The sequence below is a fragment of the Cucurbita pepo genome, chromosome 16 (genome assembly GCF_057944985.1).
Source record: "Cucurbita pepo subsp. pepo isolate OVF chromosome 16, ASM5794498v1, whole genome shotgun sequence".
Classification (NCBI taxonomy): Eukaryota; Viridiplantae; Streptophyta; class Magnoliopsida; order Cucurbitales; family Cucurbitaceae; genus Cucurbita; species Cucurbita pepo.
The window spans coordinates 3,913,347-3,985,435 of NC_141813.1; the positions used below are offsets into that span (position 1 = coordinate 3,913,347).

Sequence of the window (72,089 nt, forward strand, 5' to 3'; positions counted from 1 at the left end):
TAGATCATGGGCTCCAACGATCCAAGATTAATAGGTTAAACTCATTAACCTAGTTAACCAACATTCGTTAACTACTAGGACACTCCACTATAGCCTAGTAGTTGCACTCCCTTCACTATAGATATATTTCTGTCCATTTGATATAACCATGATTAGTAAGTCGATCCTTCACAGGTTGTTCGTAACTAGACCTGGGTCAATTTACCGTTTTACCCCTAAAGTTACTTCTTGTTCCTTATGTCTCACTGATCCTCTAATGAACAATTGGTTTGTGGTCCAACCAGTAAACCGAATCCCTCTTAGGCCAATGGGAGGGTGGGGACCCTTGTTCAAGACCTGGAGTCAGTGCTTAAGGGAACTACCTCTCTTCTATCCCTAAAAGTGGGTAGGAGTGAATTCCATCTTGCACCCCACGTCTCCAGCCATTCACCAAGTCTTACCCCTGAAATGGGAGGCCTATTGAGTCGGCGAACTAGAGTCACTCTCACCCATGCAAATCTAAGGATAATTCCGAATAAACAGGAGTTCATGGTTAGCTCAGGATTAAAATCGAGTTACCTAGGTTATCGAATGAAAAGAAAATCAGTCTGAATAGTAAACGACATTATAAAGTGAGAGTGGTTTTCTTCATGGTCCGATCTTATGGAATACTCATTGCATAGGACGCCCCCACTCACATGTCTCCACATGTACAATTTAGTGATCACATTGTTTATATCATATACAAAAGTGGGCCGCATCCATAGTGTCCCCAGAATAAGATACTCAGCCTTATCCTTATACTATAGATCATTTTAACTATATACTTGAACTTGATCCACTCTTATGTCTCTACATATAGTTGAAGTAATCATACTATAGCCAGAGTGTTCTTAGTTTATTTGATTTAGATTAATGATCGTAAAATTCACTTTATTCAATAACAATCTTTACTGAATAAACAACAATAATAACTTTCTTGAAAATAGAATATCTTTTTGTTTACAAACTATGAGTTTTAGGACATAAAACCCAACAAACTCCCACTTGGACTAAAACTCTAGTGGGGTTTTATAATGTTTAGTAGAGAGAAATTAAATAAACTAGGGCATCACATACTCATGCCATTTCTCCCACTTGCCCTAGATTACATAACTCGTAGTCCTAGACTCACTAGGTGCCCTTCAAACACTTTAGCCGTGAGGGGCTTTGTAAATGGATTAGCAATGTTGTGCTCTCAAGCTATCTGTGTGACGATCACATCTCCTCGTTGCACAATCAACCTTATGAGATGATATTTGCGCTCAATATGTTTTTCTCGCTTATGGCTTCTTGGTTCTTTTGAATTTGCAACTACTCCACTGTTATCACAATAAAGAGTGACGGGAAGATGCATATTTGGAACGACTTCCAAATCAGTTAAGAACTTCCTAAGCCATACAGATTCTTTCGCTGCTTCACAAGCAGCAACATACTTAGCCTCCATGGTGGAATCAGCAATGCAACCTTGCTTTATGCTTCTCCATATTATTGCTCCTCCGTTCAGAGTGAAGACAGATCATGATGTCGATTTTCTCGAATCTACATCGGTCTGAAAATCTGAGACAGTGTACCCTGTAAGGATCAGATCCTTAGCACCGTACATTAGCATATAGTCCCTCGTTCTCCTAAGATACTTGAGGATATTCTTAACGGCAGTCCAATGAGCACGTCCTGGATTGGACTGATATCTGCTGACAATTCCCACAGCATAGCATATGTCGGGTCGGGTACATAGCATGGCATACATCAGACTGCCGACCGCTGATGCATAGGGAATGTGTCTCATATCCTCAATTTCTTGAGGTGTCTTAGGACTTTGTTCCTTCGACAAATGAACTCCATGCCTGAAAGGTAATAATCCTTTCTTGGAGTCCTGCATCTTATATCGAATCAACATTTTGTCGATGTACGATGCCTGAGAATTTGCTAGTGTTTTGTTCTTGCGATTCCGAACAATTTGGATTCCAAGAACAAACTGAGCCTCTCCCAAATCTTTCATTTGGAATTGTGTCGCTAGCCAATGCTTAATGTCAGTCAGAAATCCCACATCATTTCCAATGAGTAGGATATCGTCAACGTACAACACCAGGAAAGCTACTGTAGAGTTGACTATCCTTTTATAAACATGAGGTTCGTCAACATTCTGTTTAAAGCCATAAGATTTGATCGCAGTATCAAACTTTATATTCAAGGATCGAGATGCTTGCTTCAACTCATAAATGGATCTTTTAAGCTTGCGAACTCTTTGCTTGTGATCCTGTTCAATGAACCCCTCTGGTTGAGCCATATAGATACTCTCTTCAAGATTTCCGTTTAGAAAGGCTGTCTTAACATCCATTTGCCAAATTTCATAATCATAAAATGTGGCAATAGACAAGAGTATGCTAATCGATTTAAGCCTAGCAACAGGAGAGAAGGTTTCTTCATAGTCCACCCCCTCTCTTTGGGTATAACCCTTTGCTACTAGTCGAGCTTTAAAGGTATGTACCTTACCGGTTTGGTCTCGTTTCCTCTTATAGATCCATTTGCAACCAATAGGTTTTACCCCATCTGGTTGATCTACAAGTTCCCAGACTGAATTGAAGTACATTGACTCCATTTCAAGATTCATGGCTTTAATCCACTGATCTCTATCTTCATCATTCATTGCCTGTTTATAGGTCAATGGATCCTCAACGCCATCATCAGGTATGATGACTTGAGTTTCTGCTAAACCCAAGTAACGATCGGGTTGAGTTATAACCCTCCCACTGTTAGGATCGATACCAGTTGTTAGGATCGCACAACAACGCACACGCTCGATCTAGATGAACACAAAGAATGGGATAGAGAGAATTGCAAGGAGAACTTTGGCTACAAGGATTTTGTATTGATGACTTCAGGTATGTACAACAAGAGAGAGTACAGAGAATAGAAAAGTACATTTTCAAAGCTCTACCGGACTAGATATATATATGGTATAGTTTACTATATATAGCTTTACCAGATTTAGCCATCTACTATATATAGCTATTTACCATATATAGCTTTACCGGATATAGCTTTACCATATATAGCTTTACTATATATAGCTTTACTAAGTATAACTTTACTAAGTATAGCTTTATCGGATATAACCGTTGACCAAGCTATAAATAAGTATCAGACTCCATAAGCCTAACACCCACTACGTCGAGGCATTCTCAACTCTTGAGAAGGATGTGATTGACCAGAAGTGTCAGCTCCATCAACAACTCTAGTTGAAGGACCAGCTTGATCAACAACTCTTGTTCTTTTATTAGTAGCTTCTTTAGAAATCTCACTTAATACTAGTTTGCTACGAGGTTGATGATTTCTTACGTGGTCTTCCTCTAAGAATGTAGCGTTTGTTGATACAAACACTCTATTTTCTTGAGGGTCATAAAACAAACCACTTTTTGTCTCTTTGGGGTATCCTACGAATAGACATAATTTTGAACGACGTTCTAATTTCTTGGGGTTTTGCAACAACACATGTGCTGGACATCCCCAAATTCTGAAGTGACGTAAACTACTTTTACGCCCTTTCCATAACTCATAAGGTGTTTCTGAAACACTCTTAGTAGGAACCATGTTCAAAATGTATGTAGCAGTCTCCACTGCATATCCCCAAAACGGATCGGGTAATTGAGCGAAACTCATCATAGACCGAACCATGTCTAATAGAGTTCTATTTCTCCTTTCTGATACACCATTTTGTTGAGGCATACCAGGGGCTGAGAGTTGAGACCTTATTCCATGTTCTATCATATAGTCCTGAAATCTTAAGTCCATGTACTCTCCTTCTCGATCTGATCGAAGTGTTTTAATAGTTTTACCTAATAGATTCTCAACCTCAGTCTTATACTCTCTAAATTTTTCAAGAGCTTCGAACTTGTGATGCATTAGGTAAAGATAGTCTCATACCTTGAATAATCATCAATAAAACTGATGAAATATTCATACCCTCCTCGTGCTTTGACATTCATTGGACCACAGAGATCTGTATGCACGAGTTCTAAGGTTTTTTTGGCTCTATAACCTTTTTCGGAAAATGATCGTTTAGTCATTTTACCCTCAAGACAAGACTCACATGGAGGTAAAGAGTTGCCTTCTAACTCATTTAGAAGTCCTCTTTTAACCAATCTCTCAATCCTATTGAGATTAATGTGGCCTAGTCTTAAGTGCCAAAGATAGGTATTAGGAGAAATCTTTTGTCGTTTATTTTGAGTTCAACTGTTTTAAACATCTCGGTATTTAAAATTGCTTCTATTTCGCTCGGTTTTAACATATATAAGTTGTTTTCTAGTTTTGCAGAACAAATATGAATACCTCTTTTGCAAATGAACACTTCATTGATTTCAAAAGATACTTTATACAATTGTTCTAATAAACAAGAGATAGATATTAGATTTCTTTTCATTTCAGGAACAAAAAGTACATTATCTAATATAATGAATCTATCTCCAAAAAACAACTTTAAATTTCCTACTGATCTTGCTGAGACAACCTCTCCTGTTCCAACCCGGAGTGTTATCTCGTCGTCCGCAGGTATTCTTCAGGAGCTAGTTTCCTGGTAAAAAGAACAAATATGATTAGTCGCCCCTGAATCTAGTATCCAAGTTGAGTTGTCATACTCTACTAAACATATGTCTACAACGAGTAAATCATATTTACCTTGTTGTGTCTTTTCGGCTTTCTTCTCTACAAGGTATTTTGGGCAGTTTCTTTTCCAGTGCCCGTTTTCGTTGCAATGGAAACATTTTCCTTTATCTGCTTTTTGAACCTTGTGTTTGCGGTCAGTAGGAATCTTATTTTTCCCTTTACCCTTCTTCTTCATCAAAACACTTTTAGAAGTTGAAGGTCCAGACTTATTTTTGGAGGACGATCCTCGTAGTAATTTCTTGGAGATAGCAACATTTGCTTCTCCTGTTTGTCCCTTGTTCGTTAAGAGGGACTGGTAAGTCTGTAGCTCATTGAGAAGAGCAGTTAAGTTATATTCTATTTTATTCATTACCACATTGGTGCGGAACTGGAAGAAGCTCTTCGGAAGAGACATCATGATAAAACTGACTTGACTCTTCTCATCAATGACAGCTTCATTTTCTTCTGCCACATTGAAATGGACCATCATGTCCAGGACATGTTCTCTAACTGAGGTCCCTTCTTTCGTACAGCAGTTGTAAATGTATTTTATGGCTTCATGTCTAAGGGAGAAGGACGGTTGTCCAAACATCCCTTTTAGAGATTCCATAATCTCTTTAGCAGTACCCATAACATCGTGTTTCTTAGCCAAAACATCAGATATGCTGGCTAGAATGTACACTCGGGCTTTTGTCATTTGCCTATATCCATTTGCCATATGCATCCCGAACTGTTCGGTTTGCATTTGAGCTGGGGTTTGGAGGACACTCCTCAGTTAAAACAAACTTTAAATCATCAATGACCACTATTGTGTTTAGGTTTGATTTCCAAGTTGTGTAATTGTCGCCGTTTAATTTCTCAGAAGCGAGTAATCATACTATTGAGTTTGTCATGCTGTGATATAAAGAAAATTCTATTAGTGATTTGACTTAATCCTATTTAATCCAATTAGTTTTAGCAAATGTAATAATGTACCCAAATCATTATTAATTTGCAACGATACTTTAGTGAGTTAGAGCAACTGCTACCGAGGGGCAGTCAATCACTCATTCATTAAACCAAGACATTCTTGACTTAAACACTAATCCCAGAATAACTCTTGTTCCTATAGCGTTCTTAGTTATCGCTGTTTTGGTCAAGAATATACCAACTCTTAGTATTTCTTCGTAAGTGTGACCCTCCATTTTCAGACCTTATAGATCGATCCCAACAATGCTATCGAATGAAAAAGTTATTGTAACCGCAAACCGTCAACTCATGGACGATGCAAAACTATGGTGGCGCTTGAAGGTGAATTGTATAAAAAACTGGTCATGCACCAAAAGATTATGGGAAGACCATCGATGGAATTGAAGCACTCGACGCTCCCCTGTATGGGTTTCCAATCAAAGACCTAATGTTTGATGTTGACTCTTTTGAAGAAAGAGCCACTTATCGAACAACAAGAAACGTGGCGGTATCTCTGAGAACTCTATCACACACATAAAAAAAATGTGTCCAAGAGTTAGACATTACACAGAAGATCTGGCTTTCATCGAGGAGACCCGAGTTTGATTCTCGACAATGAAATTTTATTTTCTTATTTCTTTTATTTTATAGTTTCATCTTTTGTCACCAATTATATTTAAACTTTACCTAGAGAAGCACTCTAATAGATGAGTTCAATAATATCTTAAATTCAAAAGACTTTTATGAAGTTGGTTTGAGAGGCAGTATAATGGTCAAATTCAATAGTATCTTAGATTAAAAAGACTTTTAGGAACTTTGAACCTTTAATAGTGTTATGTCATAGATATTTGGTTCGATTTCAACAAGTGAGGTTCAGGTCATTCAAATGGTTAATGTGACAAGGTCATTTTCAAGGTCTCTTTTGTTTAACGCCATCATGGCTGAGATGAGCACCAGAGTGAGTTTGACAAGGAGAGTCGTAGAGAACCACACCCCAAGCCAAGCTCATGTTGGGCTTAACAAACTGAAAATCCAAAAACACAAACCCTTAAATGGGAACCAGGATGGTAAGGAATTAAAAAAACTTTATTTTTGACGTTGAACAATACTTGAAGGTGACAAGAACTTGCTCATAGGACCTAAGAGTTACGTTGGCCACAATGCCTCTCATGGACGGTGGCGCTTGAAGGTGGATGATATAAAAAATGGGTCATGCACCATAAACTCATGGGAAGACCGTTGATGGAATCGAAGCAATCAACTCTCCCCTTGATGGGTTGCCAATTAAAGACTTGACGTTTGATGTTGACTCTTTTGAAGAAAAAGCGACACGATCGAATAGCTCGAAATGTCGTGGCAGCTCTAAGAACTCTATCATACAACCTGAGAGTTGAGTGCTATAGGAACTTTCTCATACGACCTGAGAGTTACGTTAGCCGCAATACATCTCATGGACGATGCAAAACTATGGTAGTGCTCGAAGGTGAATGGTATAAAAAATGGGTCATGCACCATAAACTCATGGGAAAATCGTTGATGGAATTGATGCAATCAACGCTCCCCTGGATGGGTTGCCAATCAAAGACCTAACATTTGATATTGACTCTTTTGAAGAAAGAACCACACAATCAAACAGCTCAAAACGTCGCGGTAGCCCTGAGAACTCTAACACACACAGGGAAGGACGTGTCGAAGAGTTACTCAATAAGCAAAAGATCGTGCTAAAACTCTTCAGTGATCTGACAAAAGACTTCAGGACATCTACACCAAAAATCCATTGTCGTCTAGTGGTCAGGATATCTGGCTTTCACCCAGGAGACTCAAGTTCGATTCTGGGCAATGGAATAGAGTTATGTTATAGATATTTTGTTCAATTCAAATGGTTAATGCGATAATCCAGTCATTTTCGAGGTCTTTCTTGTTGAACGACGTCATGGTTGAGATGAGCACTCGAGTGAGTTTGACAAGTTGGGCTGTAGATAACCACACCTCAAGCCAAGTTCATGTGGGCTTAACAAACTTAAAATCCAAGAACACAACCGCTTAAATGGAATTCGGGATGCTAAGGAATTAAAAAGCTTTATTTTTGACGTAGAACAATGCTTGAAGGTTACAGGAACTTGCTCATAGGACCTAAGAGTTACGTTGGTCGCAATGCATCTCATGGACGATGCAAAACTATGGTGGCGCTCGAAGGTGAATGGTATAAAAAATGGGTCATGCACCATAAACTCATGGCGCTCGAAGGTGAATGGAATCGATGCAATCGACGCTCCTCTTGATGGGTTGCCAATCAAAGACCTGATGTTTGATGTTGACCCTTTTGAAGAAAGAGCCACACGATCGAAGTTTGATGTTGACCCTTTTGAAGAAAGAGCCACATGATCGAACAGCTCGAAACGTCGCGGTAATTCTGAGAACTCTATCACACACATGAAAGGACGTGTCGAAGAGTTAGACATTACCCAAAACATCATAGTAAAACTCTTGAGCGATTAGACAAAAGACTTCAGGACAACTACACAAAAAATTCATTGTTGTCCAACGGTTTGGATATTTGGCTTTCACCTAGGAGATTCTGGTTTGATTCTCTGAAATTGAATATTATTTTCTTATTTCTTTGTATTTTATAGTTTCATCTTTTGTCACCAATTATATTTAAACTTTACCTCATTTTGAGAGGCACTTTAATGGTCAAGTTCAATAGTATCGTAGATTAAAGACTTTTATGAACATCGTACCTATGTTAGCGTTATGTTATAGATATTTGTTTCAATTTCAACAAGTGGGGTTGAGGTGATTCAAATGGTTAATGCGATAATCCGGCTATTTTCGCGGTCTCTCTTGTTGAACGCCATCATGGTTGAGATGAGCACCCGAGTGAGTTTGACAAGGAGACTCGAATTTAAACTTTACCTACGTTTGAGAGGCACTATAATGGTCAAGTTCAATGGTATTTTAGATTAAAAAGACTTTTATGAACTTTGTACCTTTGTTAGTGTTCTTTGTTTTTGTTACTTTGTACCTTTGTTAGTGTTATGTTATAGACATTTGGTCAAGTTCATGAAGTGGGGTTGAAGTGATTCAAATGGTTAATGTCACTTTATTTGATTCAAATGGTTAATGTCACTTTATTTGATTCAAATTGTTAATGTGATAATCCAGTTGAATAGTTACAGGTTATTTCCAAGGTCTCTCTTATTGAACGCCAACAGGGTTGAAATGATTGAGATGAGCACCTGATTGAATTTGACAAAATTGAAATAAAATCAAATAAAATCAATAAAAAAATCGATAAAATTGAAAAAAATTGAAAAAAAAACTAGCCTTATGACACTTCCTTCAACTAGAAGGGCGGTAAATCAAGGATTCCTTCACCCAAGACCCATGATCCAACTCCCAACATGGAAATGATAAGCTATAGAATCATTCCAAGAACCTCAATGGATGGGTTACAAACTCACATTACCAATCTCGACAACTGGACGTGTCATCGGCGTTAGAAGAACGACCGCATCAGAGCAAGTCATGGGGATAGAAGATCCCGTTGAAGGATGATAGACCAATCGTAATCTTCAGCCCAACGAGCCAAGCTTTTGTAGAAGCAAGAACCCTTGTTCTAAATTGAGTCAAAGCTAAAATTAGATAATGAGATGGAAGATTGAGAAACAAGATTTGGAACCTTATTCTAAATTGAATCATTTCACAATAGAACTTGATCAAGGCTTGATTGAATGACTAAGATGCAATCTACCACAAGAATTGCATGAAACTTAGAAATGACAAAGATATGCTCAGATTTCTATGAGGAGGATCGTCTCAACTTGAGAGATCAATTTCATTGATCACAAATATGCTTTTACATAATAATTTGTGGGTATTTATAGTCTCCCAACAAAGAAGTTAGTGTTCGTGATTTAATCTCGATCCCTTTAAATCTCCACAGAAAACGAAGTCAATTTGAGCATTACAAACTTTATGAAATTAAAATAATAAATAAAGTTTTCTAACCACTCATGAAATGATACTTGCAACTTCATCCACTACTTCAACCGTGCAAATATTTACTTTTGAATCTCCAAATGGTCTTGACTCAAACGAATCAGCTTGTAACACATGAAATGATGGTTGAACCTAGCCTATCCAATTTTGTAGATGAAGTATGAATGCTTGTTGAATCTTCTTGGCCTTGGGTTGTGTAATAGGTCCAGTTGGAACACCGTGATTCTTATCATCATCCCCTTCTTCAAAAGGATTCGTCCTCGAATCAGAAAAATCATCACCTACATCAAAAGGACTCAACTAAGCAACATTGAAAGTAGAATGTACACCGTGATTCTTATCATCATCCCTCTCTTCAGGATTCGTCCTCGAATCAGAAAAATCATCACCTATGGGAACATCAATTTTATTGTTCCATGCAATAAGATGAGTCATTTTACTAAATATCTTAAGGAGCATTTATAGTCAAATAAAGAATTCTTATAGAGCATTTATAGTGAAATAATGAATTAGGAATCCACACTATCTTTAGATCTACAGACCCACTCCCACTTCAGCTATCCAGGCTAACATTAAAATAAAAATTCATGAGTAAAATTATTTACGCTAATTCATTTAAATTTTAAACTACAGACCCACTCCCACTCCCAATTCAGTTATTCACGCTAACATTAAAATGAAAATTCTGAAATTCTAAAAAGAAATAATCACTAAATTTAGATTTCACTATTTATTGAGATTTTAAAAAGAAATAGTCATTAATTTTAGATTGAATAGTCCCATTATACAACTTAGTTAACTTGAATCAGGTGGGGTGAACGTGGATCAAACACGAGACTCTGAGATCTACAGTGACGCTTTCCCAACTAAGCTATCCCGGCAAACATTAAAAATGAAAACTTATTGATATTTTAAAAAGAAATAATCACTAATTTTAAATTGAATAGTCAGGAGTCAAGTTATGTGACGTGAATCAGGTGTGGTGAACGTGGATTCGAACACGTGACCTTCAGATTTTCAATCTAACGCTCTCAAAACTATGTTATCTTCGCTAATATTTGAAAAAAAAAACAATCATAAGTAAAGGTATTTCTGCTAATTCATTATATTTTAAAAATAAATAATAACTAATTCTTTATTGAATAGTCAGCTTATGCAAATGGAAACATGTGTAGTGAACGTGGAGATTAAACACGTGACCTTCAAATCTTTAGTTTGACACTACTCCCTTCTCTAAGAATCAACATAGCATAATCATTCCATGAAGGCCGAGGTAGTCTTATAAAAGAAGATGAGGCTACCACTTTCAAATCATTCCATGAGGACTTGAGAAAGTTTTGTAAAAGAAGATGAGGGTACCACTTTCTATTGCAGAATTTCTATGTGAATAGAGAATGAACCATATTCTTGGGAGACAAGATAGAGCCTTGAGCCTAACTTCAAAGGCATTACACAAATTGTTCTATGATATTTTTTCTAGGAACTCTTTGTTATGTTGTCCGCTGAAGGTTTCAGGAAAGGGACACAGATTTTCTATTGCACTGATCTCCCAATAGAAGTTTTACCTAGGTCATCTATCGTTACAACCCTTTTAAGGAAGATGCGCCCAAATAACCAGTGAACAATAACATTTAAAGAAGTTTGAGAGAGCGAGAAGAGGATTGTGATAGAAGTTGCCCTAGGTAAAACTTCTTTAAATGTCTTAGCCAATCATGACCTCATAATGAGGAGTCTCTTGGACAACAAATAACATATGGACAACAAATGTCTTAGCCAATTGTGACGGTCATGATTGCTCAAGGCGTGTCGCCCAAATAATCGGTAAACAATAACATTGCACAAATAACCGCCTTGGACAACAAATCATTTACAAGAATGGCTGAGACATGCAACATGCAACCACAGGCAACACGCCTTGGGCAATCATGACTATGACATCTGACCCCACATAATTTATTGGATGAGGCTGACTTTAGGTCTCTCGATGCGCTTCCAGCTGATCTCATAATGAGGAGTCTCTTCCAACCTACTAGGTGCTGTTGAAATCACTTCTCGGTTTGTTGAGTCTTCATGTCTTCTCTGTTCGTGTCTTTCCTACTTTCTTCGCTTGAAACTTTTTTCTTATTTGTATGACGTCATACCACCTGCTTCTGCTTGATGTCTTTTGGGTCAAAATAATAACGTTTCAAGTTACTAACGTGGACAACAAGGTTAGTCCGCATCCATAAGAGCAATTGGATTCTATATGATGTCTTCATAATCTTATGGATAACTTTAACTAGTCCATAGTATTTTCACACCAGTTTTTGGTTCTTGTTGCTTTGAACTTGAAGTTTATCTGAACTTAACTTATATGAACTCTTTATTTTTCTTGAAATTATTGTGGTTGACGCTTCCGACTGACCCTTCTCTTCATCCGTCTAGATGATATTTCTGTGTGAACAGGTGTTGCTTCAGTGGTTTGTTTCTGTCTCCCTTCTTCAGGATCTAACCTTGTTTTTGTCTCTTCTGGTGGGGATAAATCCATTATCTGACCTTGTTTTGCGTCGTGGTGTTCATGTAGTGGCAACAAGGTTTCTATTGAGGTTGGCTCACTCGAGCTCCCCTTTTTAATTACAACAGTAGCAGCAAGCGTAGATTCATCATGGCTATGATTCTTTCTCAACTATAGTATCGACATCATTTTCAACCCTCTTGGTTGATGGATGTTTTTCTGATGATCATCGGGTTAGACTCCATTACTACTAGACATTTTGCTAGGAGCATGTAAATGACTTTGTGTTTTAGCAGGACGTTCATTCCTGACACGACGTCGAAGTCATCCATTTCAACTATCACTAAACAATTTGCCTAGTCCAAGGCTCCAGCTTGATTAGAGTTCTCATTGTGACTCCTAAGACAGGTAAAGCTTCCAATTTGACGGCGTTCATCTTTCCTGTATCTTGATGCCAAAGGATGTTAAAATATTTTGCATCTGTCTCCATCATGAGTTGTGGGTGGCTCTAGAGTTGACAATGGTGTTCCTTACTACTTTGTGCTTTACCCAAACCTCGACATACATAATATATATATATTCATTTAACTATAACACATATGGTCCATGAAAGAATTGTAACTCTTATGCTCATTAATATTATAATGGCTACTACCTAAATTATAACCTAAAGTTGATAATTGATGTCCAATTAGCCAACCCTAAATTTGTAATCATTGTGGAGTGATTGAAATTACAATGGAAGTAGTTTAAACTCCTAGTACCTTAAAGGAAGTTGGTCTCTTCTAATAAAACACGAAGTTCTCTTTAATATCATTAATACAATTATGCTAGACATGAAACTACAACTGCGTTCAATTTAACTCCATTTTATTGTCATCTTGAATGACGTGTGAATATATATTCTTGATTTACCTTGATATTTCATATTAGTTAAGCTTTTTGTAAAATCACAATTAGACAGCAACAAAGATGAACTTTGGTCTGTTTATTATTTTAAAGAAAATTTCTTTCTCCATCTTATTCCTAATAACTCTGCAACGAAATTCATATTATGCTAAAAAACAATTTTTTTACTCGCAAGAAGTAAAATATGCAACTTTAACTAAAATTTCATCTAAACAAATTTTATTCCCATACAACATAGATGACAATTATAGCCTTCAAACCAAAACTAGAGTAGTTGTGGTGAACGGGATAGAAACTCTAGTGTTCATCCATAATATACAACCACTACCTAAATTATGACCTAAAAATTTGAAAACATAAGTTGTAGTTGAAAATTACATAAAACAATCACCTAAATCAAAGAACTCGTGTCTAATTAGTAAACCCTAAAGATAGTAGCTAACATAGGGTAATTGAAGCTCCACATGAAGTAATTTAAAGTTCCAGTTACTTAACTAAAGTTTATCTCGTCTTTAATGAAGCATGAGTTGCACTTAAGTTCATGAAATATTTATAGACTCCAACTCTTAGTACTATTAATGCAATTATATTTCATATGAGTTTGTCATAAATCAAACTATGGTACTATTCTATACCTCTCTCGATTGATAGAAAGACGTTCGGGAGTTGGGAGGGCCTATCGTGAGGGAAATTTCCTTTTCACGGTAGACAAAGGTAAAACGGGAGCTGCATATGTCCACTGTGATCAAGGCAGAGCGACACCATCTTTAAAAGATGTTGGTTTTATCGAAACTGTTAGATCCGCTTTCGTTAAAGAAAAAATTAGGAGCTCTTGGTTTGGCCGATGTCGATTCGTATGGCAATGCGGACTCGACTCATGATGAGTATTCTGCGTTTCATATTGCTGCTATGAGCCGAAAGAGCTGGTAAGCTATCTCGCTAAACGAAAGAAAAAAGCACGTACGCGTTGACCTTGTTACAAGGGGCGGGGGCTAGCCAAAGAAGGTCAGTTGGACTAGGTTAGGACCCTTGATCCGGTTCAGCTATGTTCTTCCATGCGAGAATGTATGCGTATCGGTATTTTTGTCCACAGTGTAAGGTTGGGAACAACCATTTCAACGTCTTTTTTGGTTCACTCAAATTAGAGATAAAACGAAGAAGTTCCAGTCAAAACAAATACCCGACGTGATGATATGGTGGCAAAATTGACACTATGGACCAATCAAATTCAAAACAAGATACGTGACGTGATGATATGGTGAAAAAATTGATGATGTGGTGACAAAATTGACATCATAGACTAGCGGCAAAATTGACATCATAGACCAATCGAAGTATGACATTTATAAATTTGGTAGAGTAACAAGGTGGAGTTTTCAATTACATTTATAAAAGTTTTCCATTACTTTTAAATTATAAAATCATTTCAATTACATTTATAAAAATTTTCGGTTACCTTTTAAATGGCAAGAAATTATAAAGATTTCATTTACATTTATGAAAACTAGTTGTTACTTTTAAATGAAAAAAAAATTATAATGATTTTATTTATGAAAACAAGTTATTACTTTTAAATGGAACGAAATTATAATGATTTCATTTAGTTTTCATAAAGATAATTACAAAATCATTTCAATTTCATTTAGATTTATAAAACTTTTAATTATTTTTAAAATGTTACTCAGTTTTCATTAACATTTTTTTTATAGTATTACATTTAAATATGTTATATATATATATATATATATATAATAAAATGAATTTAAAATATTTTTAATATTTATTTAAAATAATATATATATATATAAATGAAACATCTTGTCTATAATTTTTTTATGATAAATTTAAAAATAAATAAATATTATTTTTCGTGTTGCATGTTTCGGTTCACGTTTTAGTGGTCCGTATCAATTCCTATTTTTACAACTTGATCGCTATTTAAACTCATCACCTCTTAGTATTTTTCACAGCACAACACACAGAACATTTGTTTACTCGATCTAAATTTTTTTTAAAAAGCCTCCATTGTTGCTCCCTACAAAACTTCCAATTCTATTTTTTTTATCTTATTCCGGAGAGAGATGTCTATTATTTAAGAGTGTTGTGGTGTGTTTCTATAAGATTTTAGACAATTGTACTGGTTTGATCCTAAGCCGTTGAAAGGATTGAGTTTTCTCTTGAACTCGTAAAAAGAGCGGTATACCGGTTTGATCCTGAGCCGTGGAAAGGATTGCGTTTGCTCTTGAACTCGTAAAAAGAGCAGTGTACCGGTTTGATCCTGAGCCGTGGAAAGGATTGAGTTTTCTCTTGAACTCGTAAAAAGAGCGGTGTACCGGTTTGATCCTGAGTCGTGGAAAGGATTGAGTTTACTCTTGCAGTCGTAAAAAGAGCGATGTTGCGGTTGGGCTCTGATCCGAGGAAAGAGTCAGAAAGTTTTATTCAAAGTTTTATTCAAATTCCCACTATAAAACTATGGTGTTATATTTTCTAACCCTCTTCCTATTTAAGTTCTAAATTATTGTTAAGTTTTATTGCATGGTATCAAGTTTGATTGTTATTAAAAAAAAAATTAATAATTAGATTGTTGAAATAGAAAAGAATTGTTATCTCAAAGACAATGATACTATGTGAAACTAGCCTCAAGATGCTTCCTTAACTCTTAGAGGCGGTAAACCAACGGTTCCTTCACCCAAGACCCATGGCCCAACTCCCAACATGGAAGGGATAATCTAGAGAATCATTCCAAGAACCCTAATGGATAGGTTACAAACTCACATTATCAAGCTCGACAACAAACAATGTCGCCGGCAAACTTAAAAGACTACAACATGGAAGGGATAATCTAGAGAATCATTCCAAGAACCCTAACGGATAGGTTACAAACTCACATTATCAAGCTCGACAACAAACAATGTCGCCGGCAAGCTTAAAAGACTACATGAAATTACGAATATATCAATGTAGGATTTTTTAATTTACCGATTTTTAAAATGTTAAATTTTGTGAAATTACTGGCAAAGAAGAATATTTTAGAGAGCTCTTCCTTTTTATTTAAGATTTTGATATTTAAGGAAAGAGAAAATGAATAAAAATAGGAGACATTTTATAGATTTAGGAGGAGTAAGTGAAAACAAAAAGGGAGTCATCACCCATTTTTGGTGGGTTCTCGAGGCACTGATTGCAAGTTAAAACAGGTTGAAAACTAAGTAAAATGTTTTCTCGAAATAAAAAAAGAATTAAAATATAATGAACATATATATTTACATTATATTCGAAATAGAGTTTATAGGTTCATAGTACAAAATTTCGAGTTTATAGGTTCATAGTACAAAATAAGGGAAATGTTGAAAAAAATAATTTTAAAACATAAAAAATAGTTGGTGTTGTTTAATTGTAAGTTGGGCCACTACTCTTAGTTAAATGAAAGATATGGAAAACATGGAGTGAGTACAAAGTTGACTAATTGTAAGTTTTTAACCATGTTCATAGTGGGTGCTTGGATACCACACTCTTTTCTTAATGTACATGGAATCCGTAATTATTCTTATTTCTTTTCCCTTTAGACACTCAGTGGTCGGGAGTAAATCGAACAAAGTGTCTGTCCAAAATAAAAGGGCCCAACCAAATTTGAACTGGTGATCTCTTGATCTGCAGTCAAATGCTCTACCACTGAGCTATGGACCCATTTTGCATGATTTCAACTTTAGTGACTCGTTCTACAGAGTGTCAATCCAAAAGTGTAAAAAGTGTCTGTCCAAAATAAAAGGGCCCAACAAAGTTCAAACGGGTGACCGGTCAAATTCTCTACCACTGAGCCATGGATCCATTTTGTAGGATTTTAACCTTAGTGACCCCGTAGACATAGTGTCGGTCCAAAAAGTGTAACAAATTTCTATCCTAGATAGAAGGGCCCAACTAGGTTCGAATTGGTGACCTCTTGATCTGCAATTAAATGCTCTAACATTGAGCTATGGTCCCATTTTGTATGATCTCAATCTTAGTGACCCCTTCTACAGATTATCGGTCCAAAAGTGACCCTACCGAATCGACTATGGACCAATTTTGTATAAATTGGTGGATTACCTATCGGGAATTAAACACAGGTCGTTAGATTCAAAGTCGAAAGTGCTAACCACTACACCATAGAACCACTCGTTAAACTTTATTTTGGCAGCGATTTTGATAAGCGTCAACAACGCTGGATTTTGCAAAGCTAGAGGTCATAGTATGCTTACAGACTTTCACAAGGTGTTTTCAACTTCTTTTATAGGTAATTGAACTTTTGAGTCCATGTTGGATTAGTATGAGTTTAAGAAGACAGAGGAGAGAAGAGAGACTTTGTTAGAAACTCACCCATAGGTAATCTCCCAAGATGTTTTCAACTTCTTTTATAGGTAGAATTTTAAAATCAAACCACAACAAAATTTACTTCTATCTAGGAAAATTATTTTTTGTTTGAAACAAGATTATAGATAAATTTAAAATCCAAGAAAACGGATCTGAGTTTGATGATTTTGGGTATGGACACATCTAGCTGATTTCTTTTGATTATATTAATGAATGTATGTAGATGTTTAAAGTGTTGATTTTAATGGTTTTAGCAAATATCAACACATCATCAATATAACTATCGAAATTTTTTGAAAGGATTGAAACTATCATTCATAATCTTATGAAATTCGGATGGAGCGTTTTTTAGCCTAAATGACATGACGTTCCCCTCATATTTTCTAATTGGACATTAAATGCTATTTTATATTTGTCCTTTTAAGAAATTAGAATTTCCGAAATCCCAATTTCATGTCGAATTTTATAAAAACATTTGACTCTAAATTCTTTTTATCAAATCATTTTGGTTTTGGATTGGATATCTTATTTATTCTAAAACCTTATTCAAAGGTTTGTAGTTAATTACTGGTATCAGAATTTCTGGTTTTTTTTCACCATGTTGTTAACCTAAAATGTCAGAAATGACCACCTGCTCTTTGGAGACCTTATCAGTTTCCTCTACAAAATATCACCTAAAATGTCACAGTATTTAGTGTTTGATACTTTTTGACTTAACCCTAGGGTTCTATTTACGGTGAACTTGGGATTATTTTTGTCAAATTATATATTTGAATACCTAATACATTAAGATATAATATCTTATTTAAATAAAATTAAAATGTGGTAGAATATCATAATATATGTTTAATTAATATGAATATCATTCAAATTTCAAATATATATTTTTATTTAGTGTTTATGATACACATCAATTATTTTAATATTTAACATATCAAATACGTTAATATGTTTTGATATTATACTTCAAGACTATAGGAAATTTCTCAGAGGACCTGAGAGTTACATCGGCAAACAATGCATCTCATGGACGATGCAAAACTATGGTGGCGCTTGAAGGTGAATTGTATGAAAAACTGTCATGCACCAAAAAATTATGGGAAGACCATTGATGGAATTGAAGCAATCGACGCTCCCCTGTATGGGTTTCCAACAAAGACCTAATGTTTGATGTTGACTCTTTTGAAGAAAGAGCTACGTGATCGAACAACAAGAAACGTGGCGGTTTCTCTGAGAACTCTATCACACACATAAAAAAAACGTGTCGAAGACATTACACAGAAAATCTGGCTTTCATCGAGGAGACCCGAGTTTGATTCTCGACAATGAAATTTTATTTTCTTATTTCTTTTATTTTATAGTTTCATCTTTTGTCACCAATTATATTTAAACTTTACCTAGGTTTGAGAAGCACTATAATGGATGAGTTCAATAGTATCTTAAATTCAAAAGACTTTTATGAACTTGATTTGAGAGGCACTATAATGGTCAAGTTCAATAGTACCTTAGATTAAAAAAACTTTTATGACCTTTGAACCTTTAATAGATATTTGGTTCAATTTCAACAAGTGAGGTTGAGGTCATTCAAATTGTTAATGTGATAATTCGGTCATTTTCAAGGTCTCTTTTGTTGAACGCCATCATGGCTGAGATGACTGAGATGAGCACCAGAGTGAGTTTGACAAGAAGGGTAGTAGAGAACCACACCTCAAGCCAAGCTCATGTTGGGCTTAACAAACTGAAAATCCAAAAACACAAACCCTTAAATGGGAACCAGGTGCTAAGGAATTAAAAAAACTTTATTTTTGACGTTGAACACTACTTGAAGGTTACAGGAACTTGCTCATAGGACCTAAGAGTTACGTTGGCCACAATGCATCTCATGGACGGTAGCGCTCGAAGGTGGATGATATAAAAAATGGGTCATGCACCATAAACTCATGGGAAGACCGTTGATGGAATCGATGCAATCGATGCTCCCCTTGATGGATTGCCAATTAAAGACCTGACGTTTGATGTTGACTCTTTTGAAGAAAAAGCCACACGATCGAACACCTCAAAATGTCGTGGTAGCTCTAAGAACTCTACGACCTGAGAGTTGAGGGCTACAGGAACTTTCTCATACGACCTGAGAGTTACATTAGCCACAATGCATCTCATGGACGATGCAAAACTATGGTAGTGCTCGAAGGTGAATGGTATAAAAAATGGGTCATGCACCATAAACTCATGGGAAGATCGTTGATGGAATCGATGCAATCAACGCTCCCCTGGATGGGTTGCCAATCAAAGACCTAACATTTGATATATGATTCTTTTGAAGAAAGAGCCACACAATCGAACAGCTCGAAACGTCGCGGTAGTCCTGAGAACTCTAACACACATAGGGAAGGACGTGTCGAAGAGTTAGACATTAAGCAAAAGATCATGCTAAAACTCTTCAGCAATCTGACAAAATACTTCAGGACATTTACACCAAAAATCCATTGTTGTCTAGCGGTCAGGATATCTGGCTTTCACCCAGGAGACCCGGGTTTGATTCCTGGCAATGGAATGTTATTTTCTTATTTCATTTTATTTTACAGTTTCTATCTTAGACTAAAAAGACTTTTTATGAACTTCGTACCTTTGTCAGAGTTATGTTATAGATATTTTATGAACTTCGTACCTTTGTCAGAGTTATGTTATAGATATTTTGTTCAATTTCAAATGGTTAATGCGATAATCCAGTCGTTTTCGATGTCTCTCTTGTTGAACGACATCATGGTTGAGATGAGCAGGTGATTCAAATGGTTAATGCGATAATCCAGTCATTTTCGAAGTCTCTCTTGTTGAACGACGTCATGGTTGAGATGAGAAGGTGATTCAAATGGTTAATGCGATAATCCAGTCGTTTTCGAGGTCTCTCTTGTTGAACGACGTCATGGTTGAGATGAGCACTCGAGTGAGTTTGACAAGTTGGGCTGTAGAGAACCACACCTCAAGCCAAGTTCATGTGGGCTTAACAAACTTAAAATCCAAGAACACAACCCCTTAAATGTAAACCGGGATGCTAAGGAATTAAAAAGCTTTATTTTTTACGTAGAACAATATTGAAGGTTCCTGTTAGTTGCTCATAGGACCTAAGAGTTACATTGGTCGCAATGCATCTCATGGACGATGCAAAACTATGGTGGCGCTCGAAGGTGAATGCTATAAAAAATGGGTCATGCACCATAAACTCATGGGAAGACTATTGATCCAATCGATGCAATCGACAATCCTTTGGATGGGTTGCCAATCAAAGACCTGATGTTTGATGTTTGATGTTTACCATTTTGAAGAAAGAGTCACACGATCGAACAGCTTGAAACGTCGCGGTAATTCTGAGAACTCTATCACACACATGAAAGGACGTGTCGAAGAGTTACACATTACCCAAAACATCATAGTAAAACTCTTGAGCGATTAGACAAAAGACTTTAGGACAACTACACCAAAAATTCATTGTTGTCCAACGGTTTGGATATTTGGCTTTCACCTAGGAGATTCTGGTTTGATTCTCTGAAATTGAATATTATTTTATTATTTCTTTTTATTTTATAGTTTCATCTTTTGTCACCAATTATATTTAAACTTTACCTCATTTTGAGAGGCACTTTAATGGTCAAGTTCAATAGTATCGTAGATTAAAGACTTCTATGAACATCGTACCTATGTTAGGGTTATGTTATAGATATTTGTTTGTGGGGTTGAGGTGATTCAAATGGTTAATGCGATAATCCCGCTATTTTCGAGGTCTCTCTTGTTGAACGCCATCATGGTTGAGATGAGCACCCGAGTGAGTTTGACAAGGAGACTCGAATTTAAACTTTACCTACGTTTGAGAGGCACTATAATGGTCAAGTTCAATGGTATTTTGGATTAAAAAGACTTTGTTAGTGTTACTTTGTAACTTTGTTAAGAATAGTCAAATTATGCAATGTGAACCAAGTGCGGTGAACGTGGATCGAACACGTGACCTTCAGATCTTCAGTCTGACGCTCTCCCAACTGAGCTATCCCCGCAATCATTGAGATTTCATCAGTAAAGATATTTTCGCTGATTCATTGAGATTTCAAAAGAAATAATGACTAATTTTTTTATTGAATAGTTAGGTTATGCAAATAGAAACAGGTGCGGTGAACGTGGAGATCGAACACGTGACCTTCAAATCTTAAATATGACGCTATTTAAACTGAGCTATCCCTGCTAACATTAAAAATGAAAGTTTTTAAGTAAAGATATTTCTACTAATTAATTTAAATTTTAGAAAGAAATGATCACTAAGCTATCCCTGCTAACATTAAAAATGAAAGTTTTTAAGTAAAGATATTTCTGCTAATTAATTTAAATTTTAGAAATAAATGATCACTAATTTTAGATTGAATAGTCAAATTGTGCAACGTGAACCATGTGTGGTGAACGTGGATCGAACACGAAACCTTCAAATCTTCAATCTAACGCTCTCTCAACTGAACTATCCACACTACTGTTAAAAATAAAAATTCATCAGTAAAGGTATTTTCGCTACTTCATTGAAATTTTAAATAGAAATAATCACTAATTTTTAATAAGATATTCAAGTTATCCAACTTGTATAAGGTGTGGTGAACTAGAACACGTTAGGTATTTCCGATAATTCATTGAGATTTCAGAAAGGAACAATGACTAATTTTAGATTGAATAGTCGGGTTATGCAACTAGAATCAGTTGCGGTGAACGTGGAGATCAAACACGACCTTCAAATCTTCAGTATGACGCTCTCCCAACAGAGCTATCCTTGCTAATATTAAAAATGAAAATTCATAAGTAAAGGTATTTCCGCTAATTCATTATGTTTAAAAAAGAAATAATCACTAATTTTAGATTGAATAAGCAAGTTATGTTTTTAGATTGTATAGTCAGGTAATAAACTTGTATTAGGTGCGTTGAACGTGGATAAAACACGTGTGACCTTCAAATCTTCAGTCTAACAATCTCCCAACTAAGCTACTCTTGCTAATATTAAAAATGAATATTCATCGGTAAAGGTATTGGGTACACTTCTAGAAATTCAACAATAGGCAATAGTATTAGACCGAGATGCCATATTTAAATCTCGCTTCTGGAAAATTCAACAAAAGGCATTGGGTACGCAGTTATAGTATGAAATTCCACCCATAAATAGATTGTCAAACAGAAATGCTCAAGTAAATATTGGAAGACATGTTGAGGGTATATGTGATGGATTTTGCAGGAAGCTGGGATAAGTACCTACCCCTTATGAAATTCGCTTATAATAATACTTGCCAAGCCACCATAAAAATGGCCACATACGAGGTTCTTTATGGACGAAGATTTCGATCCCCTATCTTTTCGGAAGAAGGGGGGCAAACAACAACTATTGGGCCAGAGCTGGTGCAAATTACCAACGCCGCAGTCCAGAAGATTAAAGCTAGGATACAGACCGCACAAAGCCGAGAGAAAAGCTATGCAGACCTAAGGCGCAAGGACATGGAATTGTAGGTAGGGGATCATATATTCCTAAAGGTAGCACCCCATGAGAGGGGTGCTCAGGTAGGGTGAAAAGGGGAAGCTAAGCCCTAGGTTTCTCCGTCCCTTTGAGATATTAGAAAGGATTGGATCTGTGGCCCATAGAATCGGGCAATGCCCAAACTTGTCTGCAGTACATAATTTCTTTCATGTATCCATACTATGGAAGTATACCCTAGATCGATCGCACGTACTGGCTCATGAAACTCTCTTCTTGAGAGATGACCTAACATATAAAGAAGACCCGATTCAAATAATAGACAAGAAAGTCAAATGATTGAGAAACAAGGAAATTTCTCTCGTTAAGGTCCTATGGATGAATCATAGAGTAGAAGAATCCACTTGGGAAACAAAAGGCAAATAAGAACCTTGTACCCTGACCTATTTTAGAATAAGCACTTTCGATGACCGAAAGTTTTCAAAGGAGAGGAGAATTTGCAACACTCAAGGTCCCCAATAAGAGACAGTGTATAATCCCTACTAGGTTGTATCTAGAAGCAAAGAACAAGTAAAATTGAAAAAACATTAAGAAAATGGTACTTTTTCTAATTTTTATAAACTTCCCGAATCATTAAATTTTTTATAGAATAAGAATTACAAGGTGCTTAAAAAAGGAAGGCTCTGATCGGAGAAGACTTTTCTGGCAGAAGATTCAGAAAAATAAAGAATGAAATTATAGAAATTCTAGACGTTTCAATGGTAGTGGAAAATCCGTCTATAAATTATGAATTAGGGTAGACTATTAGGGGCAAGAAGCAAGCTTAATCGAGTACCCAATCGAGAGATACAAATTTTTTGTTTTGGGGTATCGTGTTCATGGGTTTACCTTGAATTCGAGAACTATAGTCCACTATTCATTTCCAAACTTGTTCCTGCACCTTCTAAATAAGTTTACCCATAAGTTTCGAACTCACTCGTCACACTGTTCTATGGTTTAGTCCGATATGAGCTAGCAGAGGGACCTAATGGACCTGTAGATCATGGGCTCCAACGATCCAAGATTAACAGGTTAAACTCATTAACCTAGTTAACCAACATTCGTTAACTACTAGGACACTCCACTATAGCCTAGTAGTTGCACTCCCTTCACTATAGATATATTTCTGTCCATTTGATATAACCATGATTAGTAAGTCGATCCTTCACAGGTTGTTCGTAACGAGACTTGGGTCAATTTACCGTTTTACCCCTGAAGTTACTTCTTGTTCCTTATGTCTCACTGATCCTCTAATGAACAATTGGTTTGTGGTCCAACCAGTAAACCGAATCCCTCTCAGGCCAATGGGAGGGTGGGGCCCCTTGTTCAAGACCTGGAGTAAGTGCTTAAGGGAACTACCTCTCTTCTATCCCTAAAAGTGGGTAGGAGTGAATTCCATCTTGCACCCCACGTCCCCAGCCATTCACCCAGTCTTACACCTGAAATGGGAGGCCTATTGAGTCGGCGAACTAGAGTCACTCTCACCCATGCAAATCTAAGGATAATTCCGAATAAACAGGAGTTCATGGTTAGCTCAGGATTAAAATCGAGTTACCTAGGTTATCGAATGAAAAGAAAATCAGTCTCAACAGTAAACGACATTATAAAGTGAGAGTGGTTTTCTTCATGGTCCGATCTTATACAATACTCATTGCATAGGACGCCCCCACTCACATGTCACCACATGTACAATTTAGTGATCACATTGTTTATATCATATACAAAAGTGGGCCGCATCCATAGTGTCCCCAGAATAAGATACTCAGCCTTATCCTTATACTATAGATCATTTTGACTATATACTTGAACTTGATCCACTCTTATGTCTCTACATATAGTTCAAGTAATCATACTATAGCCAGAGTGTTCTTATTTTATTTGATTTAGATTAATGATCGTAAAATAACAATCTTTACTGAATAAACAACAATAATAACTTTATTGAAAATAGAATATCTTTTTGTTTACAAACTATGAGTTTTAGGACATAAAACCCAACAAACTCCCACTTGGACTAAAACTCTAGTGGGGTTTTATAACGTTGAGTAGAGAGAAATACAATAAACTAGGCCATCACATACTCATGCCATTTCTCCCACTTGCCCTAGATTACATAACTCGTAGTCCTAGACTCACTAGGTGCCCTTCAAACACTTTAGACGTGAGGGGCTTTGTAAATGGATTAGCAATGTTGTGCTCTCAAGCTATCTGTGTGACGATCACATCTCCCTTATGGCTTCTTTGTTCTTTTGAATTTGCAACTGCTCCACTGTTATCACAATAAAGAGTGACGGGAAGATGCATATTTGGAACGACTTCCAAATCAGTTAAGAACTTCCTAAGCCATACAGATTCTTTCGCTGCTTCACAAGCAGCAACATACTTAGCCTCCATGGTGGAATCAGCAATGCAACCTTGCTTTATGCTTCTCCATATTATTGCTCCTCCGTTCAGAGTGAAGACAGATCATGATGTCGATTTTCTCGAATCTACATCGGTCTGAAAATCTGAGTCAGTGTACCCTGTAAGGATCAGATCCTTAGCACCGTACATTAGCATATAGTCCCTCGTTCTCCTAAGATACTTCAGGATATTCTTAACGGCAGTCCAATGAGCACGTCCTGGATTGGACTGATATCTGCTGACAATTCCCACAGCATAGCATATGTCGGGTCGGGTACATAGCATGGCATACATCAGACTGCCGACCGCTGATGCATAGGGAATGTGTCTCATATCCTCAACTTCTTGAGGTGTCTTAGGACTTTGTTCCTTCGACAAATGAACTCCATGCCTGAAAGGTAATAATCCTTTCTTGGAGTCCTGCATCTTATATCGAATCAACATTTTGTCGATGTACGATGCCTGAGAATTTGCTAGTGTTTTGTCCTTGCGATTCCGAACAATTTGGATTCCAAGAACAAACTGAGCCTCTCCCAAATCTTTCATTTGGAATTGTGTCGCTAGCCAATGCTTAATGTCAGTCAGAAATCCCACATAATTTCCAATGAGTAGGATATCATCAACGTACAACACCAGGAAAGCTACTGTAGAGTTGACTATCCTTTTATAAACACGAGGTTCGTCAACATTCTGTTTAAAGCCATAAGATTTGATCGCAGTATCAAACTTTATATTCAAGGATCGAGATGCTTGCTTCAACTCATAAATGGATTTTTTAAGCTTGCAAACTCTTTGCTTGTGATCCTGTTCAATGAACCCCTCTGGTTGAGCCATATAGATACTCTCTTCAAGATTTCCGTTTAGAAAGGCTGTCTGAACATCCATTTGCCAAATTTCATAATCATAAAATGTGGCAATAGACAAGAGTATTCTAATCGATTTAAGCCTAGCAACAGGAGAGAAGGTTTCTTCATAGTCCACCCGCTCTCTTTGGGTATAACCCTTTGCTACTAGTCGAGCTTTAAAGGTCTGTACCTTACCGATTTGGTCTCGTTTCCTCTTATGGACCATTTGCAACCAATAGGTTTTACCCCATCTGGTTGATCTACAAGTTCCCAGACTGAATTGAAGTACATTGACTCCATTACAAGATTCATGGCTTTAATCCACTGATCTCTATCTTCATCATTCATTGCATGTTTATAGGTCAATGGATCCTCAATGCCATCATCAGGTATGATGACTTGAGTTTCTGCTAAACCCAAGTAACGATCGGGTCGAGTTATAACCCTCCCACTAAGTCAAGGCATTCTCAACTCTTGAGAAGGATGTGATTGACCAGAAGTGTCAGCTCCATCAACAACTCTAGTTGAAGGACCAGCTTGATCAACTACTCTTGTTCTTTTATCAGTAGCTTCTTTAGAAATCTCACTTAATACTAGTTTGCTACGAGATTGATGATTTCTTACGTGGTCTTCCTCTAAGAATGTAGCGTTTGTTGATACAAACACTCTATTTTCTTGAGGGTCATAAAACAAACCACTTTTCGTCTCTTTGGGGAATCCTACGAATAGACATAATTTTGAACGACGTTCTAATTTCTTGGGGTTTTGCAACAACACATGTGCTGGACATCCCCAAATTCTGAAGTGACGTAAACTACTTTTACGCCCTTTCCATAACTCATAAGGTGTTTCTGAAACACTCTTAGTAGGAACCATGTTCAAAATGTATGTAGCAGTCTCCACTGCATATCCCCAAAACGGATCGGGTAATTGAGCGAAACTCATCATAGACCGAACCATGTCTAATAGAGTTCTATTTCTCCTTTCTGATACACCATTTTGTTGAGGCATACCAGGGGCTGAGAGTTGAGATCATATTCCATGTTCTATCATATAGTCCTGAAATCTTAAGTCCATGTACTCTCCTTCTCGATCTGATCGAAGTGTTTTAATAGTTTTACCTAATAGATTCTCAACCTCAGTCTTATACTCTCTAAATTTTTCAAGAGCTTCGAACTTGTGATGCATTAGGTAAAGATAGTCTCATACCTTGAATAATCATCAATAAAACTGATGAAATATTCATACCTGTTGGGTTTTATGTCCTAAAACTCATAGTTTGTAAACAAAGATATATTCTATTTTCAATAAAGTTATTATTGATGTTTATTCAGTAAAAAAATTGTTATTGAATAAAGTGAACTTTACGATCATTAATCTAAATCCAATAAACTAAGAACACTCTGGCTATAGTATGATTACTTGAACTATATGTAGAGACATAAGAGTGGATGAAGTTCAAGTATATAGTCAAAATGATCTATAGTATAAGGATAAGGCTGAGTACCTTATTCTGGGGACACTATGGATGCGGCCCACTTTTGTATATGATATAAACAATGTGATCACTAAATTGTACATGTGGAGACATGTGAGTGGGGGCGTCCTATGCAATGAGTATTGCATAAGATCGGACCATGAAGAAAACCACTCTCACTTTATAAAGTCGTTTACTGTTGAGACTGATTTTCTTTTCATTCGATAACCTAGGTAACTCGGTTTTAATCCTGAGCTAACCATGAACTCCTGTTTATTTGGAATTATCCTTAGATTTGCATGGGTGAGAGTGGCTCTAGTTCGCCGACTCAACAGGCCTCCCATTTCAGGGGTAAACTGGGTGAATGGCTGGGGACGTGGGGTGCAAGACGGAATTCACTCCTACCCACTTTTAGGGATAGAAGAAAGGTAGTTCCCTTAAGCACTGACTCCAGGTCTTGAACAAGGGGCCACACCCTCTCATTGGCCTGAGAGGGATTCGGTTTACTGGTTGGACCACAAACCAATTGTTCATTAGAGGATCAGTGAGACATAAGGAACAAGAAGTAACTTCAGGGGTAAAACGGTAAATTGACCCAGCTCTAGTTACGAACAACCTGTGAAGGATCGACTTACTAATCATGGTTATATCAGATGGACATAAATATATCTATAGTGAGGGGAGTGCAACTACTAGGCTATAGTGGAGTGTCCTAGTAGTTAACGAATGTTGGTTAACCAGGTTAATGAGTTTAATCGGTTAATCTTGGATCGTTGGAGCCCATGATCTATAGGTCCATTAGGTCCCTCTGCTAGCTCATATCGGACTAAACCATAGAACAGTGTGACGAGTGAGTTCGAAGTGTTCGAATTCAAATTAGGGAATATGCGTTACATATATACGATATATTTAACCGCAATTTTGTTTTATTTACGAATTAAACGAAAAGAGAGAATCTGAGATATTTAAATAAGATTTAAATATCTTAATCAATTATGTGTCGGAATTGATTGGGATTGACATTTGAATTAATATTAAATATTAATTAAATAGTTTAATTAATCATTTAATGTTACTTTAATTTGAAATTCATTATTCAAATTAATTGTTGAATTAAAATGAAGAAAGTCAAAATGTTGACTTTCATCTAATGGAAAAATCCATGTTAGTGGAATTTTGAGGTGTCAAAATTTGGTTTAACCAAACTTCATGTTTGCCAAATAAACTCCACAAGTTTGAGTGGAATTTTGAGTGTCAAAATTTGGTTAACTCAAACATGCATGCTTGCCACATAATCCCAAACATTTGAGTGGAATTTTAAGTGTCAAAATTTGGTGATCTCAAGTTTGCATGAACATGCAAACTTGACTCTTTAAATAGAGTGATCATGATACTTGGAAGGAATTCTTCATCTTGATGAAAAAAAACCTTGAGAAAAACCTCTCACAAACACTCTCTTTCACATATACAAAATCCCTCCCAAGTTTAGTCACTCACCGGATTCCACAATCCCGTTCTAAGGCCGGAGGATAGTGGAGAAGACACTAGTGGTGGTTCGAAACCGGTTCGTGAGGAAAAAGGAGTTTGAACTACAAAAGGTTAGGATCTAAACTCATTAAGTTTTAATACTTATGAACATGCTAGTTATTTACAATAATTGATGTTCTAAAAGTGCCTAAGATCCAAATTGCTTCCGCATGTGTTATATTAACACCAACAATACCCTCCTCGTGCTTTGACATTCATTGGACCACAGAGATCTGTATGCACGAGTTCTAAGGTTTTTTTGGCTCTATAACCTTTTTCGGAAAATGATCGTTTAGTCATTTTACCATCAAGACAAGAGTCACATGGAGGTAAAGAGTTGTCTTCTAACTCATTTAGAAGTCCTCTTTTAACCAATCTCTCAATCCTATTGAGATTAATGTGGCCTAGTCTTAAGTGCCAAAGATAGGTATTAGGAGAAATCTTTTGTCGTTTATTTTGAGTTTCAGCTGTTTTAAACATCTCGATATTTAAAATAGCTTTTGTTTCGCTCGGTTTTAACATATATAAGTTGTTTTCTAGTTTTGCAGAACAAATATGAATACCTCTTTTGCAAATGAACACTTCATTGATTTCAAAAGATACTTTATACAATTGTTCTAATAAACAAGAGATAGATATTAGATTTCTTTTCAGTTCAGGAACAAAAAGTACATTATCTAATATAATGAATCTATCTCCAAAAAACAACTTTAAATTTCCTACTGATCTTGCTGAGACAACCTCTCCTGTTCCAACCCGGAGTGTTATCTCGTCGTCCGCAAGCATTCTCCAGGAGCTAGTTTCCTGGTAAAAAGAACAAATATGATTACTCGCCCCTGAATCTAGTATCCAAGTTGAGTTGTCATACTCTACTAAACATATGTCTAGAACGAGTAAATCATATTTACCTTGTTGTGTCTTTTCGGCTTTCTTCTCTGTAAGGTATTTTGGGCAGTTTCTTTTCCAGTGCCCGTTTTCGTTGCAATATGATTACTCGCCCCTGAATCTAGTATCCAAGTTGAGTTGTCATACTCTACTAAACATATGTCTAGAACGAGTAAATCATATTTACCTTGTTGTGTCTTTTCGGCTTTCTTCTCTGTAAGGTATTTTGGGCAGTTTCTTTTCCAGTGCCCATTTTCGTTGCAATGGAAACATTTTCCTTTATCTGCTTTTTGAACCTTGTGTTTGCGGTCAGTAGGAATCTTATTTTTCCCTTTACCCTTCTTCTTCATCAAAACACTTTTAGAAGTTGAAGGTCCAGACTTATTTTTGGAGGACGATCCTCGTAGTAATTTCTTGGAGATAGCAACATTTGCTTCTCCTGTTTGTCCCTTGTTCGTGAAGAGGGACTGATAAGTCTGTACCTCATTGAGAAGAGCAGTCAAGTTATATTCTATTTTATTCATTACCACATTGGTGTGGAACTGGAAGAAGCTCTTCGGAAGAGACATCATGATAAAACTGACTTGACTCTTCTCATCAATGACAGCTTCATTTTCTTCTGCCACATTGAAATGGACCATCATGTCCAGGACATGTTCTCTAACTGAGGTCCCTTCTTTCGTACGGCAGTTGTAAATGTATTTTATGGCTTCATGTCTAAGGGAGAAGGACGGTTGTCCAAACATCCCTTTTAGAGATTCCATAATCTCTTTAGCAGTACCCATAACATCGTGTTTCTTAGCCAAAACATCAGATATGCTGGCTAGAATGTACACTCGGGCTTTTGTCATTTGCCTATATCCATCTGCCATATGCATCCCGAACTGTTCGGTTTGCATTTGAGCTGGGGTTTGGAGGACACTCCTCAGTTAAAACAAACTTTAAATCATCAATGACCACTATTGTGTTTAGGTTTGATTTCCAAGTTGTGTAATTGTCGCCGTTTAATTTCTCAGAAGCGAGTAATCATACTATTGAGTTTGTCATGCTGTGATATAAAGAAAATTCTATTAGTGATTTGACTTAATCCTATTTAATCCAATTAGTTTTAGCAAATGTAATAATGTACCATTAATTTGCAACGATACTTTAGTGAGTTAGAGCAACTGCTACCGAGGGGCAGTCAATCACTCATTCATTAAACCAAGACATTCTTGACTTAAACACTAATCCCAGAATAACTCTTGTTCCTATAGTGTTCTTAGTTATCGCTGTTTTGGTCAAGAATATACCAACTCTTAGTATTTCTTCGTAAGTGTGACCCGCCATTTTCAGACCTCATAGATCGGTCCCAACAATGCTATCGAATGAAAAAGCCAAAGTTGGGAACGGACCTAAGAAATGCTATCCATTTCTGGAGTTTGCATTGTTTCGACTCCCATGTTACGACCCTCCGAATGGGTAGTTGCTCTAGGGCAACATGCAGGTGGAACATGGGAATCTCACGGTGCAACCTAGTGGTGGAGACCATAGGACGTATTTGATATACTTCCTTCTCCCACTTACTATAAATACTTTCTCTATTCACCTTGTTATTGACTCATGCAAATACCTTCCGAATGGAGGACGCTCCCGGGGGGACACGAGGCCGAGCATGAATCTCACTGTGTGAATTTTACAGAGAGCGTAAAAAGAAAACGATGTATCTTATACACCTTTTTCCTCCCACTAAGTATTTTAGATGGTTGGGTATACTCATTACTTAAGTATATTCTGGCTAATTAAATATAACTTAAGTCTAGGTGATTTTTCTAAATTTTACATCACTTAAGCATGCTCTTAAAACTGGGCTAACTAAGCTCAAGTACTGGTCCGATCTCCAGGTAGTAGGTGTTCCGTAAACCGTCAACTTAAGTACATCCAGCCTTAGACAAGATCGTGCCAAGTGAGCTTTCTCGTAACCGCAATTTTGTAAGAAATCGGCCTATTTTAACTATTAAAATTGATCGTGCTCGGTTATTGACCCTAAGTGAGCATGCACTTATCTTTATTATAGATTTTAATGTCTATCTCGTTTTATGACGTTGAAAATAACCTATAACATGCATCCAACATGCTTTATAAAACAATTATATAATCATCCATTCCATGCAATAATATAACAATTTATATCTATCACACATGGAACCCTAAACATGCATACTATACATTATAACACTTATAACATACTTGGAATGCATGAAACATGCTTAGCCTATGGTGGGATTTTAAATCTATATGACATACTTTATGCATATAAATTTTCTATTTAATTAAAACATACATTCATAATGCATAATTAATTAAACACACTCAAGTGGGTTGGTTTTGGCATTTTAAAGCAAGCAATTAACTAAATTATTTCATTAATAATTAAAAATAACTTGAGCCACTCCCGAGGATACCGAACTGGGCGAACCAACCCTTAAAAACGTTGAATCGGACCCCAACGGTAGAAAAAACACCCGAACCGCCTCTTCCATCTTCTTCGGTTCAGCTTGCTATCTCTTCCATTTTTGATCAATTACAACCTAAAATGGACTCTAATGACTCCATAGAAATTACAGACCTTTCTTCATTCATTAAAGCCCATACACATTAGGCTTATTACAATAATTGTATCAAATGGAAGCATAAAAAAAATGCCAAAACCAAAACCAAAACCATCCACTTTAGCAACCACAAATTTCATTCATGAAATGGTACCCACCATGATCAAATTAATGTAAATAAAGTGCCTAAAACTTGCTCTGATACCAATTGATGGTGTTAATATAACACATGCGGAAGCAATTTGGATCTTAGGCACTTTTAGAACATCAATTATAGTAAATAACTAGCATGTTCATAAGTATTAAAACTTAATGAGTTTAGATCCTAACCTTTTGTAGTTCAAACTCCTTTTTCCTCACGAACCGGTTTCGAACCACCACTAGTGTCTTCTCCACTATCCTCCGGCCTTAGAACGGGATTGTGGAATCCGGTGAGTGACTAAACTTGGAAGGGATTTTGTATATATGAAGAGAGTGTTTGTGAGAGGTTTTTTCTCAAGGTTTTTCACCAAGAAGAAGAAGATCTTCCATGTACCATGATCACTCTATTTAAAGAGTCATGTTTGCATGTTAATGCAAATTTGAGTTCACCAAATTTTGACACTCATAATTCCACTCAAATGTTTGGGATTATGTGGCAAGCATGCATGTCTAAGTGGTATGATTATCGTTTTGGGTGTGAGACGTCTCAAGTTCGATTCTCAAAATGCCCCCAACAATATTATATCAAAATGAATTATGCCAGATAATATGATTTAAAATGTGGTTTTTAAACATTGAACCAAGAATATGAGAATAGAGAATGAAACATATTCTAGGAAGAATAAAGATCGTCTCGAGCCGTTCTTCAAAAAGAGCATTACACAAATTGTTCTATTGTATTCTTTCTAGGAACTTTTCAGTCAAATAGGTCATTTGTTTTCACAATCCTTTTAAGGAAGATGCGTCGAAATAACCGATGAAGAAGTTTCAGAGAGCCATAGGTTCGAATCCTGTCACCTTGATGTATTATTCTCAGGGGCCCAAGTGCAAAGCCCCGTAGTCTATCCGTGGTTAGGAAGGCTGATGGTGTTAATATAACACATGCGGAAGCAATTTGGACCTTAGGCACTTTAAGAACATCAATTATAGTAAATAACTAGCATGTTCATAAGTATTAATACTTAATGAGTTTAGATACTAACTTTTTGTAGTTCAAACTTCTTTTTCCTCACGAACCGGTTTCAAACCACCACTAGTGTTTTCTCCACTAACCTCCGGCCTTAGAACGGGATTGTGGAATCCGGTGAGTGACTAAACTTGAGAAGGATTTTGTATATGTGAAGAGAGTGTTTGTGAAGAAAAAGCTCTTCCATGTACCATGATCACTCTATTTGAAGAGTTATGTTTGCATGTTCATGCAAATTTGAGATCACCAAATTTTGACATTTAAAATTCCACTCAAATGTTTAGGATTATGTGGCAAGCATCCATGTTTGAGTTAACAAAATTCTACGCAAACTTGTGGGGTTTATTTGGAAAACATGCAAGTTTGGTTAAACCAAATTTTGACACCTCAAAATTCCACTAACATGGATTTTTCCATTAAATGAAGTCAACATTTTGACTTTCTTCATTTTAATTCAACAATTCATTTGAATAATTAATTTAAATTAAAGTAACATTAAATGATTAATTAAACTATTTAATTAATATTTAATATTAATTCAAATGTCAATCCCAATCAATTCCGACACATAATTGATTAAGATATTGAAATCTTATTTAAATATCTCAGATTCTCTTTTTTTGTTTAATTCGTAAATAAAACAAAAATGCGGTTAAATATATCATATATATGTAGCGCAATTCCCTAATTTGAATTCGAACACTTCGAACTCACTCGTCACACTGTTCTATGGTTTAGTCCGATATGAGCTAGCATAGGGACCTAATGGACCTATAGATCATGGGCTCCAATGATCTAAGATTAACCGGTTAAACTCATTAACCTTGTTAACCAATATTCGTTAACTACTAGAACACTCCACTATAGCCTAGTAGTTGCACTCCTCTCACTATAGATATATTTCTGTCCATTTGATATAACCATGATTAGTAAGTCGATCCTTCACAGGTTGTTCGTAACTAGAGCTGGGTCAATTTACCGTTCTACCCCTAAAGTTACTTCTTGTTCCTTATGTCTTACTGATTCTCTAATGAACAATTGGTTTGTGGTCCAACCAATAAATCGAATCCCTCTCAGGCCAATGAGAGGGTGGGGCCCCTTGTTCAAGACCTGGAGTCAGTGCTTAAGGGAACTACCTCTCTTCTATCCCTAAAAGTGGGTAGGAGTGAATTCCATCTTGCACCCCATGTCCCAAGCCATTCACCCAGTCTTACCCCTGAAATGGGAGGCCTATTGAGTCGGCGAACTAGAGCCACTCTCACCCATGCAAATCTAAGGATAATTCTGAATAAATAGGAGTTCATGGTTAGCTTAGGATTAAAACCGAGTTACCTAGGTTATCGAATGAAAAGAAAATCAGTCTCAACAGTAAATGACATTATAAAGTGAGAGTGGTTTTCTTCATGGTCTGATCTTATGCAATACTCATTGCATAGGACGCCCCCACTCACATGTCTCCACATGTACAATTTAGTGATCACATTGTTTATATCATATACAAAAGTGGGACGCATCCATAGTGTCCCCAGAATAAGGTATTCAGCCTTATTCTTATACTATAGATCATTTTGACTATATATGCTTGAACTTGATCCACTCTTATGTCTCTACATATAGTTTAAGTAATCATACTATAGCCAGAGTGTTCTTATTTTATTGGATTTAGATTAATGATCGTAAAGTTCACTTTATTCAATAACAATCTTTACTGAATAAACAACAATAATAACTTCATTGAAAATAGAACATGTTTTTATTTACAAACTATGAGTTTTAGGACATATAACCCAACAAAGGCAGGCATGTTGTCCACTGTCGTCAAATAGGTCATCTGTCGTCACAATTCTTTTAAGAAAGATGCGCCCAAATAACCGATGAAGAAGTTTCAGAGAGCCATAGGTTCGAATCCTGTCACTTTGACGTGGTATTCTCAGGGGCCGAAGTGCAAAGCCCCATAGCCTATCCTTGGTCAGGAAGGCAAGAAGTTTCAGAGAGCCATAGGTTCGAATCCTGTCACCTTGATGTGGTATTCTCAGTGGCCGAAGTGCAAAGCCCCATAGCCTATCCGTGGTCAGGAAGGAAGGCAAACTGCGCACACTGAAAAAAAAAAAAAGATCTCCTTTTCTATCACACGTAGAATTGTCATTCTTTTGTCTTTTGAAACCCCTTACCTTATCAGTCATCAGACAGGTTTTTGGTATCATATATCAAGATAATTATTATGAAAAAGCTATTCCACTAGTGTGACTTAGATACCCTTTCTTTGTGGTATCGGTCATGCTATTTGAATAGCCTGAAGTCATCATAGCCTCTCCACCGGTTCCAAAGACTTCTTCGGCATCAATGTGCTCCAATGAAAGAGATCAGACCCTTTCCTGAGCTAGAACCGGGCACAAAACGCCGAGGAGAAAGTCGAAAGCGAGCTCTTTTCACGTATACGCAATCTCGAAACCCAATTAGCTCAGGACTGTCTCCTCAACCCTTGCGAGTATGAGTGCTTGGTAAGAGAGAATGTCGAATGAGAGAGACATTCGATTACGGCAACATTCGCAACTACCAAAGTGCACTAAACCTAGTAGAGATCTTCGACCTAACGATAATGGAACTTCAAGCCCATTTAATCAATCCGCTTTGTACCTTATTGTTGACCGAATCGGATGCACGCCAAGCCTAAATTCTCTCTCAGTCACCCGGAGACGAAAGGAAGATCAAATCCGAAGTTTACGAATCGAAGAGAAAGTGGATCTGAGTTCTACATGCTTTCATTTTAAAAAGCTTCGCTTGCCTACGGTACTTTATTCAGGATGTGCAACAATACGGTCATCTCTCAGCCGTGTGTAAAGAATTCCTTGATCATTTCCTTGGCGGATAGCACAAATGAAATCGCTTCCCTGACCGCCATTCTTATGAGTCCATTCTTGTCTTGTTGGTTTGTTGTACTATTCTATACCTCTCTCAATTGATAGAAATACGTTCGGGAGCTGGGAGGGCCTATCGTGAGGGAACTTTCCTTTTTACGGTAGGCAAAGGAAAAGCGACTCCTTCTTTAAAAGATGTTGGTTTTATCGAAATGTTAGATCAGCTTTAGTTAAAAAAAAAATAGGAGCTCTTGGTTTGACCGATGTCGATTCGTATGGCAATGTGGACTCGACTCAGGATGAGGATTCGCTTTTCATACTGCTACTATGAGCCGAAAGAGATGGTAATCTATCTCGCTAAACAAAAGGAAAAAGCACGTACGCGTTGACCTTGTTACAAGGGGCGGGGGCCAGCCAAAGAAGGTCAGTCGGACTAGGTTAGGACCCTTGATCCGGTTCAGCTAGGTTCTTCCATGCAAGAATGTATGCGTATCGGTATCCTCTTTAGGACTGGTTGCTTCCTCTTTTTTGTTTATACGTTTGGAGAAACTTGCTAAGCCCGCCTTTCTTATCAGGTGTGATTCAATCTTTCAGCTCAAACTTTCCTATCGTTCGACGGAAAAGGTAGGAGTACGACTACCTTTTCCTTTTCTTTCCCGAGCCAAGGGATCATTCAGTTTCTACCAAAAAGTTCACTATCTATTAGTTGCCGTAATCGAATGTATTTCTCATTTCACGTTAGCTCCTCCAAGAGTTTCCTGGTCCGTAGTAGACGAAACCTTGGACTTCTATCGGACTTATAGCATTGCCTGGTGAGCTCGCCGTTGAGGGTTGGCCTTACAGGAGATCGAGCAGCCTTTCTTTCCCTACCTGGTATACTTTCCCACTTATTGTGCAACTAGCCAACTAGCCAAAGAGAGAGGGAGAGAGATCATGTCAATCAATTTGTATGTGCATTTTGTCCGTACTGTACTTGCCTGCTTAGCTTTCTTAGCCAACATCTTTAGTTTCTCCCGAACCAAGAGGTCCTTCTTATCCATACCCAAAAGTCACACTTTCAGCAGAAAGACTGATTTTTTTCATAAAGTCGGTTCATAGATCAAGAAAGAATGAAGCTGCTTACAGGGACGGTTACGCGATACGTATTTTCATACTCGCCTTTTCTTTAACCCTACTACAACCTAGCCATTCTCGCTTGTTGCTTTAAGGGGTCTCCCCACTGTAGATTACTCGGATGGGCAAGTTTGGATTGAGTGTTCATTGATTGGGTGGATCCATATGCTCTGGGGGGGGGGGGGGGGTCAGACGAGGTGTAGCGCAGTCTAGTCAGCGCATCTGTTTTGGGTATGTTGTCCGCTAAAGATTTTAGGAAAGGGGGTACAAATTTTCTACATAGGTCATCTGTGGTCACAATCCTTTTAAGGAAGATGCTCCCAAATAATCGGTGAATAATAGCCTTTAAAGAAGTTTCAGAGAGCAAGAAGAGGCAGAAAAGAGAATAGGAGTGAGTCGTGCAAGGAAGAAGGAACTAGTAGGTTAAATTTGGGTTTGTTTGAACTAAAAAACGAACAAAAGTTTTTCAAACGAACTCAAATTTAAGACTCACTAGCCCAAAGTCCATATGTGGTAAAAAAAAAAACCTTCTGTTGCCCAACCCTTATTCGCAGTCTGCATCCAACTATTTCTTTTTCAACCTACACGTATGCTCCAGGCCAAACTCACATAACTAGTCAGAAGATGCGGCCCACGACTAAACGGAAGACAAGTGTCACAATCGCACTCTTGCAGTAGTGAGACAATGATTATGTGACATTTGTTCTAATCCAATGAACAAGTCAACCATGCAAAATTTAGACTAAACGAACAATAGCAGTGTATGCTCGAATCACGTTTAGAAGAAATATTTTAGAAAACTTGAGCGAGGAAATACATTAAAAACAATTTCAAATAAAGCAATGTTATAAACTAAAAGTGAAGAAACAACAACTGGTCACGTTCTCCTATAGTACATTTTGGGACATTTAGTTCTGATGGGTGTAGATATGATTTTGAGGACTAATCATACACCCCGTATTTGCACAACAATAATAGTAAAGGCCTATCTAAGATGAAAGCAAGTAAAACGTGTTTGGAATGAGAATGCCACCATGAACCACAAATCGTTTACAGGAATAGCTGAGACATCTAACATGCAGCCACAGGCAACATGCCTTGGCCAATCATGGCTGCGACATCTGCCCTTACACAATTTGTCAATATCTCTATCAACCGGCTCTTCATAAACTCGACGTTGTAGGATGAGGCTGACTTTAGGTCTCGCGACGCGCTTCTAGTTGATCTCAGTATTGAGGAGTCTTTTCCAACCTACTAGGAGCTATTGAAAATCACTTCTCGGTTTGTTAACTCTTCAAGTCTTCTCTGTTGGTGTCTTTCCTACTTTTTTCGCTTGAAACAATTTCTTCTTTGCATGACGTCATACCACCTGCTTTTACTTGATGTTTTCTTGGTCGGAATAATAACATTTCAAGTTACTGACGTGGACAACAGGGTTAGTCTGTATCCATAGGAGCAATTGGATCCTATATGATGTCTTCCTAATCTTGTGGATAACTTCGACTAGTCCATAGAATTTTCGCACCAGTCTTTGGTTCTTGTTGCTTTGAACTCAAAGTTGATCTAACCTTAACTTATCATAATTCTCCATTTCTTTGAAATTATCGTGGTCGACCCTTCTCTTCATCCGTCTGGATGGTATTTTGCGTGAACATGTGTTGCTTTAGTGGTTTGTTTTTGTCTCCCTTCTTCAGTAGAGGTGTTGGCTTGGTGTCTTTCCCAAGCATTTGAGTGATCAGTGACAAGAGCCTTTGGAGGTCAAATAAACCCGACTGTGAACATGCCTTTCTATTTGTAGAATTCAACTAGCTCAGGCTGAGCCGCATGACATCTATTTGTGGTATGCTTCATAAAACTAATCTTGTGATTTATCTCTCTTGGTGGGGTTAAGCCCAATATCTGACCTTCTTGTTTTTGGTCGTGGTATTCATGTAGTGGCAAAAAAGTTTTTGTTGAGGTTGGCACACTTGAGCTCCCTACAACAATGGCAGCAAGTGTAGATTCATCATGCCTAAGATTCTTTCTCAATTGTACTATCGTCATCATTTTCACCCCTCTTGGTTGATGGATGTTTGTCTGAATGATCGTTGGGTTAGACTCCGTTACTACTATGCATTTTGCTAGGGGCATGTAAATGACTTTGTGTTCTAGCAGGATGTCAATCCCTGACTATTTGGGCTCTAGAATGTTGGATATGAAGGCTGACTATTTATAGTAAAAATCTGATAGAGATATATATACTAAATAATTATATATAGTAGGTGGTTACATATAGTGGAGTTATATATAATAAACTGAAATCATATGTATACCCATTGTCAGTGCTTCCTAAATGTACATTTCTCATTCTCCATATCCTCTCTTTGCATATCTGAAGTCATTAATACAAAACCATTAGTCAATATTTCTTCTTACATATTCTCTATCATGTTTTTTGTGTTCATTTAGATCAAGTGTGTGCGTTGTTGTGTTATTCTAATAACTGGTATCAGAGCGAGGAGAGATTCACCATGATCTGTGAAGATGGAAAGTTCAAAGACTGGAATTGAAAAGTTTGATGGATTCGATATCTTTTTCTAGAAGATGCAGATTGAAGATTATCTATACGAGAAAGATATTCAGGAACCCATTTTGGGGTGAAGCTGGATACCATGACCACGGAGGAGTGGAAGCTCAAGGATTGTCACGCCGTAGGGTTAATCTGGTTGACGCTGCCAGGGAACCAAAGAAAGTGCGATTGGAAATGGTCCATACAGACGTTTAGGGACCATCTCCAGTTTCTTCATTTCTGGTACCAAAATTTCATGGATTAGAGGTCTCACACTGTGCAACGACAACTCTCTATTTTCCTAAGGCTAGTCAGATATCTCATGACCACTCTTTTCCTCCTCACCATATCTAGACACTATAACGTTGATCCAGTATTGTCTTATATAGTTAACGTTCACTCTTTAACGTCCAAGGACATTTTATAACTACCACGAAAATCAAAACATACAATAAATTCATACAAGTTTTACAATATATCATATACTACAAAATAGGGTTAGACTGCTTACTTGGTCACGGAGAGACGTGTCATCGAGCTGAGTCATAGAGATATACGACTCTTTATCCTAAGAAAAAATCTATATAATTTAAAATCTAGCTGCTCTGATACGAATCTGTCACAACCCAAATTTCAAGGGTTCAAAACTCAAATAGAAACTAAAATTGAGAGTGAAAACAAATAAAAATAAAAGTAAATTTAATATAAAATAAGAAAATGTTGTAAAATTAAAATGAGATTAAAAAAAAAACACAACATTAAATATAAAATTAAATTAAATTATAAGACGGTGTTGTTCAAATTTATCCAAACAAAAAAAAAAAAAGTGTTTCGAATACAATTACAAAAAAAAAAAAAAAAATACAAAAAAACTCAAACGCAAAGACAGACTAACGCTACATAACAACCCCATTTGTGAGTGCACAACCTTTGAAGGCTCCCTCATCTCAACGGTAAGTTCTATTACGAACCCATCCAAAATAATCACACCTGTGACCGCATCTCCCCATCCAAAATAATCACACCTGTGACCGCATCTCCTGACTTTAAACTGCTAGTCTAAACATGGTTTCGTCACGAATGCATTAGAGATAAATCTATCTTTACAAAAATATTTTTCTCTTAATTTATAATTAGTCATAAAAAGAAATAATTAGGTATAAATTTTGTCTAGAATTCAACACTTTCAAATCCTACGGTTCCTTAACCAGATTCAAATCCAGATTCTAGAACTCCTAGTACCATATATAAAGTTGGTATCCTCTAATAAAACAGGAATTTCTCTTAAGATCATTAAATTCTTATTGACTCCAGGCTCAATATCATTAATACAATTATGTTTTATCTTGAACACGACAAACATGAAACTAAAGTGCGTTCAATTTAACTCCATTTTATTGCCATCTTGAATGATGTGTAGGGTATATTCTTGATTTACCTTAAAGTTCTTGTTACATGACAGTTCATATTAGTTAAGCTTTTTGCAAAATCACAAGTTAAAAGACAACAACGATGAACCTAGGTCTATTAGTCAATTCAAAGACAATTTCTTTCTCCATCTTATCGATAATAATAGTTCAACTAAATTCATATTATGCAAAGAAACAAGTTTACGACTAATAAAAACAACTACCTAAATATGTCCTAAAAATTTGAAAACATAAGTTGTGGTTGATAATTACACAAAAATTTCCGTAAATCCATGAATTCGTGTCCAATTAGTCAAATCCTAAAGATTGTAACTAGCATATAGTAAATGAAGCTCCACATGAAGTAATTTAAAGTTCCCCTTACCTAACTAAAGTTTATCTCATCTTTAATGAAGCATGAATTGCACTGAAGTTCATGAAATGCTTATAGACTCCAACTCTGAGTACTATTAATGCAATTATGTTTCATATGAGTTTGTCATAAATGAAACTAAGGTGCATTCAATACAACTTTATTTTCTTGTCATACGAGGCAAAATAGAAAAATTAAATCAAACAAACTGATGAACTGAACCGAATTCAATCCAACCAAAATTGATTAGTTTGTTTCTTTTGTTGGGTTGTTGGTTTATTTGATAACCCTTGTATATTATAACAATTCAACTTTTCGTTTTATAGCCCTCCAACTACTAAGAGGAAAATATATTTGAGTAGAAGCTAAAAATATTGGGTGTTCATGAAAAGTCATTTGGTTTAGTGGTATGATTCTCACTTGGGGTGCAAGAGGTTTTGAGTTCAATTCTTGAAATGCCCCTATGTCTAAGTTTTTTCTTATTTAAGGACTTCATATTCGAATTTTATACTTACCATCATCCTCTTAATACTCATAGTCTTTCTTAACATCCCATCCTTAATACTCATAGTCTTTCTTAACATCCCATCCGAGGACTTCACGTGTTTCCTGCAATACGACCTGAATACCTAGGCCTAAGGCTTCACGTGGTATGAAAGTTCGATTCTCAAAATGCCCCTTCAAGATTGTAGTGTGAAAGACATTTACCAAGTAAATAAATACATTAAAATAACACATACATAAACTATGTTATTAATATTTTATTTCTATTACATCTTTCCTTATTTATGAAATAATGAGCCGAGATATTTTTCATTTTCACTCTATTACATCTTTCCTTATTTATGAAATAATGAGCGGAGATATTTTTCATTATTACTGATGACGGGAGGTTTAGGATTTTTTAATGTAAGAATCGTGGGGATGTAGCTCAGATGGTAGAGCGCTCGCTTCCGATGTGGAAAGTACGGAGATCGATACCTTGCATCTCAAAATGAATCGATCACTAAAGTTATGAAATAATGAGCGGAGATATTTTTTCATTATCACTAAATATATTATTCCATCTTTCCTTATTTACGAAATAATGAGCGTAGATATTTTTTCATTTTTACAATTATTGTGACGAGAGGTTTAGGGTTTTCTGATGTAAGAATCGTGGGGATGTAGTTCAGACAGTAGAGCGCTCACTTCTGATGTGGAAAGTACGGGGTTGATACCTTGCATCTCCAAATGAATCGATCACTAAATATATTATTTCTTTTCAATTTTTTCTTATTTACGACATAATGAGCATGGATAGTTTTTCATGTCACTATTATTGATGACGAGACGTTTATGATTTTGTGGCATAAGAATCGTGGGGATGTAGCTCAAATGGTAGACCGCTTGCTTTGCATGAGAGAGTTACGGGGATAGATACCATGCATCTCCAAAATAAAACTATCTATTGTTAAATATATTATTGAAAATTATTTCTTTTCAATTTTCCCTTATTCGTGACAGGTTGAGTAGTGATATTTCTTCATTTTCACTATTATTGATGATGGAAAATTTAGGGTTTTGTGATGCAACAATTGCGGGGATGTAGCTTCGCTTAGCATGCGAGAGGTACGACTTAGCATACGAGAGATACAAGGATCGATACCTTGCATCTCCAAAAGAAACTATTTATTATTAATATTTTATTTCTATTCAATATTTCCTTATTTATGACATAATATGCAGAGATACTTTTTTATTTTCACAATTATTGATGAAGGGACGTTTAGGGTTTTCTGATGTAAGAATCGTAGGGATGTAGTTCAAATTGTAGAGCATTCATTTCCCATGTGAAAAGTACGGGGATCAATACCTTGCATCTCCAATTGAATCGATTATAAAATACATTATTTCTTTTCAATTTTTTCTTATTTAGGACATAATGAGGCGGGATAGTTTTTCATTTTCACTATTACTAATGACGAGATGTTTAGGACTTTGTGACATAAGAATTGTGGGGATATAGCTTAGATGGTAGAGCACTCGCTTTGCATGTGAGAGGTATGGGGATCGATACCCTGCATCTCTAGATTTTCTTCATTTTCACTATTATTGATGATGGGAATTTGAGGGTTTTATGATGCAACAATTGTGGGGATGTAGCTTAGATGGTAGAGCTCATTTAGCATGAGAGGCAAAGTGATATCCCCATCTCCAATAGAAACTATTTGTTATTAATATTTTACTTTTATTCAACCTTTCCTTATTTATGACATAATTAGCGGAGATATGTTTTCATTTTCACTAGAATTGATGACGGGACATTTGGGGTTTCTCATATAAGTATTGTGGGAATGTAGCTTAGATGGTAGATTGCTTACATAGCATGCGAGAGGTACGGGGATCGGATCGATACCCCATATCTCCAAAAGAAACTATTCGTTATTACTATTTTATTTCTATTCAATTTTTCCTTATTTATGACATAATGAATAGCTTTATTTTTTTCTTTCACTATTATTGATGACGAGATGTTTAGGATTTTGTGACATAAGAATCTTGAGGATGTAGTTTACAATTTACACGTTTTCATTTTTCTACTTTGTCTGCCTGCATTTAGAAATGAAGCAAAATTAGTCCGAGGGTTTTAGGCAGATTGTTATAATTCAAATTTTTAACTAAAAAACAAAATTAGTCTCGTTGTCACGCTTAAAACTACCCTATAGGTATAATCGACCTATTATTCTTCCACCAATAGGAGCAAAAAGCAACGTTACTATGTAAAACTAGTTTCATGGACGATGCATCTCATGGACGATGCAAAACTATGGTGGCGCTTGAAGGTGAATTGTATAAAAAACTTGTCATGCACCAAAAGATTATGGGAAGACCATTGATGGAATTGAAGCACTCGACGCTACCCTATATGGGTTTCCAATCAAAGACCTAATGTTTGATGTTGACTCTTTTGAAGAAAGAGCCACTTATCGAACAACAAGAAACGTGGCGGTATCTCTGAGAACTCTATCACACACATAAAAAAAAAACGTGTCCAAGAGTTAGACATTACACAGAAGATCTGGCTTTCATCGAGGAGACCCGAGTTTGATTCTCGACAATGAAATTTTATTTTCTTATTTCTTTTATTTTATAGTTTCATCTTTTGTCACCAATTATATTTAAACTTTACCTAGAGAAGCACTATAATGGATGAGTTCAATAATATCTTAAATTCAAAAGACTTTTATGAAGTTGGTTTGAGAGGCAGTATAATGGTCAAATTCAATAGTATCTTAGATTAAAAAGACTTTTATGAACTTTGAACCTTTAATAGTGTTATGCCATAGATATTTGGTTCGATTTCAACAAGTGAGGTTGAAGTCATTCAAATGGTTAATGTGACAAGGTCATTTTCAAGGTCTCTTTTGTTGAACGCCATCATGGCTGAGATGACTGAGATGAGCACCAGAGTGAGTTTGACAAGGAGAGTCGTAGAGAACCACACCCCAAGCCAAGCTCATGTTGGGCTTAACAAATTGAAAATCCAAAAACACAAACCCTTAAATGGGAACTAGGATGGTAAGGAATTAAAAAAACTTTATTTTTGACGTTGAACAATACTTGAAGGTTACAGGAACTTGCTCATAGGACCTAAGAGTTACGTTGGCCACAATGCATCTCATGGACGGTGGCGATCGAAGGTGGATGATATAAAAAATGGGTCATGCACCATAAACTCATGGGAAGACCGTTGATGGAATCGATGCAATCGACTCTCACCTTGATGGGTTGCCAATTAAAGACTTGACGTTTGATGTTGACTCTTTTGAAGAAAAAGCCACACGATCGAACACCTCGAAATGTCGTGGCAGCTCTAAGAACTCTATCATATGACCTAAGAGTTGAGTGCTACAGGAACTTTCTCATACGACCTGAGAGTTACGTTAGCCGCAATGCATCTCATGGACGATGCAAAACTATGGTAGTGCTCGAAGGTGAATGGTATAAAAAATGGGTCATGCACCATAAACTCATGGGAAGATCGTTGATGGAATTGATGCAATCAACGCTCCCCTGGATGGGTTGCCAATCAAAGACCTAACATTTGATATTGACTCTTTTGAAGAAAGAGCCACACAATCGAACAGCTCGAAACGTCGCGGTAGCCCTGAGAACTCTAACACACACAGGGAAGGACGTGTCGAAGAGTTACTCAATAAGCAAAAGATCGTGCTAAAACTCTTCAGCGATCTGACAAAAGACTTCAGGACATCTACACCAAAAATCCATTGTCGTCTAGCTGTCAGGATATCTGGCTTTCACCCAGGAGACTCAAGTTTGATTCTGGGCAATGGAATAGAGTTATATTATAGATATTTTGTTCAATTCAAATGGTTAATGCGATAATCTAGTCGTTTTCGAGGTCTCTCTTGTTGAACGACGTCATGGTTGAGATGAGCACTCGAGTGAGTTTGACAAGTTGGGCTGTAGAGAACCACACCTCAAGCCAAGTTCATGTGGGCTTAACAAACTTAAAATCCAAGAACACAACCGCTTAAATGGAATTCGGGATGCTAAGGAATTAAAAAGCTTTATCTTAAATGGAATTCGGGATGCTAAGGAATTAAAAAGCTTTATTTTTGATGTAGAACAATGCTTGAAGGTTACAGGAACTTGCTCAAAGGACCTAAGACTTACGTTGGTCGCAATGCATCTCATGGACGATGCAAAACTATGGTGGCGCTCGAAGGTGAATGGTATAAAAAATAGGTCATGCACCATAAACTCATGGCGCTTGAAGGTGAATGGAATCGATGCAATCGACGCTCCTCTGGATGGGTTGCCAATCAAAGACCTGATGTTTGATGTTGACCCTTTTGAAGAAAGAGCCACACGATCGAAGTTTGATGTTGACCCTTTTGAAGAAAGAGCCACACGATCGAACAACTCAAAACGTCGCGGTAATTCTGAGAACTCTATCACACACATGAAAGGACGTGTCGAAGAGTTAGACATTACCCAAAACATCATAGTAAAACTCTTGAGCGATTAGACAAAAGATTTAGGACAACTACACAAAAAATTCATTGTTGTCCAACAGTTTGGATATTTGGCTTTCACCTAGGAGATTCTGGTTTGATTCTTTGAAATTGAATATTATTTTCTTATTTCTTTTCATTTTATAGTTTCATCTTTTGTCACCAATTATATTTAAACTTTACCTCATTTTGAGAGGCACTTTAATGGTCAAGTTCAATAGTATCGTAGATTAAAGACTTTTATGAACATCGTACCTATGTTAGTGTTATGTTATAGATATTTGTTTCAATTTCAACAAGTGGGGTTGAGGTGATTCAAATGGTTAATGCGATAATCCGGCTATTTTCGAGGTCTCTCTTGTTGAACGCCATCATGGTTGAGATGAGCACCCGAGTGAGTTTGACAAGTCGACTCGAATTTAAACTTTACCTACATTTGAGAGGCACTATAATGGTCAAGTTCAATGGTATTTTAGATTAAAAAGACTTTTATGAACTTTGTACCTTTGTTAGTGTTACTTTGTACCTTTGTTTGTGTTACTTTGTACCTTTGTTAGTGTTATGTTATAGACATTTGGTCAAGTTCAACAAGTGGGGTTGAGGTGATTCAAATGGTTAATGTCACTTTATTTGATTCAAATTGTTAATGTGATAATCTAGTTGAATAGTTACAGGTTATTTCTAAGGTCTCTCTTATTTAACGCCAACAGGGTTGAAATGATTGAGATGAGCACCTGATTGAGTTTGACAAAATTGAAATAAAATCAAATAAAATCACTAAAAAAAATCCATAAAATTGAAAAAAATTGAAAAAAAACTAGCCTTATGACACTTCCTTCAACTAGAAGGGCGGTAAATCAAGGATTCCTTCGCCCAAGACCCATGATCCAACTCCCAACATGGAAATGATAAGCTATAGAATCATTCCAAGAACCTCAATGGATGGGTTACAAACTCACATTACCAATCTCGACAACTTGATGTGTCATCGGCGTTAGAAGAACGACCGCATCAGAGCAAGTCATGGGGATAGAAGATCCCGTTGAAGGATGATAGACCAATCGAAATCTTCAGCCCAACGAGCCAAGCTTTTGTAGGAGCAAGAATCCTTGTTCTAAATTGAGTCAAAGCTAAAATTAGATAATGAGATAGAAGATTGAGAAACAAGATTTGGAACCTTATTCTAAATTGAGTCATTTCACAATCGAACTTGATCAAGGCTTGATTGAATGACTAAGATGCAATCTACCACAAGAATTACATGAAACTTAGAAATGACAAACATATGCTCAGATTTCTATGAGGGGGATCGTCTCAACTTGAGAGATTAATTTCATTGATCACAAATATGCTTTTACATAATAATTTTTGGGTATTTATAGTCTCCCAACAAAGAAGTTAGTGTTCGTGATTTAATCTCGATCCCTTTAAATCTCCACAGAAAACGAAGTCAATTTGAGCATTACAAACTTTATGAAATTAAAATAATAAATAAAGTTTTCTAACCACTCATGAAATGATGCTTGCAACTTCATCCACTACTTCAACCGTGCAAATATTTACTTTTGAATCTCCAAATGGTCTTGACTCAAACGAATCAGCTTGTAACACATGAAATGATGGTTGAACCTAGCCTATCCAACCTAGCCTATCCAATTTTGTAAATGAAGTATGAATGCTTGTTGAATCTTCTTGGCCTTGGGTTGTGTAATAGGTTCAGTTGGAACACCGTGATTCTTATCATCATCCCCTTCTTCAAAAGGATTCGTCCTCGAATCAGAAAAATCATCACCTACATCAAAAGGACTCAACTAAGCAACATTGAAAGTAGAATGTACACCGTGATTCTTATCATCATCCCTCTCTTCAGGATTCGTCCTCGAATCAGAAAAATCATCACCTACGGGAACATCAATTTTATTGTTCCATGCAATAAGATGAGACATTTTACTAAATATCTTGCAGAGCATTTATAGTCAAATAAAGAATTCTTATAGAGAATTTATAGTGAAATAAAGAATTAGGAATCCACTCTATCTTTAGATCTACAGGCCCACTCCCACTTCAGCTATCCAGGCTAACATTAAAATAAAAATTCATGAGTAAAATTATTTACGCTAATTCATTGAAATTTTAAACTACAGACCCACTCATTTTAGATTGAATAGTCAGGAGTCAAGTTATGTGACGTGAATCAGGTGTGGTGAACGTGGATTCGAACACGTGACCTTCAGATTTTCAATCTGAAGCTCTCAAAACTGTGTTATCTTCGCTAATATTTGAAAAAAAAACAATCATAAGTAAAGGTATTTCTGCTAATTCATTATATTTTAAAAATAAATAATAACTAATTCTTTATTAAATAGTCAGCTTATGCAAATGGAAACAGGTGCAGTGAACGTGGAGATTAAACACGTGACCTTCAAATCTTTAGTTTGACACTACTCCCTTCTCTAAGAATCAACATAGCATAATCATTCCATGAAGGCCGAGGTAGTCTTATAAAAGAAGATGAGGCTACCACTTTCAAATCATTCCATGAGGACTTGAGAAAGTTTTGTAAAAGAAGATGAGGGTACCACTTTCTATTGCAGAATTTCTATGTGAATAGAGAATGAACCATATTCTTGGGAGACAAGATAGAGCCTCGAGCCTAACTTCAAAGGCATTACACAAATTGTTCTATAATATTTTTTCTAGGAACTCTTTGTTATGTTGTCCGCTGAAGGTTTCAGGAAAGGGACACAGATTCTCTATTGCACTGATCTCCCAATAGAAGTTTTACCTAGGTCATCTATCGTCACAACCCTTTTAAGGAAGATGCGCCCAAATAACCAGTGAACAATAACATTTAAAGAAGTTTCAGAGAGCGAGAAGAGGATTGTGATAAAAGTTGCCCTAGGTAAAACTTCTTTAAATGTCTTAGCCAACCATGACCTCATAATGAGGAGTCTCTTGGACAACAATAACATATGGACAACAAATGTCTTAGCCAATTGTGACGGTCATGATTGCTCAAGGCGTGTCGCCCAAATAATCGGTAAACAATAACATTGCACAAATAACCGCCTTGGACAACAAATCGTTTACTAGAATGGCTGAGACATGCACATGCAACCACAGGCAACACGCCTTGGGCAATCATGACTATGACATCTGACCCCACACAATTTATTGGATGAGGCTGACTTTAGGTCTCTCGATGCGCTTCCAGCTGATCTCATAATGAGGAGTCTCTTCCAACCTACTAGGTGCTGTTGAAATCACTTCTCGGTTTGTTGAGTCTTCATGTCTTCTCTGTTCGTGTCTTTCCTACTTTCTTCGCTTGAAACTTTTTTCTTATTTGTATGACGTCATACCACCTGCTTCTGCTTGATGTCTTTTGGGTCGAAATAATAACGTTTCAAGTTACTAACGTGGACAACAAGGTTAGTCCGCATCCATAAGAGCAATTGGATTCTATATGATGTCTTCATAATCTTATGGATAACTTTAACTAGTCCATAGTATTTTCACACCAGTTTTTGGTTCTTGTTGCTTTGAACTTGAAGTTTATCTGAACTTAACTTATATGAACTCTTTATTTTTCTTGAAATTATTGTGGTTGACGCTTCCGACTGACCCTTCTCTTCATCCGTCTAGATGATATTTCTGTGTGAACAGGTGTTGCTTCAGTGGTTTGTTTCTGTCTCCCTTCTTCAGTATCTAACCTTGTTTTTGTCTCTTCTGGTGGGGATAAATCCATTATCTGACCTTGTTTTGCGTCGTGGTGTTCATGTAGTGGCAACAAGGTTTCTATTGAGGTTGGCTCACTCGAGCTCCCCTTTTTAATTACAACAGTAGCAGCAAGCGTAGATTCATCATGGCTATGATTCTTTCTCAACTGTAGTATCGACATCATTTTCAACCCTCTTGGTTGATGGATGTTTTTCTGATGATCATCGGGTTAGACTCCATTACTACTAGACATTTTGCTAGGGGCATGTAAATGACTTTGTGTTTCAGCAGGACGTTCATTCCTGACACGACGTCGAAGTCATCCATTTCAACTATCACTAAACAATTTGCCTAGTCCAAGGCTCCAGCTTGATTAGAGTTCTCATTGTGACTCCTAAGACAGGTAAAGCTTCCAATTTGACGGCGTTCATCTTTCCTGTATCTTGATGCCAAAGGATGTTAAAATATTTTGCATCAGTCTCCATCATGAGTTGTGGGTGGCTCTAGAGTTGACAATGGTGTTCCTTACTGTTGGGTTTTATGTCCTAAAACTCATAGTTTGTAAACAAAGATATATTCTATTTTCAATAAAGTTATTATTGATGTTTATTCAGTAAAAATTGTTATTGAATAAAGTGAACTTTACGATCATTAATCTAAATCCAATAAACTAAGAACACTCTGGCTATAGTATGATTACTTGAACTATATGTAGAGACATAAGAGTGGATCAAGTTCAAGTATATAGTCAAAATGATCTATAGTATAAGGATAAGGCTGAGTACCTTATTATGGGGACACTATGGATGCGGCCCACTTTTGTATATGATATAAACAATGTGATCACTAAATTGTGCATGTGGAGACATGTGAGTGGGGCGTCCTATGCAATGAGTATTGCATAAGATCGGACCATGAAGAAAACCACTCTCACTTTATAAAGTCGTTTACTGTTGAGACTGATTTTCTTTTCATTCGATAACCTAGGTAACTCGGTTTTAATCCTGAGCTAACCATGAACTCCTATTTATTCGGAATTATCCTTAGATTTGCATGGGTGAGAGTGGCTCTAGTTCGCCGACTCAACAGGCCTCCCATTTCAGGGGTAAGACTGGGTGAATGGCTGGGGACGTGGGGTGCAAGACGGAATTCACTCCTACCCACTTTTAGGGATAGAAGAAAGGTAGTTCCCTTAAGCACTGACTCCAGGTCTTGAACAAGGGGCCCCACCCTCTCATTGGCCTGAGAGGGATTCGGTTTACTGGTTGGACCACAAACCAATTGTTCATTAGAGGATCAGTGAGACATAAGGAACAAGAAGTAACTTCAGGGGTAAAACGGTAAATTGACCCAGCTCTAGTTACGAACAACCTGTGAAGGATCGACTTACTAATCATGGTTATATCAGATGGACAGAAATATATCTATAGTGAGGGGAGTGCAACTACTAGGCTATAGTGGAGTGTCCTAGTAGTTAACGAATGTTGGTTAACCAGGTTAATGAGTTTAATCGGTTAATCTTGGATCGTTGGAGCCCATGATCTATAGGTCCATTAGGTCCCTCTGCTAGCTCATATCGGACTAAACCATAGAACAGTGTGACGAGTGAGTTCGAAGTGTTCGAATTCAAATTTGGGAATATGCGTTACATATATACGATATATTTAACCGCAATTTTGTTTTATTTACGAATTAAACGAAAAGAGAGAATCTGAGATATTTAAATAAGATTTAAATATCTTAATCAATTATGTGTCGGAATTGATTGGGATTGGCATTTGAATTAATATTAAATATTAATTAAATAGTTTAATTAATCATTTAATGTTACTTTAATTTGAAATTCATTATTCAAATTAATTGTTGAATTAAAATGAAGAAAGTCAAAATGTTGACTTTCATCAAATGGAAAAATCCATGTTAGTGAATTTTGAGGTGTCAAAATTTGGTTTAACCAAACTTGCATGTTTGCCAAATAAACCCCACAAGTCTGAGTGGAATTTTGAGTGTCAAAATTTGGTTAACTCAAACATGCATGCTTGCCACATAATCCCAAACATTTGAGTGAAATTTTAAGTGTCAAAATTTGGTGATCTCAAGTTTGCATGAACATGCAAACTTGACTCTTTAAATAGAGTGATCATGATACTTGGAAGGGATTCTTCATCTTGATGAAAAACCTTGAGAAAAACCTCTCAGAAACACTCTCTTTCACATATACAAAATCCCTCCCAAGTTTAGTCACTCACCGGATTCCACAATCCCGTTCTAAGGCCGGAGGATAGTGGAGAAGACACTAGTGGTGGTTCGAAACCGGTTCGTGAGGCAAAAGGAGTTTGAACTACAAAAGGTTAGTATTTAAACTCATTAAGTTTTAATACTTATGAACATGCTAGTTGATAACAATAATTGATGTTCTAAAAGTGCCTAAGATCCAAATTGCTTCCGCATGTGTTATATTAACACCAACACTTACTACTCTGTGCTTTACCCAAACCTCGACATACATAATATATATATATATATATTCATTTAACTATAACACATATGGTCCATGAAAGAATTGTAACTCTTATGCTCATTAGTATTATAATGGCTACTACCTAAATTATAACCTAAAGTTGATAATTGATGTCCAATTAGCCAACCCTAAATTTGTAATCATTGTGGAGTGATTGAAATTACAATGGAAGTAGTTTAAACTCCTAGTACCTTAAAGGAAGTTGGTCTCTTCTAATAAAACACGAAGTTCTCTTTAATATCATTAATACAATTATGCTAGACATGAAACTACAACTGCGTTCAATTTAACTCCATTTTATTGTCATCTTGAATGACGTGTAGGATATATTCTTGATTTACCTTGTATTTCATATTAGTTAAGCTTTTTGCAAAATCACAATTAGACAACAACAAAGATGAACTTTGGTCTGTTTATTATTTTAAAGAAAATTTCTTTCTCCATCTTATTCCTAATAACTCTGCAACTAAATTCATATTATGCTAAGAAACAAATTTTTTACTCGCAAGAAGTAAAATATGCAACTTTAACTAAAATTTCATCTAAACAAATTTTTTGTCATACAACATAGATGACAATTATAGCCTTCAAACAAAAACTAGAGTAGTTGTGGTGAACGGGATAGAAACTCTAGTGTTCATCCATAATATACAACTACTACCTAAATTATGACCTAAAAATTTGAAAACATAAGTTGTAGTTGAAAATTACATAAAACAATCCCCTAAATCAAAGAACTCGTGTCTAATTAGTAAACCCTAAAGATAGTAGCTAACATAGAGTAATTGAAGCTCCACATGAAGTAATTTAAATTTAAAGTTCTAGTTACTTAACTAAAGTTTATCTTGTCTTTAATGAAGCATGAGTTGCACTTAAGTTCATGAAATATTTATAGACTCCAACTCTTAGTACTATTAATGCAATTATATTTCATATGAGTTTGTCATAAATCAAACTATGGTACATTCAATACAACTTCATTTTCTTGTCATACGAAGCAAAATAGAAGAATTAAATCAAACAAACTGACGAACTGAGCCGAATAAATCCAACCCAACCCAAACTGATTAGTTTGATTCATTTGTTGGGTTGTAGTTTATTCGATAACACTTGCATATTAGAACAATTCAACATTACATGCCTTACTTACAAGTAAAATACTAGACCATCAACTTTTTGTTTTATAGTCCAACAACCGCTCAAGAAAATAGATTTCAAACTTGAGAGAAAAAAATATATTGAGTAGGAGTTTAAAATGTTGCATTTTTTTTTAGAAAGGGCATTTGGTCTAGTGGTATGATTCTCGCTTAGGGTGCAGAGGTCTCGAGTTCAATTTTCGGAATGCCCCTATGTTCATTTCTCAAAAGATGAGCCTTAGAGAAAGATAATGCTCTTATTAATATCATTTACTTGTGTACTCCACGATATATGTCTATAGTCCATAGTAAGGGAATTTGGTCTAGTTGTATGATTCTTGCTTTGGGTGCAAGAGGTCTCGAGTTCGATTCTTGGAATGCCCCTCCAAAAGATAAAAATGACAATTTTGAAAGAAAAAAAAAACAAAATGAAATAAAAATAGTTTAGTCATCAATAGGGCCTAACCAAAGGAATGCGTGGCAATGCACAACTTATATAAATTTCATATATTGAGGCACGAAAAATATATAGACTAGCAACTAAGAATTATAGATCTGCTATAAAGGCATGTGGTCTAAGTGGTATGATTATCCTTTTGGGTGTGAGAGGTCTCAAGTTCGATTCTCAAAATACCCTCAACATATTATATCAAAATGAAGTTCGATTCTCAAAATACCCTCAACATATTATATCAAAATGAATTATGATTTAAAATGTAGAACTTTAAGTTCGATTCTCAAAATACCCCCAATAGGTAGGTCATCTGTTGTAGCCCCAATAGGTCATACATAAGTCAAATAGGTCATCTGTTGTAGCCCCAATAGGTCATACATACAAAATAGGTCATCTGTTGTAGCCCCAATAGGTCATACATACAAAATAGGTCGTACATAAGTCAAATAGGTCATCAGTCAATAGGTAGGTCATCTGTTGCCCCAATAGGTCATACATAAGTCAAATAGGTCATCTGTTGTAAAACTTTTCAGTCAAATAGGTCATAGGTCATCTGTTGTAGAACTTTTCAGTCAAATAGGTCATCTGTTGTAGAACTTTTCAGTCAATAGGTAGGTCATCTGTTGTAGAACTTTTCAGTCAGTCAAATAGGTCATCTGTTGTAGAACTTTTCAGTCAGTCAAATAGGTCATAGGTCATCTGTTGTAGAACTTTTCAGTCAGTCAAATAGGTCATCTGTTGTAGAACTTTTCAGTCAGTCAAATAGGTAGTCAAATAGGTCGGTCATCTGTTGTAGAACTTTTCAGTCAGTCAAATAGGTAGTCAAATAGGTCATCTGTTGTAGAACTTTTCAATCAGTCAAATAGGTCATCTGTTGTAGAACTTTTCAGTCAAATAGGTCATCTGTTGTAGAACTTTTCAGTCAAATAGGTCATCTGTTGTAGAACTTTTCAGTCAAATAGCTTTTCAGTCAAATAGGTCATCTATTGTAGAACTTTTCAGTCAAATAGGTCATCTGTTGTAGAACTTTTCAGTCAAATAGGTCATCTGTTGTAGAATGTTGTAGAACTTTTCAGTCAAATAGTTCATCTGTTGTAGAACTTTTCAGTCAAATAGGTAGTCAAATAGGTCATTTGTTGTAGAACTTTTCAGTCAAATAGGTCATCTGTTGTAGAACTTTTCAGTCAAATAGGTATCTGTTGTAGAACAAATAGGTCATCTGTTGTAGAACTTTTCAGTCAAATAGGTCATCTGTTGTAGAACTTTTCAGTCAAATAGGTCATCTGTTGTGTTGTCACAATCCTCCATCTGTTGTCACAATCCTATCTTTCTAGGAACTTTTCAATCAAATAGGTCAGATAGGTCATCTGTTGTGTTGTCACAATCCTCCATCTGTTGTCACAATCCTATCTTTCTAGGAACTTTTCAGTCAAATAGGTCATCTGTTGTCACAATCCTATCTTTCTAGGAACTTTTCAGCCAAATAGGTCATCTGTTGTCACAATCCTATCTAGGAACTTTTCAGGTCATCTGTTGTCACAATCCTATCTTTCTAGAAACTTTTCAGGTCATCTGTTGTCACAATCCTATCTTTCTAGGAACTTTTCAGTCAAATAGGTCATCTGTTGTCACAATCCTATCTTTCTAGGAACTTTTCAGTCAAATAGGTCATATGTTGTCACAATCCTATCTTTCTAGGAACTTTTAGGTCATCTGTTGTCACAATCGTATCTTTCTAGGAACTTTTCAGTCAAATAGGTCATCTGTTGTCACAATCCTATCTTTCTAGGAACTTTTCAGTCAAATAGGTCATCTGTTGTCACAATCCTATCTTTCTAGGAACTTTTAGGTCATCTGTTGTCACAATCCTTTCTTTCTCGGAACTTTTCAGTCAAATAGGTCATCTGTTGTCACAATCCTTTCTTTCTAGGAACTTTTCAGTCAAATAGGTCATCTGTTGTCACAATCCTTTCTTTCTTGGAACTTTTCAGTCAAATAGGTCATCTGTTGTCACAATCCTTTCTTTCTAGGAACTTTTCAGTCAAATAAGTCACATCAAATAAGTCACAATCCTTTCTTTCTAGGAACTTTTCAGTCAAATAAGTCACAATCTAGGAACTTTTCAGTCAAATAAGTCACAATCTAGGAACTTTTCAGTCAGTCAAATAAGTCACAATCCTTTCTTTCTATGAACTTTTTAGTCAAATAAGTCATCTGTTGTCACAATCCTTTCTTTCTAGGAACTTTTCAGTCAAATAAGTCATCTGTTGTCACAATCCTTTCTTTCTAGGAACTTTTCAGTCAAATAAGTCATCTGTTGTCACAATTCTTTCTTTCTAGGAACTCATCTGTTGTCACAATCCTTTCTTTCTAGGAACTTTTCAGTCAGATAGGTCATCTGTTGCCACAATCCTTTGTTCTATTGTATTCTTTCTAGGAACTTTTCAGTCAAATAGGTCGTCTGTTGTCACAATCCTTTGTTCTATTGTATTCTTTCTAGGAACTTTTCAGTCAAATAGGTCCTCTGTTGTCACAATCCTTTGTTCTATTGTATTCTTTCTAGGAACTTTTCAGTCAAATAGGTCATCTGTTGTCACAATCCTTTCTTTCTAGGAACTTTTCAGTCAAATAGGTCATCTGTTGTCACAATTCTTTCTTTCTAGGAACTTTTTCAGTCAAATAGGTCATCTGTTTTCACAATCCTTTCTTTCTAGGAACTTTTCAGTCAAATAGGTCATCTGTTGTCACAATCCTTTGTTCTATTGTATTCTTTCTAGGAACTTTTCAGTCAAATAGGTCGTCTGTTGTCACAATCCTTTGTTCTATTGTATTCTTTCTAGGAACTTTTCAGTCAAATAGGTCATCTGTTGTCACAATCCTTTGTTCTATTGTATTCTTTCTAGGAACTTTTCAATCAAATAGGTCATCATTTGTCACAATTCTTATAAGGAAGATGCGCCGAAATAATCAATGAAGAAGTTTCAGAGAGCCATAGGTTTGAATCCTGTCACCTTAATGTGGTATTCTCAGGGGCCGAAGTGCAAAGCCCCATAGCCTATCCGTGGTCAGGAAGGCAGGCGAACCGCACACACTGAAAATAAAAAAAGATCTCCTTTTCTATCACACGTAGAATTGTCATTCTTTTGTCTTTTGAAACCCCTTACCTTATCAATCATCAGGCAGGTTTTTGGTATCATATATCGAGATAATTATTATGAAAAAGCTATTCCACTAGTGTGACTTACATACCCTTTCTTTGTGGTATCGGTCATGCTATTTGAATAGCCTGAAGTCATCATAGCCTCTCCACCGGTTCCGAAGACTCCTTCGGCATCAATTTGCTCCAATGAAAGAGATCAGACCCTTTACTGAACTAGAACCAGGCACAAAATGCCGAGGAGAAAGTCGAAAGCGAGCTCTTTTCGCGTATACGCAATCTCGAAACCCAATTAGCTCAGGGACTGTCTCCTCAACCCTGGCAAGTATGAGTGCTTGGTAAGAGAGAATGTCGAATGAAAAAGACATTCGATTACGACAACATTCACAATTACCAAAGTGCACAAAACCTAGTAGAGATCTTCGACCTAACGATAATGGAACTTCAAGCCCATTTAATCAATCCGCTTTGTACCTTATTGTTGACCGAATCGGATGCACGCCAGGCCTAAATTCTCTCTCAGTCACCCAGAGACGAAAGGAAGATCAGATCTGAAGTTTATGAATCGAAGAAAAAGTGGATCTGAGTTCTACACGCTTTCATTTTCAAAAGCTTCGCTTGCCTACGGTACTTTATTCAGGATGTGCAACAATACGGTCATCTCTCAGCCGTGTATAGAGAATTCCTTGATCATTTCCTTGGTGGATAACACAAATGAAATTGCTTCCCTGACTGCCATCTTATGAATCCATTCTTGTCTTGTTGGTTTGTTGTACTATTCTATATCTCTCTCGATTGATAGAAGGACGTTCGGGAGCTGGGAGGGCCTATCGTGAGGGAACTTTCCTTTTCACGGTAGACAAAGGTAAAGCGGGAGCTGCATATGTCCACTGTGATCAAGGCAGAGCGACTCCATCTTTAAAAGATGTTGGTTTTATCGAAACTGTTAGATCCGCTTTCGTTAAAAAAAAAATAGGAGCTCTTGGTTTGGCCGATGTCGATTCGTATGGAAATGCGGACTCGACTCAGGATCAGGATTCCACTTTTCATACTGCTGCTATGAGCCGAATGAGCTGGTAAGCTATCTCGCTAAACAAAAGGAAAAAGCACGTACGTACGCGTTGACCTTGTTACAAGGGGCGGGGGCCAGCCAAAGAAGGTCAGTCGGACTAGGTTAGGACCCTTGATCCGGTTCAGCTAGGTTCTTCCATGCAAGAATGTATGCGTATCGGTATCCTCTTTAGGACTGGTTGCTTCCTCTTTTTGTTGATACGTTTGGAGAAACCTGCTAAGCCCACCTTTCTTATCAAGTGTGATTCAATCTTTCAACTCAAACTTTCCTATCGTCCGACGGAAAAGGTAGGAGTACGACTACCTTTTCCTTTTCTTTCCCAAGCCAAGGGATCATTCAGTTTCTACCAAAAAGTTCACTATCTATTAGTTGCCGTAATCGAATGTATTTCTCATTTCACGTTAGCTCCTCCAAGAGTTTCCTGGTCCATAGTAGACGAAACCTTGGACTTCTATCGGACTTATAACATTGCCTGGTGAGCTCGCCGTTGAGGGTTGGCCTTACAGGAGATCGAGCAGCCTTTCTTTCCCTACCTGGTATGCTTTCCCGCTTATTGTGCAACTAGCCAACTAGCCAAAGAGAGATTGGGAGAGGGATCATGTTAATCAATTTGTATGTGCATTTTGTCCGTCCTGTACTTGCCTACTTAGCTTTCTTAGCTAACATCTCCGGTTTCTCCCAAACCAAGAGGTCCTGCTTATCCATACCCAAAAGTCACACTTTCAGCCGAAAGACTGATTTTTTTCATAAAGTCGGTTCATAGATCAAGAAATAATGAAGCTGCTTACAGGGACGGTTACGCGATACGTCTTTTCGTACTCGCCTTTTCTTTAACCCTACTATCAACCTAGCCATTCTCGCTTGTTGCTTTAAGGGGTCTCCCCACTATAGATTACTCGGATTGGTTCTCGCGTCCCTGTGCCAAAAAGGATGGGCAAGTTTGGATTGAGTGTTCATCGATTGGGTGGATCATATGCTCCGGGGGGGGGGGGGGGGGAGGGTCAGACGAGGTGTAGCGCAGTCTAGTCAGCGCATCTGTTTTGGGTATGTTGTCCGCTAAAGGTTTTAGGAAAGGGGGTATAAATTTTCTACATAGGTCATCTGTGGTCACAGTCCTTTTAAGGAAGATGCTCCCAAATAATCGATGAACAATAGCCTTTAAAGAAGTTTGAGAGAGCAATAATAGGCAGAAAAGAGAATAGGAGTGAGTCGTGCAAGGAAGAAGGAACTAGTAGGTTAAATTTGGGTTCGTTTGAACTAAAAAACGAACAAAAGTTTTTCAAACGAACTCAAATTTAAGACTCACTAGCCTAAAGTCCATATGTGGTAAAAAGAAAAAACAAAACCTTCCGTTGCCCAACTCTTATTCGCAGTCTGCATCCAACCATTTCTTTTTCAACCTACACGTATGCTCCAGGCCAAACTCACGTAACTAGTCAGAAGATGCGGCCCACAACTAAACGGAAGACAAGTGTCACAATCGCACTCTTACAGTAGTGAGACAATGATTATGTGACATTTGTTCTAATCCAATGAACAAGTCAACCATGCAAAATTTAGACTAAACGAACAATAGCAGTGTATGCTCGAATCACGTTTTGAAGAAATATTTTAGAAAACTTGAGCGAGGAAATACATTAAAAACAATTTCAAATAAAGCAATGTTATAAACTAAAAGTGAAGAAACAACAACTGGTCACGTTCTCCTATAGTACATTTTGGGACATTTTAGTCCTGATGGGTGAAGATATGATTTTAAGGACTAATCATACACCCCGTATTGGCACAACAATAATAGTAAAGGCCTATCTACGATGAAAGCAAGTAAAACGTATTTGGAATGAGCATGCCACCATGAACCACAAATCGTTTACAGGAATAGCTGAGACATCTAACATGCAGCCACAGGCAACATGCCTCGGCCAATCATGACCGCGACATCTGCCCTTACACAATTTGTCAATATCTCTATCAACCGGCTCTTCATAAACTCAACGTTGTAGGATGAGGCTGACTTTAGGTCTCGCGACGCGCTTCTAGTTGATCTCAGTATTGAGGAGTCTTTTCCAACCTACTAGGAGCTATTGAAAATCACTTCTCGGTTTGTTAACTCTTCAAGTCTTCTCTGTTGGTGTCTTTCCTACTTTTTTCGCTTGAAACAATTTCTTCTTTGCATGACGTCATACCACCTGCTTTTACTTGATGTTTTCTTGGTTGGAATAATAACATTTCAAGTTACTGACGAGGACAACAGGGTTAGCCTGTATCCATAGGAGCAATTGGATCCTATATGATGTCTTCCTAATCTTGTGGATAACTTCAACTAGTCCATAGAATTTTCGCACCAGTCTTTGGTTCTTGTTGCTTTGAACTCAAAGTTGATCTAACCTTAACATATCATAACTCTCTATTTGCTTTGAAATTAGCGTGGTCGACCCTTCTCTTCATCCGTCTGGATGGTATTTTTGTGTGAACATGTGTTGCTTTAGTGGTTTGTTTTTGTCTCCCTTCTTCAGTAGAGGTGTTGGCTTGGTGTCTTTGCCAAGCATTTGAGTGATCAGTGACAAGAGCCTTTGGAGGTCAAAAAAACCCGACTGTGAACATGCCATTTTTCTATTTGTAGAATTCAACTAGCTCAGGCTGAGCCGCATGACATCTATTTGTGGTACGCGACATAAAACTAATCTTCTGATTTATCTCTCTTGGTGGGGTTAAGCCCAATATCTGACCTTCTTGTTTTGGGTCGTGGTATTCATGTAGTGGCAAAAAAGTTTTTGTTGAGGTTGGTACACTTGAGCTCCCCCTTTTCAAATACAACAATGACAGCAAGTGTAGATTCATCATGCCTAAGATTCTTTCTCAATTGTACTATCGTCATCATTTTCACCCCCCTTGGTTGATGGATGTTTGTCGAATGATCGTTGGGTTAGACTCCGTTACTACTATGCATTTTTCTAGGGGCATGTAAATGACTTTGTGTTCTAGCAGGATGTCAATCCCTGACTATTTGGGCTCTAGAATGTTGGATATGAAGGCTGACTATTTATAGTAAAAATCTGATAGAGATATATATACTAAATAATTATATATAGTAGGTGGTTACATATAGTGAAGTTATATATAATAAACTGAAATCATATGTATACCCATTGTCAGTGCTTCCTAAATGTACATTTCTCATTCTCCATATCCTCTCTTTGCATACCTGAAGTCATTAATACAAAACCATTAGTCAATATTTCTTCTTACATATTCTTTATCATGTTTTTTGTGTTCATTTAGATCAAGTGTGTGCGTTGTTGTGTTATTCTAATAACTGGTATCAGAGCGAGGAGAGATTCACCACGATCTGTGAAGATGGAAAGTTCAAAGACTGGAATTGAAAAGTTTGATGGATTCGATATCAGTTTCTAGAAGATGCAGATTGAAGATTATCTATACGAGAAAGATATTCAGGAACCCATTTTGGGGGTGAAGCTGGATACCATGACCACGGAGTGCAAGCTCAAGGATTGTCACGCCGTAGGGTTAATCTGGTTGACGCTGCCAGGGAACCAAAGAAAGTGCGATTGGAAATGGTCCATACAGACGTTTAGGGACCATCTCCAGTTTCTTCATTTCTAGTACCAAAATTTCATGGATTAGAGGTCTCGCACTGTGCAACGACAACTCTCTGTTTTCCTAAGGCTAGTCAGATATCTCATGACCACTCTTTTCCTCCTCACCATATCTAGACACTATAACGTTGATCCAGTATTGTCTTATATAGTTAACGTTCACTCTTTAACGTCCAAGGACATTTTATAACTACCACGAAAATCAAAACATATAATAAATTCATACAAGTTTTACAATATATCATATACTACAAAATAGGGTTAGACTGCTTACTTGGTCACGGAGAGACGTGTCATCGAGCTGAGTCATAGAGATATACGACTCTTTATCCTAAGAAAAAATCTATATAATTTAAAATCTAGCTGCTCTGATACCAATCTGTCACAACCCAAATTTCAAGGGTTCAAAACTCAAATAGAAACTAAAATTGAGAGTGAAAACAAATAAAAATAAAAGTAAATTAATATAAAATAAGAAAATGTTGTAAAATTAAAATGAGATTGAGAAAAAAACACAACATTAAATATAAAATTAAATTAAATTATAAGACGGTGTTGTTCAAATTTATCCAAACAAAAAAAAAAAGTGTTTCGGATACAATTACAAAAAAAAAAAAAGTACAAAAAAACTCAAACGCAAAGACAGACTAACGCTACATAACAACCCCATCTATGAGTGCACAACCTTTGAAGGCTCCCTCATCTCAACGGTAAGTTCTATTACGAACCCATCCAAAATAATCACACCTGTGACCGCATCTCCTGACTTTAAATTGCTAGCCTAAACATGGTTTCATCACGAAAGCTTTAGAGATAAATCTATCTTTACAAAAATATTTTTCTCTTAATTTATAATTAGTCATAAAAAGAAATAATTAGGTATAAATTTTGTCTAGAATTCAAAACTTTCAAATCCTACCGTTCCTTAACCAGATTCAAATCCAGATTCTAGAACTCCTAGTACCATATATAAAGTTGGTATCCTCTAATAAAACAGGAATTTCTCTTAAGATCATTAAATTCTTATTGACTCCAGGCTCAATATCATTAATACAATTATGTTTTATCTTGAACACGCCAAACATGAAACTAAAGTGCGTTCAATTTAACTCCATTTTATTGCCATCTTGAATGATGTGTAGGGCATATTCTTAATTTACCTTAAAGTTCTTGTTACATGACAGTTCAAATTAGTTAAGCTTTTTGCAAAATCACAAGTTAAAAGACAACAACGATGAACCTAGGTCTATTAGTCAATTCAAAGACAATTTCTTTCTCCATCTTATGGATAATAATAGTTCAACTAAATCCATATTATTGAAAGAAACAAGTTTACGACTCATAAAAACAACTACCTAAATATGTCCTAAAAATTTGAAAACATAAGTTGTAGTTGATAATTACACAAAAATTTCTGTAAATCCATGAATTCGTGTCCAATTAGTCAATCCTAAAGATTGTAACTAGCATGTAGTAAATGAAGCTCCACATGAAGTAATTTAAAGTTCCCCTTACCTAACTAAAGTTTATGATGGGAAATTTAGGGTTTTATGATGCAAGAATGAGAGGCAAAGGATGTAGCTTAGATGGTAGAGCTCATTTAGCATGAGAGGCAAAGGGATATCCCCATCTCCAAAAGAAACTATTTGTTATTAATATTTTACTTTTATTCAACCTTTCCTTATTTATGACATAATTAGCAGAGATATTTTTTCATTTTCACTAGAATTGATGACGGGACATTTAGGGTTTCTGATATAAGTATTGTGGGAATGTAGCTTAGATGGTAGATTGCTTACGTAGCATGCGAGAGGTACGGGGATCGGATCGATACCCCATATCTCCAAAAGAAACTATTCGTTATTACTATTTTATTTCTATTCAATTTTTTCTTATTTATGACATAATGAATAGCTTTATTTTTTTATTTTCACTATTATTGATGACGAGATGTTTAGGATTTTGTGACATAAGAATCTTGAGGATGTAGCTTACAATTTACATGTTTTCATTTTTCTACTTTGTCTGCCTGCATTTAGAAATGAAGCAAAATTAGTCCGAGGGTTTTAGGCAGATTGTTATAATTCAAATTTTTAACTAAAAAACAAAATTAGTCTCGTTGTCACGCTTAAAACTACCCTATAGGTATAATCGACCTATTATTCTTCCACCAATAGGAGCAAAAAGCAACGTTACTATGTAAAACTAGTTTCATGGACGATGCAAAACTATGGTGGCGCTTGAAGGTGAATTGTATAAAAAACTGGTCATGCACCAAAAGATTATGGGAAGACCATCGATGGAATTGAAGCACTCGACGCTCCCCTGTATGGGTTTCCAATCAAAGACCTAATGTTTGATGTTGACTCTTTTGAAGAAAGAGCCACTTATCGAACAACAAGAAACGTGGCGATATCTCTGAGAACTCTATCACACACATAAAAAAAACGTGTCCAAGAGTTAGACATTACACAGAAGATCTGGCTTTCATCGAGGAGACCCGAGTTTGATTCTCGACAATGAAATTTTATTTTCTTATTTCTTTTATTTTATAGTTTCATCTTTTGTCACCAATTATATTTAAACTTTACCTAGAGAAGCACTATAATGGATGAGTTCAATAATATCTTCAATTCAAAAGACTTTTATGAAGTTGGTTTGAGAGACAGTATAATGGTCAAGTTCAATAGTATCTTAGATTAAAAAGACTTTTATGAACTTTGAACCTTTAATAGTGTTATGCCATAGATATTTGGTTCGATTTCAACAAGTGAGGTTGAGGTCATTCAAATGGTTAATGTGACAAGGTCATTTTCAATGTCTCTTTTGTTGAACGCCATCATGGCTGAGATGACTGAGATGAGCACCAGAGTGAGTTTGACAAGGAGAGTCGTAGAGAACCACACCCCAAGCCAAGCTCATGTTGGGCTTAACAAACTGAAAATCCAAAAACACAAACCCTTAAATGGGAACCACGATGGTAAGGAATTAAAAAAACTTTATTTTTGACGTTGAACAATACTTGCAGGTTACAGGAACTTGCTCATAGGACCTAAGAGTTACGTTGGCCACAATGCATCTCATGACGGTGGCGCTCGAAGGTGGATGATATAAAAAATGGGTCATGCACCATAAACTCATGGGAAGACCGTTGATGGAATCGATGCAATCGACTCTCCCCTTGATGGGTTGCCAATTAAAGACCTGACGTTTGATGTTGACTCTTTTGAAGAAAAAGCCACATGATCGAACACCTCGAAATGTCGTGGCAGCTCTAAGAACTCTATCATACGACCCGAGAGTTGAGTGCTACAGGAACTTTCTCATACGACCTGAGAGTTACGTTAGCCACAATGCATCTCATGGACGATGCAAAACTATGGTAGTGCTCGAAGGTGAATGGTATAAAAAATGGGTCATGCACCATAAACTCATGGGAAGATCGTTGATGGAATTGATGCAATCGACGCTCCCCTGGATAGGTTGCCAATCAAAGACCTAACATTTGATATTGACTCTTTTGAAGAAAGAGCCACACAATGGAACAGCTCGAAATGTCGCGGTAGCCCTGAGAACTCTAACACACACAGGGAAGGACGTGTCGAAGAGTTACTCAATAAGCAAAAGATCGTGCTAAAACTCTTCAGCGATCTGACAAAAGACTTCAGGACATCTACACCAAAAATCCATTGCCGTCTAGCGGTCAGGATATTTGGCTTTCACCTAGGAGACTCAAGTTCGATTCTGGGCAATGGAATAGAGTTATGTTATAGATATTTTGTTCAATTCAAATGGTTAATGCGATAATCCAGTCGTTTTCGAGGTCTCTCTTGTTAAACAACGTCATGGTTGAGATGAGAACTCGAGTGAGTTTGACAAGTTGGGCTGTAGAGAACCACACCTCAAGCCAAGTTCATGTGGGCTTAACAGAACACAACCACTTAAATGGAATTCGGGATGCTAAGGAATTAAAAAGCTTTATTTTTGACGTAGAAATATGCTTCAAGGTTACAGGAACTTGCTCATAGGACCTAAGAGTTACGTTGGTCGCAATGCATCTCATGGACGATGCAAAACTATTGTGGCGCTCGAAAGTGAATGGTATAAAAAATGAGTCATTTCACAATCGAACTTGATCAAGGCTTGATTGAAGGACTAAAATGCAATCTACCACAAGAATTGCATGAAACTTAGAAATGACAAAGATATGCTCCGAGGGGGATCGTCTCAACTTGAGAGATCAATTTCATTGATCACAAATATGCTTTTACATAATAATTTGTGGGTATTTATAGTCTCCCAACAAAGAAGTTAGTGTTCGTGATTTAATCTCGATCCCTTTAAATCTCCACAGAAAACGAAGTCAATTTGAGCATTACAAACTTTATGAAATTAAAATAATAAATAAAGTTTTCTAACAACTCATGAAATGATGATTGAAACTTCATCCACTACTTCAACCGTGCAAATATTTACTTTTGAATCTCTAAATTGTCTTGACTCAAACGAATCAGCTTGTAACACATGAAATGATGGTTGAACCTAGCCTATCCAATTTTGTAGATGAAGTATGAATGCTTGTTGAATCTTCTTGGCCTTGGGTTGTGTAATAGGTCCAGTTGGAACACCGTGATTCTTATCATCATCCCCTTCTTCAAAAGGATTCGTCCTCGAATTAGAAAAATCATCACCTACGGGAACATCAATTTTATTATTCCATGCAATAAGATGAGTCATTTTACTAAATATCTTACGGAGCATTTATAGTCAAATAAAAAATTCTTATAGAGCATTTATAGTGAAATAAAGAATTAGGAATCCATGCTATCTTTAGATCTACGTACCCACTCCCACTTCAGCTATCCAGGCTAACATTAAAATAAAAATTCATGAGTAAAATTATTTACGCTAATTCATTAAATTTTAAACTACAGACCCACTCTCACTCCCAATTAAGCTATTCACTCACGCTAACATTAAAATGAAAATTCTGAAATTCTAAAAAGAAATAATCACTAAATTTAGATTTCACTATTTATTGAGATTTTAAAAAGAAATAGTCACTAATTTTAGATTGAATAGTCCTGTTATACAACTTAGTTAACTTGAATCACGCGGGGTGAACGTCGATCAAACACGTGACTCTGAGATCTATAGTGACGCTTTCCCAACTAAGCTATCCCGACAAACATTAAAAATGAAAACTCATTGATATTTTAAAAAGAAATAATCACTAATTCTTTATTGAATAGTCAGCTTATGCAAATGTTTCCAAGTGTAGTGAACGTGGAGATTAAACACGTGACTTTCAAATCTTTAGTTTGACACTCTCCCAACTGAGCTATCCCTGCTAACATTAAAAGTAAAAATTCATAAGTAAAGCTATTTCCACTAATTCATTATATTTTAAAAAGAAATAATAATAAACTAAACCATAAGGTACAATGAATAATGCAGATCAAACACAAGACCTTCCAATATTCAATCTAATGCTCTCCAAACTAAGCCATCCCAGATAACATAAAAAATGAATAATGGTCAACCTATGCCAATTGGATCGAACACGTGACCTTCAGATCTTCAATCTGACGCTCTCCCAACTGAGCTAAACCCGCAACATTAGAAATAAAAATTCATGAGTAAAGATATTTTTGCTGATTCATTGAGATTTTAAAAAGAAATAATGACTAATTTTTTATTGAATAGTCAGGTTATGCAAATAGAAACAAGTGCGGAAGGTATTTCCGCTAATTAATTGAAATTTTAGAAAGAAATGTCACTAATTTTAGATTGAATAGTCAAATTGTGCAACGTGAACCATGTGTGGTGAACGTGGATCGAACACGAGACCTTCAAATCTTCAATCTAACGCTCTCTCAACTGAACTATCCACACTAACGTAAAAAATAAAAATTCATCAGTAAAGGTATTTTGGCTACTTCATTGAAATTTTAAATAGAAATAATCACTAATTTTTAATAAGATATTCAAGTTATCCAACTTGTATAAGGTGCGGTGAACTAGAACACGTTAGGTATTTCCGATAATTCATTGAGATTTCATAAAGGAACAATGACTAATTTTAGATTGAATAGTCGGGTTATGCAACTAGAATCAGGTGTGGTGAACGTGGAGATCAAACACGTGACCTTCAAATCTTCAGTCTAACGCTCTCCCAACAGAGCTATCCCCGCTAATATTAAAAATGAAAATTCATAAGGTATTTTCGCTAATTCATTATGTTTAAGAAAGAAATAATCACTAATTTTAGATTGAATAAGCAAGTTATGTTTTTAGATTGTATAGTCAGGTAATTATCTTGTATCTTGTATTAGGTGGGTTGAATGTGGATAAAACACATGTGACCTTCAAATCTTCAGTCTAACAATCTCCCAACTTAGCTACTCTTGCTAACATTAAAAATGAATATTCATCAGTAAAGGTATTGGGTACACTTCTGGAAATTCAACAAAAGGCAATAGTATTAGACTGAGATGCCAGATTTAAATTTCGCTTCTGGAAAATTAAACAAAAGGAATTGGGTACGCAGTTATAGTATGACATTCCACCCATAAACAGATGGTCAAACAGAAATGCTCAAGCAAATATTGAAAGACATGTTGAGGGTATATGTGATGGAATTTGTAGGAAGCTCGGATAAGTACCTACCCCTTATGAAATTCGCATATAATAATACTTGCCAAGCCAACATACAAATGGTCACATACGAGGTTCTTTATGGACGAAGATTTCGATCCCCTATCTTTTCGGAAGAAGGGGGGCAAACGACAACTATTGGGCTAGAGCTGGTGCAAATTACCAACGCCGCAGTCCAGAAGATTAAAGCTAGGATACAAACCGCACAAAGCTGAGAGAAAAGGAATGCAGACCTAAGGCGCAAGGACATGGAATTGTAGGTAGGGGATCATATATACCTAAAGGTAGCACCCCATGAGAGGGGTGCTCAGGTAGGGTAAAAAGGGGAAGCTAAGCCCTAGGTTTATCCCTCCCTTTGAGATATTAGAAAGGATTGGATCTGTGGCCTATAGAATCGGGCAATGCCCAAACATGTCTGCAGTACATAATATCTTTCATGTATCCATACTACGGAAGTATACCCTAGATCGTTCGCATGTACTGGCTCATGAAACTCTCTTCTTGAGAGATGACCTAACGTATAAAGAAGACCCGATTCAAATAATAGACAAGAAAGTCAAATGATTGAGAAACAAGGAAATCTCTCTCGTTAAGGTCCTATGGAAGAATCATAGAGTAGAAGAAGCCACTTGGGAAACAGAAGGCAAATAAGAACCTTGTACCCTGACCTATTTGAGAATAAGCACTTTCGATGACCGAAAGTTTTCAAAGGAGAGGAGAATTTGCAACACTCAAGGTCTCCAATAAGAGACAGTGTATAATCCGTACAAGGTTGTATCTAGAAGCAAAGAACAAGTAAAATTGAAAAAACATTAAGAAAATGGCACTTTTTCTAATTTTTATAAACTTCCCGAATCATTAAATTTTTTATAGAATAAGAATTACAAGGTGCTTAAAAAAGGAAGGCTCCAATCGGAGAAAACTTTTCTAGCAGAAGATTCAGAAAAATAAAGAATGAAATTATAGAAATTATAGACGTTTCAGTGATAGTGAAAAATTCGTCTATAAATTATGAATTAGGGTAGACTATTAGGGGCAAGAAGCAAGCTTAATCGAGTACCCAATCGAGAGATACAAGTTTTTTGTTTTGGGGCATCGTGTTCATGGGTTTACCTCGAATTCGAGAACTATAGTCCACTATTCATTTCCAAACTTGTTCCTGCACCTTCTAAATAAGTTTACCCATAAGTTTGGTGAAGGAAAGAGGTCCTCAAAGTGCTAGTAGGTTTTCCCACGAATTAGTCCACGTTAGGTTACCCTCTAATGTTTTCCTAAGCTAAAACCGCAACTCCTAAAGCCTAACCCATGACATTATGTATAAACCTAGGTTCATCAATAATCCATGTACCAAGTACCTAGAACTATGTGAATAACATGCTGAATAAGTTGCTAGGATACATACCCATAAGTAACCATTATCTGCATTACGATGTGTACTAAAAGGCCCCTATTCTTCTTTAGGTAGGATGTCCTGCAATATGTATCATGAGCTGGATGTTATGATAGGCCTACCTTTCCCATCAGCTAAACGAGATGTCCTGCACAACGATTTACCAGTAGGATTACATGATTATGACGACACCACTCATGTGTTCCTGGGGAGAAAATTGAATATTATTTTAGGGGAAGGTTTTCAGGATCATTATATGATACATGACACGATGACCTCTAAGTTCTAAGATCCTGAAAACATAACAAGAAGTAATATCCTAGCTTAAGGTCGCGATTAAGAACTTACTAGTAGGCTACTTACTAAGTTTTACAAACTCCATGTTTATCATTTTTTTTCAAGTAACTAAGAGTTGGTCGTGGATGACTAGACTTTGGAGTGTGGGCCATGTACTAACTTCTATTTTTAATCTAGTATTTTTCTTCTTCTTTTGAGTCTGCTTCTTATTTTGTGTTTGTAACGAATATGTATATGTAACACCCAAAAAATGAAGAAAATTAGCTCCCATAAGAATAAGCCACTCATGAAAGACCCAAAGGATAGAAAGGAAAAAAATTAAAGGATTAAGCAAGAACAAAGGACTTAGTTAAGTCACTCGTGTACCACCCTTTTGAAAAGAATGGGAAAGGAAAAAGTAAATCAAAAGGGCAAAAAAGTCATTTTATCAATTATCAAGAATCTTTCGGGATTTGTAATTCCTTATCTAGAGGAATATCAAGATTAAAAAAAAAGCTAAAAATGATCAAAAAGTGATGAGCAATTTGTAGAAAAATTATAATTTTTCGAGAAAAATAATAATAAAATATTTGGAAAGTGGCAAATTACCAAAATACCCCTAGAAGAATGGATAATTACAGAAATGCCACTATAATTAGAATCAGAGCATCTACCGTGACCATCCGAGCAAAATCCTTCGAACTCAAATTTCAACCGTCGGATCTCCTCCAAACTTTGCTATGATCTAGAACGAACACGCACGGATCATCACATCCAACGACTAGTATTCAAAGCCATGGTCGGTAAGGATATGATCGGAGTTGATATCTCCGAATAATTATCTAGAAAGTTTGATCTCTAAATAACAAAGATTCTGGAGCTCTCAATGTCGGTTTAAGCTACTCCTATAAAGTCTTAAGTAGGAGCAACAATACGGAATAAGAATCGAGAAAGTTCGATCCCCCAATCGAAGGCAATAAGC

The 72,089-nt window shown here is 36.6% G+C and overlaps 2 non-coding genes across 2 annotated transcripts; both read right to left on the reverse strand.

Moving 5' to 3' along the window:
- Nucleotides 1–16,627: 16,627 nt before the first annotated feature.
- On the reverse strand, nucleotides 16,628–16,699 carry TRNAC-GCA (transfer RNA cysteine (anticodon GCA)). Its single transcript has one exon. It is a non-coding gene; the product is annotated as a tRNA-Cys (tRNA).
- A 4,636-nt stretch (nucleotides 16,700–21,335) lies between these two features.
- On the reverse strand, nucleotides 21,336–21,408 carry TRNAF-GAA (transfer RNA phenylalanine (anticodon GAA)). Its single transcript has one exon. It is a non-coding gene; the product is annotated as a tRNA-Phe (tRNA).
- Nucleotides 21,409–72,089: the final 50,681 nt, after the last annotated feature.